This window comes from Aythya marila, assembly GCF_965140915.1.
Source record: "Aythya marila genome assembly, chromosome: 4".
In the NCBI taxonomy this organism is placed as follows: Eukaryota; Metazoa; Chordata; class Aves; order Anseriformes; family Anatidae; genus Aythya; species Aythya marila.
The window spans coordinates 48627765-48699853 of NC_139045.1; the positions used below are offsets into that span (position 1 = coordinate 48627765).

Genomic DNA, 72089 nt, shown 5'->3' on the forward strand with positions numbered 1-72089 from the left:
CCTCTTTTAACTCAGAACAGAAATAAACAAATCCAGCATTTGGGGGTTGCTATTGCCCCAGAGGCATGAGGAATATCTATCACTTCCTTTGTCCCTGAGCCACCGTAGCAGCATGACCCAGGTCAACCAACTGCCCTGCTCAGCAGCGCTCCTCACACCACAAGCAGGCGAGGAGAGTGTCACTTATTCCTTCAGTCACCCCAAGTGAGTGCTTAGCTGCCCCTCTAAGGCACCTTCTTTGATGACCACACCAAAACCTACCACAACCACAATCGATAGCAAGCCGCTCCACTTGGTAAAGATATTTAGACCAGCCAAGAGTAGCATAACCCACAAAAGTGCAGCCAGCCATTGATGCTTGTGTTTTTCAGAATATATACACTCAGGGGAAGTCAAAGATTATTTTGCACTTTCTGCAGCTAAAGAAAACACCACAGCAATTTGCAACTCACACTGATTTATACTGACCGATTGGAGAAGCTACACACTGCACCTTCCCTCATGGTAACTGGTGGTTGGGTGGCATTAAACCCATCACAAGAAGCCCTATCTGATGGTGCTGACTTTGCTTAGAGAGGAGCACGCAGGGCTTTCAGGGTCAGCTGGTTCCTACTGCCCATCACAAGCTAGCTGAAATGATTTCCAGGACATGGGCAGAAAAATCAAGTCACAGGAGAAATTGTTGCTAGTAAATCATCTCTGCTGCCTGGCTGGCAGCTGATGGATAATAGGTATCATCAGAAAGAGTGACTGATAATCAATTTAAGAAATATGGACAACTTTTCAGAAAACAGCCTCAGAGCATTTTTTTTTGTCATCTACTTGTTAGTTACAGAGTAATCTCTTAAGAAATTAGCGCTCAGGAAACATGGCAATCGAAGGTGGAAACCACAACAGAACTGCAGAGTAGGTTTTCATATTTCTATTATACTATATTTTCAGTCCTAAAGTAGGGGCTAAAAAGTCTATGCAACTGCTCCTTTTCTTCTGTTGAGACTCAGACCTCCCCACAGGACAAGTAGGAAGTTTCCTAATCCATGTACAGGAAGAGGGAAACGTTTCACTTTCTCAGTTTCAGCCTACAACACAGTAGAATTAAGGATGCTGTTGTCCAAACTTTCCAGTGATTGCTGTGAACATTTTTAGGATGTGACAGGTTGTTCCCTGGTGACTTGGCTAGCTAGGAAATGTGTTAAGTGTTTCCTGATGTTCAGAGGCTACCTTCTGTATTTCAGTCTGTGGCCACTGTCCTGGCATTGTCCACCCTTGTCCTGGCATTGGCATATTCTTGGCTATCCTGAGAGCCTGGCTCCATCTTTTTAACAGCCTCCCTTCAGGTATTAGGTCCATGATGGTCCATGGTGGTAACATGGTGGTGGTTTCTCTTTATATCTGGGTACAATAATGACTCAAAGGGCAAATAAAATATCTATTAAATGTGTTCCTAAGGTGCCTTTCCATGTAAGTAATTGCTTAGAACTGGCATAGGAAAATAATTCAGCAGGAAATGGTCTGTGTGACTGTGAACAAGAACAGAGGAAGTAATTATTGCAAGTCTTGTAGTAAGAAAATAGGAGACTTTTTTTTTTTTAAAAAAAAAAAAAAAAAAAAAAAAAAAAAAAGCAGGGCTGTTGGGTTCTAGGTTGCTTCAGAAACAGCCCTTTTGGAGATGTTAAGAGAATTCCTGATTTTTTTTTGTACCAATTCAGCTATGGGGATGTCTCAGTATGAAGTCTGCTTTGCTTGAATTGGGGCAACAGGCACAACAATGGCTCAAACTCTGCCACAGACTTGGTAATTTCTTAAGTGTTATTAAAAATGATGCTAAGGCTGGTAGGGGCAAAGCTTACATGTCCTGCCTCCCAACAAAATTATTTCTGAATTTTCATAATTAGTTTTTACAGAGCCAAGACCTGGGTGAAAAAGGAAAAAAAAAAAAAAAAAGTTGTTTTAAAATGGAAACTCAAAGAGTGGAGCTCTTCACGCAAGTCTGCTGATAGAACAGAAATATCTAGGGACCAGAAAGGTTGAGGTCTGTCTTGCAAACAAATTATCAGGGCTTTTGGTAGGATAATCATGAACAACTTTGCCTAAATGCTCTTCATCTACTATTAAATCATGAGCCAACCCTATCAATGCAAAGCCTACTGCAGCACAGGATGGAGCAGATAACTCACAGACTTCAGTCCTGCAGTAACTAAAGCAGGGGTTGTCCCCTGAGATACATGGTACCTGGCCCTGCAAGGGAAGCATAATGTTTTCTCTTTATGGACCCTAAAACCCAGACAGTGCTAAGGAATATATCACAGTTGCTGCTATTTTTCATTCTAAGCCTAATGGACATTTGACCAGTCCTGACTTCACGAGGACAAACATCCCAAAATGCAGGTCAGTAACATCACCCCCTACAACTGGGAAAACAAGATGCAATAGAACTGACTCGTTAAAGATGACAAATTAACCAAAATATGTGTTCTCCCCAAGATGTTGCATATGGCCAGCCCAGCACAAGCACTAGTGCCAGCATACAGGAGGGAGTAAGAGTGTGTACACCTGCATGTGTGTGTGCAGAGGGGCTCCAACTGCCTTCCGACCACACCCTGAATAACATGGAGATTTTTTGAGATGTTTTTGTCTAATTTTAAGTAATACTGTTTATGACACATAGACTGCATCAACGGTCTGCAGGATCGACCTTCTACTTTCAAATTTTTCCAGCATCAAGCTGTGTCTAAGTACCCAAGTATTCATCCCATATACCCATATTATGCAGGAAAAGAACTTCCATAATGAAAAGCCATCAAGGTTTTCTGGTACACATCCGAAAAGGTGCTTCAGAATGCTCAACTTGACCTCTTTGCGGCCAGACACTGAGATTTTGCGTCAACCCAAGAATTTATTAAGACTTACATGAAAATATTCCATCTTAACATAGTACACATTGGTAGCATCTGAATACAGATGTACAGATTTATTTGAACTTTTCTGAACTGCAATTCTACAACCGAGCAACATATCCATAAGTGTTTCATAAACTTTCAAACACTTACATATTTATACATATAGTTTTTGCATATATATATAAAAAAATATTTTTGAGACTCAAGGACTGAGAATAGTCAAAAGGACATTATTGCTACATTTCCATATTTACAAAAACAATGCATAAAACCATTCAGAACACCAAGCCATTGCAAAATAAGTTTCAAAAATCCCCAAATTATAAAAATATAAATTTTAAGAACGAAAAAACCCAAACCTCTTTCAGCTAAGTGTCCATTAAGTACCGAGACATCTATAATTATAACAACTAGTTTGTCTACAGTTGCTCTGAAAGCCAACACACTACGAAAGAGCTTTTATAGCATTAAACTGAAAATGCTCAACAACAAGTATGCATAAGAGTGCCTCCAAACAACTGGCTAACTTTGGAAAGGTGCAACAGCCTATGTAAGTTCAGTGCAAATGGCTACTTTTTGACTAACTCTGAAAGACAAATTCCTGTAACAATAAACCAAATGCACAGGTATATAAAGAGTGTGGTATTCAACATTACCTAAAATAGTGTGTGTATTTACAATTATCTTGCATTTGGGCAGTTAGTTACATATTTAAAATGCATGTAAACTCAACCAAACTCCTGGTAAAGTATAAGTTACAGAGTGCTTAAGTGCATTGTAAATAAATAGGTACTTAACTAGTACTCTGTCTCTGAAAAATGCTTCTCTCAATGCTAATTTCTAGGTGACAGAAACAAAGGTGAAAAAAAGAACCAGCAGTGTTTCTGATGGGAAGAAAAGGGGTTACAAGATACTTAAGCACAACAGATACTGACCCCAAAGCCTCATATCTGTCAAACAAGACCGCACCCATTTAAAAATTCAGTGCTTCCCAGTTAAGCTCTTCTTCATTATGATCTCAGCACTGCTACAGAGATGGAAAGATGAAATGACTTGTCACGGGGGGAATAGCCCTTTCCAGTGAGCATTATCCAAGCTGGCCTGTGAGAAATATTCACCTGGGTATGACAAGATAAGCAAAGGGCCCCCAGGACAGAATTTTTTGCTTCTGCTCTTTCCAAGATAAGATGACTCGTTAAACTGCCTCTCCTCCCAACACACCATTTACTGTAAACGACCCTCTTCCTGTATTTTGACCATCTCAGCATGTCCAACCTATCTTTGGTGAACACTTTGGGACTCGGCTTTTATCAAGTATCTCATCCCTCCGGCTTCAGCTGTGGGGGATGCTCTGTGGTGGGATGTGACCCAGCAGGGACAGGCCAGTGGGATGTGGACCCACAGAAACCTAGTGACAAGTCTGCATGGCTGACAGCACAGGTAGGAGATGAAGACCGAGGTCCACACTCTTTTCCTTACCACTGGTTCAAGCCCCAGTGCCCTCTGGTGTGTTTGCTGCTGTGCAGACCACCACGTCCTTTGGACATACACCTCTCTTGCCCAGGTACACACAGACCCCTTGCTGGCCTCTGACCTGCAGTATCTGTCTGGGAAAGCTTCTCTGGCTTGGCTGGATGTGGAAAGGGGGCTGCAAAGCAGTTAGCTTTATATGTTTATTTCTTAAATTCAACAAAACAAGATTAACTAGAGAGTGACTACATGCTTTCCAGGCATGGATCCAGAGAAGGATTGCTGCAGATTTGGTTTGATCTGTAGTCATCTCATTCCACACCATGGCTCAGGATTTCTTTTTTTTTTTTTTTCCTTCAGATCTGGCGCTCTACTGCAAATACACACAATATAGCAAAATATATACAGCTTCAGTTAACATTGCAATGATGCCTGTAACCGTGCTCAACAGATTAAGTTTATGTGAAACTGTGTGGTAAAGAACAGTATTACAACAACATTTCAGCTACACAGTGGTAGTAGTGAGTAAAAGTAAGAGAAATTATTGAAGTCCTCCCTCTCTCACCCCCTGCACAATACAAACAGCGAGTACACCTGGGCTCCTCTTCTTCCAGGCACCATTCAAACATCTTCACGTACCAGGAGAGGCTGAGTAGATGAAGTACTGCTACCCACTGAGTTAATCCTCACGGAGTGATCTGTAGCATTTCCTTGACTGGAAGGTGGAGTTGAAAAGTTTGCATAGACCTGCAGAAGCCAAACACTGCTGTCAGTTCCCTGCAGATCACTCTGTCCCTTCACACGTACCTGGAGAGCTCACCTTTGTGAGCCACTTCCCACTCTGCTACACCACCTGAGGAGCATCCAGCTCAGGTGTTTCTTTACAAATCTAAACACACAGTTTGAACAGGTCTTGGGCATAACAGCATTTTTAAGAGTCAAGGACCCCAATCTCCATTACTAAAACCACTGCAACATACTGTATTTATTTATTTATTTATTATTAAATTTAGCAGCATACTAAATTTAAACTGAGCTTGAAAAAACACAGCTCTAGTTATTACTAGAATGCCCCCCAGAAACCTCGGTAATATTTTCTTCACATTCTTGTTTTTGTTTTGATAATGCCTGCACCTGCCAAAAATATGCTGCAGGATGCAATTGAACACCAGCAGCTTTCAGTTTCCTCTTTTCTCAAATTGTCAGGAAGCCATGCACTCTGTGCCCAAACAAGACATCTAGAAGGTAAAAGGAAGCTTTATTTTTAAACCGCAGTTTAAACTTGCTTTTCTAAGACCCAGTTACACTCAGTGGTATTGTGAGAGAAAATACAAGTCTCTGATGTGCCTCCACTTTTTCTTTGCACTGTTTTGTCCAGTTACCTTCTAGACATGCTTTTACTAGGGAATGGCCAAAAGAATGGTGAATATACTTGTCACAACATACCTCACGGATTATATAAATACAGCTATGTGAAATAAGAGGCTGAGGAGCAGCAAAAGCTCAACTCCTTCCTTTAGAAAGTTTTTCTAATTACAGCTAAATATACCTAATGTCTGAGATTTTTCCCAGATGAACAGATTTTCTCATAGTTTAAGAAAGATGAGTCTAAGCAGTAGCACTACGTTTTGTAAGATCAAAATTATTAAGTATATTTTGAGTGAGAAACATCAACCCTGTATAGTCTTCTCCAGCTGGTGGTCCCTGTTTCATGTACCGGCTTAGACACCTACTGCCTAACGACATGAGAAGGAAAAAGTGAGTAGCCCATACATCTCTCCTATCACCCACACTTACAGTGCAGAGCTATATAAATAACACTGGAAAATTAATGAAGGTTCTGTATTCTTCTGAGCTCTGGTCTAATGTCTTGTTTGAAACTGCTTGGGCTCCATACAGATCATCAGTTTTTTGGAGTTAAAGCTTACCCGGGGGGCACTATCTGAAAGCTGCTGTTCTATCAGCTGTACAATCTGTTTAAATGTGGGTCTCTGTAAAGGATCAGCATCCCAGCAACTCTTCATTACGTCATACCTGCAAAGACACTAAAATTAAGTACTGCTGATGAGGAAACCTAAGAGTTTTTATCTCACCTGCATTGTTATTTGACAGAAAAATGTGACCCATTTGCACAGTTAATGTTGTTTAAATGAGTTTTAAGAAAAGAAATAGCACTGCTAACGCTTGTGCTTATGACAACAAAGGAGTCAGTGCTAATGAGAGTCTCTGGACACAGTTTTCTTTGACAGGTTGCTAAGTACCAAGCCATTTACAACACAGTGAATTGGAGACAGCTCATGAAGAAGATAAGTAGTCAGTCCTCTTGCAGTCAGAAATACAGCACAAACGCAGACGCTGTACAGCCCGATGATACATCTCACTGACTGCTTCATCGGAATTAAAAATGTGTAATACATGCTGTGATCTGTCAATAAGTTACTGACATGGAGCAGATACCAAGACAAAGTGATCAGATGGTACAAGGCATGAGTGTGTTACATTGCTTGTAGCAATACTGACATATACTACACTGGCTAGACTACATGAATTATTTTAAATGTTAAAGAACTTAAAAAATAATTAAAAACAACAAACAAACAGAAAAAATGGTGCAGTACAAAGAGTCTTCATGCAAATGTGGAAGGTTCCCTTCCTTTGCACTGCTGCTTATGTGTGGTGACTGGAGGTGCTGGTTGCTCACTTACATTTCAGGGGGTGCACACTCAGGGCTGAACATCCTGTATCCCTCCTTGATCATTTTATAGAACTTGGAGTCCACGGGCATCCCTGGATATGGGCTGCTGCCTGTTGGGAGAAGAGGTGAGCAATGGGGTTTCTACATATGGAGCAAAACCAAGATGAAATGGAAGTCCCCTGAAGTACAGATTTTGATGGAGCTTACCTAAAGAGAAGAGTTCCCAAAGCAATATCCCATAAGACCAGACATCACTCTCAAAAGTGTAAACGCAGTTGAAAATACTCTCAGGTGCCATCCACTTCACAGGGAGACGAGCCTTTCCAGGGAAAAAGGGTTACATTAAGACAATGGTCATAAGGCGTAAAAAAATTACAACATAAAATCAACTGTTTATACTTATTATGTGCTGTAAATACATCTTAATTCAATAGAAGAATCCAGCCAAAAATGGAAATCCCTGGTTTTAGAGACTCCATGTGCTGCACTGTTGTTACTGATTCATCTCTCTATGGGTCTACCAAACTTGTGCAGTTCCCTGTATTCTGATTTTCTACATACTGTGCGATGGTTTATAAAGAATAGCAGGAAGTCAGAGGAAAATAATCCCTATGAACATGGCATGGTTTCTTATGCAAACACTCAAGTCTTCTGTGGACTAGCTACCTTACATACAGTGTTTCAAAGCTTTAGTCAACAATTAAGACTGCTTAAGCTCTTTGATGTATGAGAAAAAAAATAATAAAAAAAGAAAATTCACCTGATACAAATATATATTGACATATTTCATACATTTCTGTGGGAACAGACAAAGTCTTTCCTCTCCCTACTTTGCCCTTTTCTTGTCTGACTGTGGGAGCCAGCCAGACTTCTGTCCTAAGCATTTATCCTGCCCCAGCACGCCTTCATCTGGGTTAAGATCAGGCCAGATGCAAACAGATGCCTTCTGCGGCCACTGCTTCCTCTCTCCCAGGGCAGCTGCAGCCTATCCTCTTCTGACCCTTTCAGGCTAAGTAAAATCCTGTTGTCAGACAACTCAGGAAACGTAAAGTGTGGCCTAGACACGTAAAATTTAATTACTTACTGCCCACTTCCCGCCTAAGCTGCGGATCTGCACTTCCCACTCCTACCAGCCTTGACGGATCAAGCAGCTCCTGACCTGACCCTGAGCCTGAAAGCAGCTTTTATACAGTAAATGCCACTCAATGTTTTGACAATACAGCCACTCCTGAATTATTTGGGTTCCCATCGTTCCCTAATCTCAACTTCTAGCCATCCAGGGGCTGGTACCAACTTTATTGTCAAAGACGAACACAAAAACACCTTCTCTCCCAGAGCCTACAGTGGGGATGCTGTAGGTACCTGGGACATCAAGGGACTGCTGAGTGACAGCATAGCATCAGAGATATCCAAGATACCCGAGGGGCCATGAACAGAGGTTAACTGAGCTTGGTAAACTGCTTCACTGAGACTTGTGGGATTTGCTCTCTTCATCAGTTATGAAGATACCAGACACCTGGATGGGCAACCTTCAGATCATATCAAGTCCATAACAAGTGACTGACCCTTGACTGCTGAGCAGTCAGCTGGGATGGGGAGGACCTTTTTTTCTTTGAAAAATGGTGCAAGTGTGAGATGAGCGTACCCTGAAGGCCTTAGATAGCTGCACATACCTGATGCAGACCTAAAACATTAATACAGGCAGCAAAAATAAGTTTCAGATGCAAAAGACCTCTACCTCATAGCATACTTCTCCAGTTTTAATCACAGACAGGCTTGATTTTCTTTTGTAGCAGGGTTTCTTTTACTACTCTTTAAAGGGGACTTCAAATACTGACAATGCAATCTGCATTGCTTCAAAGTGTCTGGTAGGTACTAGTGTAATGGGTACTCTTCTGAATAGGTTTTATACTTTTTCCATTTGTTGTCTTGTACTATTACAGGATTTGACCTATAGCTGCGAGTTAAAGCTGTAGTTGTTATTCATACAGGGTTAAAATCTGTATATAGAATCAGAGAAAACTAAGGCTTTCTAACCTTTCACTATGCCCTAATCAATAAATTCAGACTTTAGAATCCCATTTCCGTTGTCTGAGTGATGTTTTATAGTAAAAACCAGGATGTAACCCCCTGAATATTTAGATATTTCAAAAATAAACTATTTCAGTAACATACAAATACAGCAAAAGTTTCAAATCTTTTTTTTTTAGGGTTGACCTGTCAGAATATTGCAGTAACAAAATGTGCAATTAGTCACAGAGCTGTAACTTCTAGTATATTCATATGTAACAGAGAGATGGTGTTATACTGGTGCAGCAAAAACATCTCCTCCACCATGACATGCACTCAGATGTTTTTTTCCAGCATAACAACATGTATATATGAGGGCTTTTGTCAACACATGCATCTACATCAGCAATTGCCCCTTTTCATATTCCTGACCAGCACAAACCTAACAGCAGGATTGGGAAATCTAGATTTTGGTCTAAGAAAGATTTTTTGCAAGTTGAGACAAGAACGCCCCTAACTTAAAACGGGTGGATAAAGCATCACATATACTTACGTTTCCTTTGACAACATAATTTGAGTCATTCCTTATATCTCTTGCCAGGCCAAAGTCACAGATTTTTGTTATTCGACCATGAGTGAGAAGAATATTTCTTGCGGCCAGATCCCTATGAATGCACTAAATAACAAACAAACAAACAAACAAAGTTATTTTATAATATTCTTAACAGACTGTTGCTTGGTTACATGCTTTCTTGGCTATAAACTTACTACATTATGCATTTTGTAGCAAGCTGAAAGTCATAATGAATCCATATGTTAATAAGCGTACTCAAATGATTAAAAATTCTGGTATAGTATGTTTACTACCATGACATTGATCCACACAGTTAAGGCTGCCTATGCATTTATTTATTTTAGAAAAAACCACCTGCAGTCACTTTGAATTTTCCAGCAATTCACATTTGCAGCTAAATTTTAATGTACTTAATGTACTTAACGTCTATGCCAGGGACAGAATTTTTTCTCTGACTTTTTGATAAGAAGCAATTGGCCTGCTTCCTAACATGGGACAAATAAGAAGAAAATGTGGTTTGTCTCTAAAATAATTCCAGTCTTTTATTATGTGGCTATTGTGACTGAGGGGAAAGAGCTGAAAATAGGGAAAATTGTGGTAACGATTCAAAGCATACAAGTTAGAAAACTGAATCCTACTTCAATAACCTCTGGAAAAAGTTTTCCTCTGAAAAACTTAAGGTATTAAGTACCTTGGAGAGTTTAAATAAGCAGGCCTAAATATTTGATAATATTGTCAATCTTCACAGGCCAATATATCTTTCTATGAACGTCACATGTTTGATGACCTTGCTAGCTTATGTTCCAGCACTCATCTGAGAAGTGTGCACATGTTTGCAACTGCAGCTCCAGACGGGTGGCTGAGTTTTCCAGCAGTTGTATTTTCTTTGTGTGCAACCAGAGCCCATCTGTATTTCTTAGAGAATGGATGTATTTCTCTAATGAAATGATCTCTTTTTTCATCTAGAAGGGACAGTGTTAAGCTCCTGCTGTGCTGATGGTATACAATACGCAGGGAACGGCTGTCTAAAAAGTAGCTGAATTGTTCAATTTTTCTCTGCAGTTTTTTCCTTGAAATATGAAACCTGTGGAATTCCCTACCAAAAAAAAAAAATACTTAAAATATCAGGACAGTTAAGCAAATCAAATTCAAAATGATAACTGCAAGTCACATAAGCAATGTAATCTCTGCCTCCTTGGCATGCTTACAGAAGGAACTATGTTTAATGACAATTAGTGTCCCGGGGGACTCTCATTGCATCCCAATCCCTATCTTCACTTCGCATACCTAAAGCTGAGAGCTTTAACTACACTGAAGCAGTAGAAGTGCTGGAATGCCCAAATGTCCAGCTTCTCTGCCTTTTTCCTCCAGAAGCAGTGCAGTTTGCCTTGAATACAGACTTTGTCTATGGGAGGAAGAAAAGTCTTGTGATCAAGGCACCGTGTGCTTGATAAGGGACTTACAACCCCAGGACAGACTGCTGTTCCTCCTCTCTCACAGAGGCACTTTTATGCCTCTGAGCCTGGATACAAAAATGAGTTGCAAAAAAGCAGCTGGGCACTCTGTGATGTTGGGCTGAGTGGACCATTCCCAAGGGCATGAGGCAATCTGAAGCATCTTACCCATCATCCCAAGCCACTCTGCATTCCCTAGCTGAAGCTAAGAGCCTCTACATACACAATGACTGAAGAGGACCAAGCACAGAAACTGTTAGCACAGTGTAACTTAATTGTGCGATAAAGCCATTAATTCTGCACTGTCGAACAGATACTACAAGTTACTTCCCAAGCTCATGGTGCTGTGGTGTAATATTCATTATCACTTCTGCTACTCAACTCCACAGTGTGTTTTTTTTTTATCAAGGGAAAAAATATAACAAAAATAATCACTGGGAATGATGCACAGTGAATCCTGGGGTTATTCTGGAGGAAAGGAAGAATAGAGAAAAAATATGCGTGCTAAGCACTGGACGTCCTGAATAGCGCAGAATGCAGGAGTCTGGTAAAGACCATTAAAATCTGTAATGCAACATGTTTGTCTGTTGGGTCCGTTTTGAAGCTGGCAACAGATAGAAAAAAAATACTTCTAAGGGTTTGGAAGGAGAAATGGGCGGAAAAAAATCAAGTTTTATTGTGGGCTTGCTTTGCAGCAGAATGAAAGCCACATTTCCCACTATTAATGCAGTTTCACAGAATTACCATCAATTGCTCAAGGGTTGTTTTGATTTTTTTTCCTTTTTTTTTGCCCCCTTTATCCAAGGTGCACCTGTACTATCCTGTCACAATGTTTACATAGTGAATAGCATTTTTGAAGAATGATGTAGGAGATGCCACAGAAAGATCAGAATTATGCAGTGTTTAAAACCTGTATTCTTTATCAGACCCTTTCTGTTTTGCCGTGCCTCTCCCAAGAAACCTGGAGAGTGTCTGTTATGCTTAGTGTAGCCAATGAAGATCATCTGTGGGTCTCTAGGCTGATTCTGTCTTTTTAAGAAAATTAAAAAAAGAAAAAAAAAAACAAGATGTACCTTGTACATTAAGCCATAATGTTAAAAAAAAAAAAAAAAGTATACAGTGTGATGACTGCCCTGTTTAAGGCAGTATTCAGCGTGAGACATGGAAGTGCAGCTTTGTTTAAAACTGAACAGATACTCAAGGCGCTTTTACGCAAACAGATCAGCCATCTTCTCAATGTTCTTTAGTCTGTAAACTCTCCAGCAATGCCACAGAGAATAAATCTTAAACTCTCAAGATTTAATTGCTTTTGAGGATGTCCACATGTTAAGTTTTTCTGGTTCTTTCATGAACTCCATCTAATTGCCATACACCAGAGAAGCCTGAAAAACTAACTCCTCCAGGCTCACTCCTGCAGGTTTTGGTGTCTCCAAAGCTATCAAAAGTTTTCACTTAACTACCTGTGTGCTACAGAAAACAAGTGAAGAGCTGAAGATCGAACCTACAAGAATCACCTCCCAAGCTCGGATGAGTTCATCTGTTGTCTTCCAACACATGACATTAACTTACATTTTTAGAGGCAAGGAAGCTCATGCCCTTTGCCACCTGGTAAGAGAAGCTTAGTAGATCTTCAACATCTAGAGCAAGTTCATCATCTTCCAGCATGGAAAGGGTAACATCCTGATCAGTGTAGGATCCTACACAATATAAACATCAACAGCTTTTGAGCATACCGGGTATAATCATCTAGAAACAGTCTTATGTTAAACAGATCAGCAATCTGAATAAGCACTACAACTAGAGCCACATAAATAGCTCAAAGCAAAATATAATAGTGACACTTCATTTAAGTGTGGAAAAATAGAAAACTGTAATTTAGCACATTGTTCTTTTTTAAGCCGTCTCATGTTTTTTTTAACTGTCCCCATCCACCAGAGAAGTAACATGAAAAAATCCATAAAGTTTTCTTCTCTACACTCCTAACAGCAATTTTTCATCACTGTACTCACCAGACTTTACTGGTCTTTTTTTATCAGCTTTTGGGGGGACTGCGTATGACACTCCTGGTTTCATGTCCATGTACTCATTGGCAGCATCGCTGCAAAGGCAGCAGATGAAAAGAAATATAATTTAGGTAAAAAGACCTCAAAAGCAATCCAAACAGAAAGATGATTACACTGACCTTCTGAATACAATGCTTTAGGGATGATTAGAAAAACATGGGCAGTAAAAAAGATGAGAAAAGACTTGTACAGAAAGAGAGGTTTATCAGTTATCATAACAAGAGGGTTATCATAACAATGCATCAGGTAAGCAAACAAAACCTTTCCTACGTATACTACTTATATAGACTTCAGCTTCTATAAACTAATGACCCAGTGTTTCACAGGACCTGCTAGGGCTTCCTTCTGCTTGGGCCAGTTTCTACTAGCATTTCAGCAACTGAAGTGGCAATTGAAATGCAGAAGACAAATGGTAAAAAATACCAAGTTCAGAGCTTCCTAAGTCTCTGAGTGGATTCACATGTATTTCAAAGAGTCAGCCAAGGCTTGGGAAAGTCATTTGCTATGTGTTTTTTTTAAGTTTTCTTATCAATATATACATTGCAACTGTACTAATTTTCATACTGCATGGTTTATAAAGTTAGGCCCCTTTAGAAACGACAGATGCACTTTGGCATTTTTCACTTTCCTGCCATTAGAACTTATACCATAGTCCTTCTTTATCCTGAAGTATCTGTTTAGTTTATGGGCAATAAGTGCAGCCACATTGCTAACATGGAAAGTAGCTATGAGATCACTGACAGCTTTAGTCACCACCAAACCACAAACACATGTGAAACATTCAGCAGCTGCAACATTACTGTAAATACTAATCCACGAATTTGGTAAATACCCCCTCGTTAATACCTCAATTTACAAAATAAGCCCAAACAGTGATATCCTTGTACTAAGAAGAAGACAGACCTCCTATAGCAACTCATAGCTTTGTGTTCATGGTATCTGTGGTACCAACCTCCCTGGTATCACCATCTATCCATGCATTTATTGCCACAGCACAAACAGATTCACTATCACTATGCATTGCTGGGAAAAAAAGGATGTTATCACCTCCTAAGGGGCTTCCTGGTTGCTTTGTGCCTGCCAACACAGAGTGATGGGCCCACTGGGGCAGTGAACAGACTGAAAATAAAAAATGGGCAGGTATTGTAGCAGATCCTAGGTTTTGGAAAATTATGTCTCCCTCACTTTGCAAAAGGAAGGAGTTAGCAGGAAACATGCTTGGAAATGTACTCAGAAAGAACTTGGGCTTGATCTAAAACTGAACTGCTAAAAACATACAGATGAAGTAACTGAAAAATAAAAGTACAAGAACAATCTCTGACATGGGCTGGAGCATCACACAATCCAGTGAGCTACCAGGGGCAGCTTGCCTCTAACACTGTAAGGCACTGTTTTGGTTGTAGAAAGTCATTTCTGAAGGCAGGAACTTGTGAGAACCCAGAATATTAACACCACAACACTGGGGGGATTGTTATTCAAGCTGCTAAATGAGCACTGCCAATGTTGAACACAGTAATGATAAACACAAATACATATGAAGATTGGAGCCAAGGAGCTGCATGAAATAACTACAGGAAATTTGATAAAGAAGTAAACCACAGAGTGTATACAATGAATTGAGCTCTGTTAGAATAAGCCACCCACTGTACAAATCATCTCTTTAACTAAATTGTTTCCTTACACAGCAAAGAATCTTCAAAGCCTGCTGCATGAAAGACTTCTCCTAGTTTTTCATCCCTAATGAACTTCGATATCCCCTCCTTTATCCCCTCCTTCTCAATCTCCTGAAAACACAAGTACATTTCAGCAGATCACACTTACGCTGAGGGCTCTGCCTGCTGCAAAAGGTTCTCGTAAACAGCTGCATGTTCTGTGTGTTCTTCATGTTTTGGACAAATAAAGGAATCTCGCTTCCGCCTCAGAAAATTTAAGAGATCACCATAGCAGCAGTATTCTGTAATGACCAGTGTGGGTCCTGTAGATGTACGTGAGGTTGAGAAAGCAGGTGAGCATTGTCTTCAAGGCAGAAAACCTTACACAAAGACAGCATTCAGCTAAGCACACAGGCTGGCCTATCAAAGATCACACTGCCTAATGCTGTCTAGACTTGAAAAGTTACAGACAAGCAACCCAGCATCTTCCCTTTCACAGATTATTGTCCAGCTAAAGCTGTGTCACTCCCAATTAATTTTCACCCCCCTCAATAGTATAGCATTGTACAAAAAATTAAACAAATAAGTCTTTTTCTCTTTCTTCATGTGATAATGTGTCTGGCCAGACACATCTGTTTGATTTTGCTCACTTCCTGAAGGAAGTTATTTGTTCCAAACATTCGAGTAATTCAAGCTTCAAACATTAATCCTTTTGATTCACTTCTGTTTACAGTAGAGCTTCACACTCCTTCAGTAATGTTTTGGAAATGATGTAGAGTGTTATATTCCGCAGTATAATAGGAAAAATCATTCAAACAGAACAGCCTGCTGCGACAGAAAACTACACTGCACAAGGTCTTAGAATATTAAAATGAAATCGGAAAGGAGAATCAAGTCATCTCCAGCACGGATGTTTATAGATCAAATATATGTTTTCTGAGTGAATGACTGCAGCTATGGCCCCTGAATATGTAATCATGCTGCATGTTATTTCAACTGTAAGGTTATTCTGTACCACCATTTCCTAACCTCAATAGCTGATTTCCATTTTTCTGCAGTTCATAATTATAGCTTTACTAACAGTGAAAGCAGCGTTTGTGGTGGGATTTGCTCACAGACCCCAGATTTCTTCAGCTGTCTGAGACAGATATGCATTCAGGCCAGTGATTCTGGTTTGCTGACTACTTAAAGTTGCTTCATCCTATTTTTAAATCATTAGAAGTGAAAGTGAGAAACACTTTGCCTTTGTTTAAAGCTATGAATTTTTACAAGCTCCTTTTCTTTGAAAAAATGAAGCAAGAACTTAAAGAGCAAGTTCTTCTGTAAGGAACAACATTTTTCATACTCAAAAGCATATAAGTTAAAAATACGTGACAGCATCACTCTGTATTGACACTTCAGCTGTTTTGTAGCTTTCATTATATATGAAAACAAACTTTTAAAAGTTTATTGTTTATATTTATTTTCAAAGTTATTGCATATAAAATACTTGGGTTGTACAATGCTTCACTTGGGAAACTCTTTTTCTCAACTTTCAAGTACTTAAACATTACATCTGCATTAACAGATACACTTGCCATTCTGTTTGAAAGACTAGAAGATCTGTTAAAAGACTTTTGACTTTTCAGTCAAAAGACTGGAAGACTGTACAAGGTATGGCTGCTGATTTCCCCCTGAATACCAGCAAGTTTTATCTTTTCTTGTTCCTGAGAAACAGTGTGGTGGAGGAAAAAACCTTAAGTTATATGTTTTGTCACCTCTCAGCGAACTTCATTTTTAGCTGCAGCTACAGTGGTCTCGTCACTGTTAGCAGGATGAGCCTAAAACCTAGATTTAGGAATTCACAGATGATAGTCGTGATGATCTGCAACCTGCCTAAGGAAGACACGTATTTAAGATTTCTATACTTAGCAGCACTGAATTCATCTTTGTAAGGTTCTTCCTTCTGACAATAAAAAAGGAGCACAAATAATCAATATCCGCTGATAACCCTACCTCCAATAGTGCAAGCTCCAAGTAGATTCACAATATTAATGTGGTTACCAAGGTAACTGAGAACTTTTAGCTCTGACATCAAGGCTTCTCTTTCTGTTAAATGGGCGCTTGCTGCAAAGCAAAACGCAATGTTCAGTAAATAGCACACCTACCAGAAGGAAGTTAGAAAAAATTGGGCAGCGTACTACAGCAACTTACGTTTTAACATTTTTACTGCTACTGTCATTGCGGCATCAGATTTAAATAGACCATAAGCAGTGGCTTCTACAACTTTTCCGAAAGCTCCAGCACCAAGGGTTTTGCCTAATAAAGAAAAAAAAAAATCTTTACAAGAACTTGGAGCATTTCTTCCTGAAGGGAAGGCATTTTATTTTACAATATTAGAGAAGATAGTGTATATACACCTGCTTGCTTTTTGTCCCCAGGTAAGCACGAGCAATTATCGCTATTTGCATTCCTGCACATCTTTTTGACAAAACCCTGCTGTGTTTAACCAAAGTCTCATATGAGACTTGAAGGTTTCACCTTGCAGATGAAGTTAAATAAATATAAACTAACCAAAACTCAACCGGTTTCTAGGAAATTCCCATTTGTGATCATAAGGAAGCTGTGTTGGGTCTATGTAAACATAGTTGTTTCCATTTATTTCTTCAACAACTTTCCACTGAACTTCATATTTGGGTTTCTGAAAAGGAAAGAGAACGGCTGTCACTCCTGAAGCTTCCCCAGGCAACTCCTACACTTTAACAACTCAGGCAGAGGAGTTGCTGATTTTACCTGCAAATATATGTATACCAGGATCATGACTATGATGCACATCAGTCCAGCAGCGACTCCAAATGCGATTAGTAAAGGTGTGAAAAGGGTATGGGTACGGATTTGCTCTGAAAAGAAACAGAGAAAACTCTGCTTGAATACCAAGCATGAAAAACTACATTTAAAATAATCAGGTGAAAAAGCTTTCCTTGATTCTTTCTTATGAAACACAGTCTGGGGCTTCCGTTTTCCCAGATGCACTCCATGTCCCTCAGAGCCACTTCTCCTGAATGACAGTGCTGGCCAGAACTGGCACAGAAACCACGCGGCGTGCTTCCCAAAGAGCCTCAGCTTCACCAGCTCAGGAGGCACAACACTGAGATCAATTAAAGTGCGATTACAGTCAGCTTAGGGCACAGAAAGAAGCTTGTTAAGGGGACTTTTCCTAAGTCCTAATTTCTCTTCCTCTCTCTCCCCTACCTCCCCACCCCCAAGTGTGATCTCTACAACCTAGTCTTTAAAAGCAGATGCTGTACAGAGTAGTGAAAGAATACTGTTCTACCTCAAGTCTGGCTTATTTGTTTATATGTTGTATCTGGCTATAACAGGGAAAAAAAGAAGCAGCAGAACACGTGATTTTTTTTCCAAAGCAAGTAAAGATTTACAAACATATTTCAAGTCATCTGTGTTCTAGTATGTGTTTTTTTTCTTAACAAACCCACAAATACTGCTACAAAACTCATAAGGCACTTCTGCAGTACGTTGCTGTTACTCCTTTTACAAAAGCAGGGCCCTTAGGCTCCAGTCAAGATTGGGACCACATTTTCCTGAGACGCGGTAAAAAACATACAAAAATGCAGACTTTTCTTGAAAGAGATGATAGCTAAAACAAAGACAGGAGGAGAAAAAGGGATAGAGAGAAGGCAGCCTGGTGCCATGCTGCAGGTGCTTTGCCCCTGTGCCAGATCATGCTGCAGAGGCAGGAGAAAACGGCTAACTACTGCTTGGTAGTTTTGAAGCAGCAAACATACTATACCAGAATATTAACTGAGAAGTGAAAGCAATACTTTGGCAGGCAGAACATGTACTGTAATATATTATCATACACTCAGCCACAGTACCATCAACATTATTATGGCAAAAGCAGCACACTTAAAAGATGAATTCTTGCATGACAGAAAGGGCTGAACAGCATTAACCATTCCTTCATGTTCACTGCCTTGTTCACTCCAGACAATACCTTTAATAGCAAAGTTGAAGAAAGCAGAGGTCCTGTCACCATTGCTGGAAGCCTCGCAGCAGACGGTGCCGGTGCTCCTGAACATGCTGGCATTAACGGTGCTCTCAACCAGGATCCGCTTGAAGGAAGGCACCGAGGAATTTGTGTAACCGATTTTCACGTCCGTGTGAGATATTGTGGGTGAATCAAAACACCTGGGGAAAACAATGCTGACAATTACCTGCTGTGGACTGCTACCTGGAATGAATGACATGGCCTGCTGTGAAGGCAGACAGTCACAACAAGACCACCAGGTAATTACACCACACTACTCCACAAAGGGACTGAGATGGAGATCTTATCCTCAAAACCCAGCCTACTCACAACTCTCCTTGTCTCCTATGTAGTGGATGAAACTTATAAAACAAGCCAAGTGGAAACCATGAGGTTTTTGCATTTGCTGTTGAGTAGGGAAACACACAGGTGTGTAAGTCCACCGTGGGTTTTGTAACCATAAATTCTGCATCTCCAGTTTCAGCTTTAAGCAGTTGTGGTCCATCTCCTACTCTTGAACACTTTCCTCAGGCATTGCTTTATTACAGCACAAAAAAATCCACGAAAAATCCATAATGCACCTACAACACCACCAAGCTTATATGCAGCCAGGAAACAGCCAGTTTTGTTCTTTCAAGATGCTGCTAGTTAAACTAGTCAGAAGTCTGCAACCCTTTTTTAAAATTAATTGCAATGTTAACAATGTCACATATTCACTATATGAGCACACATTACAAAAATTAGGATAATTATTTTAGGCATAAAACATATTATGCAGGTAGGAGACATGACTTGCTAGTATGAGATCTGCAAGCACAGTGCAAGTCAACAAAAATCTTAAAATGTGCTTCACAAATGCTCACTTCACAGTGAAACTGTACTGTCTTTTTAGAAGCATGGCAACTAGACATCAGGTTTTATTCATAATAACTCCAGACTTGTTTACTTGTCATATGCTTCATGTGAATAGAAATCTAATTACTTTATGTCTTGAAAAATTATATCATTACACAATAAGACGAAAGATAACAGCCATATTCACAAGCGATTCTGTGATTGTCATTCTGTGAAATTGCATTGAGAATGTGTGCCATTTGGGGCCAAACTGATAAAAACCTTAGCTAGCCTGCAGCAGAGAGAAAATTTGGCTTTTATTTTTCCTCAGCAGAAAATGTTGATTATTCCCTCTTCAACGTTGGAATACAAAGGGGAGTAATGAAATGTACTGCTCCCTTCCCCTCAAACCACTGCAAATAATGCAATACCTAAAATGATGAAAACAGTGATGCAATGTAACAGTTACCAAGTAATTTTTTAAGTCTTAATTTTTAATTATAAATTGTGTATGTGGCATGTAGAGTCATTTCTGGAAGCTCTGGTTACTTAACTCACCTCTGTTCGGTTCCTGGGCAAAAATACCAGTATATGGTAGGGGCTGGGAACCCAGCTGCTACACACTGGAGAACACCATTGCTGAGAATATCCAAAGTGAGAATTTCTGGTTTTGCTGCAACAAACACAAATGAGAGTCACATTTTTATGGGAACACAGAATTTGAGATGCCACGTGCTCATCACCCTAGCAACTTGTGTGCATTATCACCCACGGAGTCAGGTGAACTGAGCTTCCCACGGAAAAGGGCATCCAGGCCTGAACTGGTGTTCTGTGTCACTGGGTAAATTTCAGTTCTTACACTGAATGCATGGGCTGGATTTCAGAACACCTAACCTCCACCATGCATTGGGGTTGATGAAAGATCCTGAAACAGCAGAGCCCAGAGTTTAAGAAAACAAAGACACATTTGTTTTGGAACAAGAAGGCAGTTCCAGTTCCTGCAGAGGATGACTTTACCAGCCTCTAAAAAAGACAGTTTCTCCACAGTTGTACTAAATGGGTCAAACCGCATCTCTTCTGCATCTGCTCTTTTTATCAAATATTACCAGCACAGCCCGAAAAGGAACTGCAGTGCAATGCAACCAGTACCTGTCCCCATCCCCACAGAAGGCATCCCAGTAAAAAAACAATACCAAAATGCCCAACTGGCTCACTTTCTGAAATGCTGCATGTAGAGAAAGCTAGTATTTGACTGACTACATTAGCTGTCCAAGCAATAATTCATGATTGCTGTGGTGGTTTACAAAGCTGCCTGGTTCCTCATGCCATGATGCTGCCTTCAGGCCAGGACAACATCTACTTGGTTCTGGCAAATATTAGAAAGTTGTATTTCTTGGGAAACTTGAATTAGAAGCTTCATCTCCCATAGCTATCTTAGCTTCCTTGCAAATTATGTTAAAAATAAAGTTAATGGCAAAACCAGACTATATTCCAATGATGTTGCTCACCTGGTACAAATTAATAGCCCATTATTAGTTAATAAAACTTTACAAAATATAAGATGAACTTCTAATGTTCTAGAAAGTTGCGAGGCTGTATTGATGACAGTGGAAGAAAGATGATTTATTGCAGATAAAATCCACACGCAAAGACTGCACGGTGTTAGTTTTTAATGAATATTCTACTCACTGATTAAATTAGAGGCAATAAAACACATGTATACTCTCAATCACGTAGCATCTCCTCATGACTCATGTTACAGGAACCGAATGTTCTTTCGTTTCTAAATCCAAATGTTGTGTTTTATGCAAACCACCCAGAACCGAACATTGTTGCAAAATGTTGAGATGGGTTTTCAACATTACTGATTTGGTGCAGAACTTTCTGATAGCACGCAGCATCGTACACAGTCTTAGCGTTCAGGGAATATACATAATTCAGCTTTCTGAAGCTTCTACCAACATGGTTAAATTGTGAAATTGTAATTAGCCATGTGCAAACAGTTTGTTTAGGTATACGCTATGTGTTAGGCAACGTTACAACATGATAAAACTCTGGCTGTGCGTCTGTCCCAGCACCTGTAGCACTTTCTTAAAAATGCCTTGAACCTCTAATCTCGCTGAATTTATGAATTGCTTTTCAGCTCTTATTAATGTTGATTCTGAATGCAGCAAAGAAGACTCATAAGAGGTCACTCCTGTTTTAACTCAGTGCTCTGCATGACAACATAGTGGAATCAATTGCTTTTTATTACCAACTTCTTCATCATTTAGCACAGAGAAATAAATGTCTACAAAATAACATTTAATAGGTATTGTCTATTATCACAGCCAGAGAGCTTTCCTCCTCAGTCACATTTTCTGGACTGCATTGAATCTTTTTGTAGTATCATGGTGACTCCTTGTTTGCTCACTGCATATTGCAATGACAAGAAAAATGTTGATCTTGGTTTCACGTGATCTCTAGTGCCATGACCAGTTTTCTCCTTGCAGTATGAGTCCCAACTGCACAGATAGTATTTTGTTGACTATAATTAAATCCAGATATTATTTTGCACTAAATGCAGAGATACCAGTTCGAAGATTCCTCCGCTAATTACTAGATGCACAGTATCTTGCCACTCTGGAGATTTCTACAATTTCTTAATTGTAACTCAGTTCAGCATGCTGCTTGTCAAGTTGTAATTTTCTTTTTGGCTCCTAATGTCAGAGCTCCTTCCTTCCCTACTTTATGTCACACTTACTATGACTGACTACATTTTATTTTAGCAATTTAGTATTGTTTCAGATTAGCATATGCGATTGCTAGATGTGTTTAAATGAAAAGCAACTATTTCTGCACAGGGTTTTTCATGTCTTTCAGCAAATGCTTCAGCATCGATTTGTGTTTACGTGAAGATATCCTCCTGATTATGAATCCTGTTTTACCTGTTTGATTGCTTTCTGCTGATTACATGCCCGAGCCAGACTTGTAAACACCAGAAGCTAGATCGCAGCTTATGCAAAATCCCAACTGACAACAATGCCAGGTCACAACACATAATTAGACCAGTACCTGGCCCACCCACATGACTCTCCTGTGGTAGTTACTCTATTTCAAAAAATATGTTATATTGCTGTGCAGTTTGGGTTCCATACCTGAACAATGAGCGTTTTACATGCTACTGAAAACAGGAGGTTATTTTTCCTAAAAAATGAACCCTCAGAAGAATCAATCTGTTTCATCTCCTCTTTTCAAAATGAAAAAGATATTTGCAGTAGTTGCATCAAAATGGCAAAAGAAACTCTTTCTGAGTCAAGTGTATCAAATCTGTTTCAGCAGTGTCTGTAGTCAACCACGGCCACACTGAATGGTAAACAGGGCTCTACTGAGATGGCTTCAATACCCTCATTGTATCCCAAGGCTGATCTTACTGCTTACAAGACCAGTAGCTGAAGCAAGAAAGGAGACCTGAACGCTGATGGTTGCACAGACAAGCCATTCAGAAGAACTACATCACAAACATTCTCTCCTGCCACAGCCATACTGATTCACCGTGTTGCTCCTAGCCTGGTTTCCTAGCCACGACCCACAGGGGTTTCAGCCTTTTATCAAGTAGGAGATTCCTCAAAAGCAGCAGCAGCATGGAGCTCTGCACTGAGAACTGACAGCTGATGGTGATAAACCTTTATTTTTTATATTTTTTTAAATCGTATTTTGCCCAGACTGCTCCTGAGTAGCCTGATGAGCCCACAGCCCTTTGCTCCAAGCACGTGTATGATGCCACTGGTTGGAACACATCATCCAGCCTCAAGGGAACTGATGGCTTCATGGGCAGCCTGCTATTTCTTCCATTCCTGCACAGAAACTAAACTTCTTGCTCAGCACCGTGCTCAACTATGCTGTACAATAGTAGAATTCCCTTTTGTGACTATGATCCACTCCTACCCAAGGTGGCAAAGGATATTTGAAGTTGCCAGCACCCTCAGCTTAGAAATCACAGCTAGGGAACTGAAATGTACAACACCACAAATGACATTCATAGAGAAAGAAAGAAATGCCATGTTCTAAAAGGAGCCCAAGTGGCATTTCTAGACCCAAACTACAGCATTGCAAATATTGACACTACAAATGTTGAACTTCAATGATAATTAGGCAGAATTCAGAAAGTAGTATCCAGAATTTTATGCATTTGTGAAGTCTCAATGGTCCTCTGCATCAGCCCATGCCCAGAGAAGGATCTATTACTGCTAAAGCACTCCAATGACGTATTTGCAGCACATCCACTCATTTCCTACATATTTCATTGTCCTAGGCTTGAAAGCACCACTGTCTACCTTGCCTTAGTTTCTCCTTTTTGCCCTCAGTCCCCTCCTTAAGCTTTGCCTTTAGCAGCTGCCAATATTTGTGGGCTGAGAGTGTGAAACTCTCTGACAGGATGGTTCTGCTACGAAGGATGGAGTTTCCTGGACGTTTCATTTAATTCATTCTGAAGTTCAGCTTTTGTCCTGAAGAATGCTTCTTGGAACTGAGACTGATGCTTTTTATTTTTTTACAAGCATATAAAGACGACAGCATGTGCGTTTGTAAAGCTACACAGATTTCTCTAAAACAATGGAGATGTATATTATTATGCAGATGTATTTAGATACCAAAAGGCATAAGTGAATAATTCTTCTGTCAAGTTTTCAAACTTCACATCCAACTCAAACAATTTAAAGAAAATTAATAGCTTATCTTGGCTGCCAAAAATGCAAATTATATGTATACGTATAAACTCTGTATATCCTGATCCATGTTACATTATCAAAGTTTTATGGTCCATGCTCATTTCTGAGACCATCTTTCCAGGTGTTATAGTTTTTTTCCTGTGTAAACTATCTATCTGCTCTCCAGTAACCTCTGGAATACATTTGCCAGAATGTAAGGTCATGCTGGATTGTAGGTGGATTTGTGTAAGTACTCTGCACTTTTATATCTTGACATTTAAATAGTTTTGCAGCATGTGCTTCACTTCAGAAAGCCTCTCATATGCTGAACCACACTGTGACATCTTGTGCATACATTATGTTGTATAAAATACAATGACTGTGATAATGAAATATTTCAGACTGTTCACTTTACTTACTATTCACATAGACATTAAATGTTACAGAGGAGCTGGCATCTGAATTGGACACAAAAAATGTGTAAATGCCTCCCTCCGTTCCTTTTAATCGTGTAAGGTGAAGTTCACTTGTATAACTGTAAAGAAAAAGAAATCATTAGCGATGCTCACAACCTAAAGTCAATGGGGAATTGTTGAACAAAAAGCTAAGGTGGGAATTATTAGTGCACTCTTTTCTCCTGCCTACACCATTCATACAGACACACTTACCAAGAATTATCATCCCTTTTGCCCCATAGCACTCAAGACTACTTTTTTTTTTTTTTCCCCATGGGATTTTTGGAGGACCAGGACTCCAGAAAGAAACAGTGCATGGCAGAAATAAAAGCATAAACTTTTGTTCGGAGCATTGTGCTCAACTGTGGTGGTAGAGGGTGTCTCCACACACAAACTTTTAATTCCTCAACTTATTGAGCAACAATGATATCTTGTAGGTGAGTTGTGAGGCAGACTGGTCTCTCAGAGGGTGTGCTTAACTCAACACTGCTTCATATCCAGGGTAGCAAGACTTCACACCCATTACTGTGGTAAGCCACGTGTAAGGCAAGACCTTTTAAAACACAATTTTCTTGCCATCTACATTTTCATATTTCCAGAACAGACTCTAGTTTGCTGTTTCAAAGGGAAATCGATAGCACTTAAAGCCATTCTTATTACCTGTTATTGCCCACAGTCTTGAACTTGACATAATGGTCCGATGAATTCTGCAGTGTTTCATTCATGTACATCCAGACTTCTTCCTTCGGTTTTGGATATGCCTCATATTCAACTGTTAAATTTCCATTTTGTCCTGCATTTATATCTATTGTGGTATTCATTGTTGCAAGCAAACGGACAAATCCTTTAGCTGATGGTCATAATAGGAAAAGAAAAACAATTTCAGGGCCATTTAGGAGATCGCCACTACTCTAACCACACTTACGCTACTTCAAGATCAGTGATCAAATGTCCAACTGTGAAACGGGAAACCTTATCTACAGAGCAGAACTTCAACCTTCACCTGCTAAAACCAAGACCACTAGCTATATATAGCAATGAGGCACACAACTTAAAGCAGTCTTGTATGCTTTAACAGAAAGAATTCCATCTCCTGGTGATAAATACCCTTTATTTGCTCTTGGAAAAATGCAAACACATGCTTGATTCTACTCAAGTGTTTACATTTTTCAAAAAATCAGTCAGTAACTTTATGGAATGGAAGAAACAGTAAAAAAGGCAAGATAAATTGATCATTTATGACAATATAGTACAGTATTTAATGATTCTTTGTCAAGTGTAATTAAGAACGACGTTACAAATGAAGCTATTAAAAACTGTAATTAGAAAAAAAATGTACTACGTCGAAAGGCCTGGATAGCGATTGTCTTAAACTAAGGCATTTCTGTTCATCTACTGCTGGGTCTTAATCTTTTCTTTGGCAGATACCATTTATCACTGGGTAGTTCTGTTCCAGAGTATCATGTGGAGCAGCAGCATCCTTACTGCAGTGGCTTTAATTTCATTAATAAACTCGTCAGCTTCAGGATTATTCACTTTGAAAGACAAATTTTTCAGTTCTATTACAAAAATTCATGTGGGAATTACCAGTTTGACAGACAGACTACAACGACAAGGAAACATATTTCCTGGGAATGCTTGAATTTAGCCCCCAAATCAATCTCAGATCTCTGCCTCTCTCCACTTTCCAGTGATCAAACTGCTGTGGCCAGCTGGGCACCTGAGCTCATGAAAACAGAAGGCAACGAGCCTTGGTGAAAGCATATGGAGCTGACAGAGCACTTGACAGATGCTTCCGAGAAGAAAGGAAGACAACCTCATATCATAGCAAGCAGGTATGATACAAAGTATGCTCTATTGTCAAAAAGGAAAAAAAGAAAAGGTTTTAAATCTGGAAATTTAAGTTTTTTAGTCCCTTTGAGACCTTTTTTCTATTTTCTGTGCAAGCACAGAGTCGCCTATGCAACCCATATTCAAAACTGTGCCCAAGAGAGTGCAAAAAAACTTTTTATAATCATGCTGTCAATGCCCAAAACAAAGTTCTATAAACAGTTTATAGTTAGATAAACCATTTTTTATAAAAGTAACTAAAACATTTACCAAAATACCACTATTTCTTAGAAATCTTTTTGCTAACATAAAAGCCGCAGTGATTTAGATTCTGATACAATCCAGTATGTTCTATACACCACTTCCCATGATCCTGGGAGCTGGCACGGTTTAGATAAATATAGTCAACTTGACAATGAACGGTGAAAGGAATCCAGGAGACAGAGTTTATTTTATTTTAGGTCAAATTTGAGAGGGTGAGGGGAGAAAAGTATCTTGAAAATGAAATATTCCAGCTTTTCTCTGGCTTTTTTTTTTTTTTTTTTTTTTTTTTACTAAGTACAAACTGTTTTTTACTAAATACAAACTTGTTGTTTTATTTTTTTTACATTTTATAATGCTGTGCTTAATTTTACTCACATGACTTTCCAAAGGCAACCCTTTTTAAAACCACATTTGCATGTGCAGTAGTCTTTAGAATTCCTCTAGTTAAGAACTTCCCTCCTTTTATAATAAAAGCTTTCACATTATTCTCCTCGGGGAAAAGATTTTCTTTCATACTTAACACTGTTTCACTCTTTGACATATGAATCTGATCTCTTTAGTAAAAAAAAAAATTAAGAAAACACGTTAAGAGCCCTACCCCCTCAAATGGTGTAGCAAGGTTAAGTACACTCAAACCTCCGCAGCTATGCTGGAGATTTGACCCACAGAGATCAAGTGCTTCTGTTTTCTTTAAGTTATTGGGAAAGCAAAACAGGCTATATTGCAGGGGTATTTGTGCACCAGAAAAGCAAATTTGGTAAGGAAGAGAATACAAGGCCTGGCCCTCAAAGAACAGAGCAGTCTCAGTTGTCCTCGGTTGCTACATCCTTGAAAGGTGAAGAATTTGAAGTATTTTAGCCAACTACACAGACTCGGTCAGAATTATCAAGCATATGTCCTTAATTAGACTATCAAATTAGCACTTTTGGAAGCCATAAAAATTCAAAGGCCTGGTGTATCATACACGCTAACATACAGCAGCTGAGATCTACATGAGTCCGTTATTAAACCAGGAGAGGAGGTGACTTCGCTCACTGTTGAGAGACATTATCCCAAGCCTAAGGAAGTGATGGATGGTGGATTTACCATGGTGGTGAGCTCCAAAGCAATTTTCGTGCTGCCTATGCACACTTCAGTGTTCCTCACTGCATTATTTTAAATAGAGATACATATATAACTTCTCCCACGTAAAAAAACATTGACGTGCTGATGTCAGCGAAATTTCCAGCGCTTGGAAGGCAGGTACTGAAGATACGCTTTGTGCTTGTGCTGCCAAATTACTAAAGCGTAGGGATAGTACCACGCAAAGGTAAATTACTTGCTTCATTAAGACTGGATTAAATTTAAAATTAAACCAGAAAGGATGAGAAAAACCAGAGAGATGGAAACAGTGTTGGGTGGTTGTTCTAATACCGCAATCCAATCACATGCAAAGTGCTACAGAAATTAAAGTAGTCGCACACTCCATAGCCCTTCCTGAACCATTTCAGTATGATACCAGTCTGCAGTAACCTTTTAATAAAGCAATTTACTCATTCAGGTTTGGGGGAAAGGAGATAGAAGGAAGGGGGAGAGCTAGGTATCTTAAGATTTCTACAATAACTATTTACCTAATGCTTTCAAGGTTACCGTGGCATTGGTTTTTCCAAAAGGGTTTTCTGCTTGGCATGTGAATTCTCCAGAATCATTAACTCCCACTGAACGGATGTTCAATGTTAATTTCCTTTCGTATCCATAATCACCCAAATTTCTGCTTTTGCTTGTAACAATCTGTCGGTAAAAAACAATTAACATCTAAAACACTGTGTATGCAGCATCTTTCCTCGATAAATTAAAAATAGAAGTAATTATAACTTCGCTATATTAATATTCATAACTTTAAACCAGAATAATAAGCCATCACGACAAACATGTCACTAGAATCTCTCCATGCAAAACAAGTGTGTGATCAGCTGTCTTTGAGAGATAATACTTCCTCAAGTACTAGTCCTTTTCTTCATTCTTTCTTTTTTTCCCTGAACTGCACTGTAAGGCACCCTTCTGCTGCATTTCACTAGGTAAACTGCCCAGGTTCCCACCTGATGTTTTGAGGCAGAAGGTGCTTTCAGCTCCAAAAAGATTCGAGGAGCCCCAAGGGCACACAGCACCTTGTAGTCACATTCCTCCCTCCTCAGGCAAGAACAAGTGTTTTCACCTGCCCCAAAAGCAGACCAGTCCAAAATACAAAGCTGGCCCACAAATTTCTTCAAGTATTTCAGTCCTGTGGAAAGAAGGGTGTCGTGCCTGCAGCCAGATTCAGCTCACTCTGAACTTCTAATGCCAATGATGATGAGGACCAACAGAAGGTTTTATTTGCACTAACATTCTTAGAATCATAGAATCACAGAATGGTTTGGGTTGGAAGAGACCTTAAAGATCACCCAGTTCCAACCCCCCACCATGGGCAGGGACACCTCCCACCAGACCAGGTTGCCCAAAGCCCCATCCAGCCTGGTCTTGAACACTGCCAAGGATGGGGCATCCACAGCTGTGGACAACCTGTGCCAGGGCCTCTCCACCCTCACAGTAAAGAATTTATTCCTTATATCTAACCTAAATCTACCCATTTATTTAATTTAAAGCCACTGTGCCTTGACCTGTCGCCACACTGTCTAATCAAGAGTCCCTTCCCATCTTTCTTTTAGGCCCCCTTTAGGTACTGGAAGGCTGCTATAAGGTTCCCCAGCTCTCTCAGCTTGTCTTCATCAGAGCTGCTGACAATGACCTGCATGCCTTGACTTTCATAACGTTCAAAGGCTGCAGCTATTGTGAAAAGTGGCTGCAACTCTGAAGTTTGGCTCACTACACAAGTGGGGTCTAAAAATCACCAAACTCTCTAATGATTGCAATGCTTCCCAGAGAAATACAAGAGAGAATTTAATGTACTGGTGTTTCATTTTCAACTGGGTCACTTTATGCCCCAAGTCCCCACTGCAGGCATACTGCAGAGAGACCTGCTGGCAGCATGCTTTACACAGCATCCTTGCTCTGGAACCCACTCTGCTTCTCAGTCCATAGCAATCCACATTTGCTAATCTTACAGGCAGCTGGACATTTCTTTTCCTTTCCAAAGCACTGATGACTCTATGACTCTATGATGACTCTATGTCTACATATGTGTGCTGGAACTAAAGAAAAAATAACTAATTCAGTTGTTGACTTTAGTTTCTGTGAGATTGTTCAGTGTGCATGGAAAGACTGATAAACTCACAATGATTAATCCAAATTCACTTGCTATGATTTTCTTGTAGAATGATTTCAATTCTTGGGGGTGTCAGGAAGTTCTGGATGAATTTTATTTTCTCTACACGGTTTTGTTTCCTTCTGAGTAATAATAACCACCTACAGAAGTCTGTTTTGTATGGAGGTGCTTGCTTACAGCTAGTCTCCTAATTTTCAGAAGTGGTGATAACCTCTGTCACACGAAGAAACAGGTGTGCAGTTTTTTCCTTTAACCTATTCAGGTAAAATTCTGCATCTGTTTAAACATGAATTTTATGTATTCTGTTTCAGTACAAAATTTAATTTGGTAGTCAATATTTAAAAGACAGCATCCCCTGCTATTTACCAGAAAGGTCAAATTTATTTGGTCAAAAATATTTTCCTCATGGCTTTTACTCATAAAATGAAAAGGGAAAAGCATGAAAACATAAGGGAAGACCCCGATCTCATCAGTCATAACAAAGAAAAGCAGGGGGAGGGACAAGGAAAGAAATGCAGTTCTCAAACGAAAGACTTGTGGTTGACCTTGGCACAGGACCAAAAGCCCCATCTGCAGGTCCCACACTGCCTTCATGTCACTGAGACCTCAACAGCCCCCAGAGCCGCGAGGTGGGATTTCTGGAGCAATGAGCACTTAGTGAGAGAAGCTGTGCCAGATACCCACCCCAGGGAACCGGCCTCCAGTTCACTGTTTGCCTGAGGATACGTGATTTATCCAAACATCACAGCATCACAGAGGCCTTTTTTCTGCGCACACTTGGACTAAAAATTACGCATTCTGGTCACTACCAGTAAAAGTAAAGGCCCAGCCAATTAGCATGGGAGTGTATACGGGAGGAGTTACCAACAGGTCTTCACAAGGGCTTTTAATTATTTAAATTTTGGGGTATAGCCAGAAAACTAAAATGTGTCCTTAAACGCAAACCAGTGCCTGCTGATGCCTGCGCCTGCTCTTACTTACAATTTTTTGACTCATAGCCCTGTGTTTCAAGCACTGAGCTGCAGGACATGCTGGGTGACCAGGGGAGGGGACCTCTCTGCCACTGGTCTTCAGCAGAGCTGTGCTGCTAGTAACCAACTCTCCTGGAGTATTTATTTTGCTAATAATTGAATTTGGGCATGTCGGGCAGCAACTTCAGCGATCACTTCAGACAGTTCCCTAGTTCATTTTTCAGAACTTTCCCAGTTAGTGAAGCACACCATATAATTTAAATGAATTAATCATTCCTATGAATGCTTACTACTATTCCTGTCACATACAATCCCATGCTAATTAGCAGGTATTTTACTGTTAATGATAACGACTAGAATATGTGATTTGCAGTCCATGTGTTGATATTTGCAGCTCCCATTGATTGCAATGTGATGTGTAGGCACTCCGTGCTTCCGTATTTAGGCAGCCCAACAGAGGTCACCTAAACTTCACATTGAAGTGCCTAACTTTAGCTTCTGTTTGGAAAGAACAGCCAGCACTGATAACTTCCCTCCCATAAATTTTCAATGATCCTGGAGGTTTACATGGGCACGGGCCAGTCGTTGGACCCTCACCAGTTTGTAGGATGTGGTATCTTTGGAAAGGCAGCAAATCCAAACCAACCCCGTGTCAGGTATGCAAGACAAGCACATGAACATTTACAGACAGGTAGTGTACTGTGCTGAGGCATACATGATGCAGCTAAAGGAACTCACCCCACTTTTGTGAGAGATCCAACTAGCTTGTACGCTGCTATCCACATCCGTGATTATGCATGTAACTTCAAATTCTTCCCCTTCTTTGAGAAGCTCATAGCTTTTGGATAAGGTAATGACTGGAAGAGCTTTGTGAACTGGAAAACAATTTATAAATGCATTACTTTTCATTACCCTTGGAGTTTCCCAGAGGGGATAAAAATCAACAGTCATTAACTTTCCAATAAAATTTCAGGCCTCCAAGAGGTATTCAAATTTCTTTAACATATTACACAATTGTTTCTTTACAACAAGCACATTTCAGCTTCAATCTCCCTTCAAATTAAACCTAAAGTTAGACAATACTTGTTAGAGCTTAGCAACTTGCATGAATAAACTTGCAAATGTTGAACCATCCATAAGACAATGGGACATTCCATGACAGTGATTAAAATGTTGCATTCTATAACTGAAAATACAGCCAGGATCGGTCACTGAAGAACCACAGCCTAACATTAATTGCAGTTTTTAAATATAAAATAGAACAGCTGACGCAAAGTACTGTCCGACAGGTCCCTGACAGGCCCTGACAGGAGGTGGACCTCCTTGGAAGCTTCTCTCCCCACGTAGGACAGGTACAGCTCGAGGTGTTCAGCACACCCGTCTCTGAAAGCGCTACAACTATGAAGGTTCAGAGGCAGGGGTGGCTGGAGCCAGGACCACTGACAATTTTGTCACCTGGAAGGTAGGTGGTTACAAGCAGCCAGGATTATGTCTGTTTTGAGAAATACTGCAGACCTACCGCCCTGTAGGCTAGCTGTACCCCTGTTGTGCTTCAGGGTGCCTTTTGACAAGTCAAGTACACTTGAGGACTATGCATCTCTTAGCAAAGCTCCTCAGCTCTGGTGCTTCCACAGTTTTCTTCTCTGTTTTCTTAATCCTTTCCTTAAAATTTCCTCACTTGTGAGACTCCAGGCTTGCACCAGTAGAAGTTAACCTCCCACTAGGGCTTTTATGCAGGAAGACTCAATTTCAAACTGTGACTGCAGAAAATCAGATAAGGCATTCTAGACTCTCTTCCTGCCTCTGACACAGACTTTGTAGTTGTATTAAGCAAATTATATGAAACTTAGGAAAATGCCATGCTTTTCATCCATTCATATTTTAACAATAATGTTTTCCTCATGTTGCTGCAAGCGGCTATGGAAGGGAACAAAGAACGATGTTTGCTCTCTTCAGATATAAATGCCCACATAAAAATCACACCACAGCAGCACCCAAGAGACATGAGGAAGCCAGTGCAGAATGCATGCTGTGTTCTCACCCACCAGCAACTTCTAAGGAAAAACAAAAAAAAAAGCCATAATGCCCCTCATTGTTTAGAGAAGGGCTGGACATAAGCACTCCCTGTGTTACAGTAACAGGGTGGTGTATGTTTGAGTACGCCTGCACAGTTCCCCGTTTCATGGACCCTCTTCTGACATTCTGCACCAGAAGTTCAGGCTGTGGGGTTTAAGTGCCATACTTCTGATTACAAAAGCATTGCCTACAAAAGGTGAACACTTAAGTCTTCAGCTAAGGAGACAGAGGGGACTGGTATTGATTTAAAACTACAGCCCAGTTATTACAATAAATGCCAACACCGCAGTGCTGCCTTACTGCTGGTGGCCTTCAGCAGATGCTTCCACTCAGTGCACACTTCCTCCCAGATGGAGAACATGGGCAGGCTGCCCAGGTCCTCCAGGCCACATACTGCTGCCCACCATCAGTGGGCTGCTGGCGATGGATGCCAAGTTAGTGCCTTGTTGTCTGAAGTCACCATTGTATTAAGCAAGTGCAGGCTTCTACCCCATAAAAAATGAAATAGTCCAATATGACAACTTGCATTCTCCTATGTCAGAGACATGACAGTTGTGTCAATCAACTGTTAAGCAGTTTCTTTCTTTGGCCATTCCTGAAAAAACAGTTGGAAAAAAACTTGTTACAGAACAAACACCAGAGACAGCAAGAATGGACTTGAATTTTTTTAGTCAAAGGAGAATGCCAGAGATGCCTGTACTGATTAAACTTTAGTTCTCTTCTCATTAATTAAAATTTCTTATTATTCATTAGAAGACATTAAAATTCTCTCTGTTAGATTCCAAATCACCAGGAAGAAGACTTCTTCAATTTGCCATATCAAACTGCAGACTTCAGTCAGCCCCTGCTGTCAACCCCTTCCTACTGCTGAGGAGGAGCCCAGGACCAAGCAGGGCACACTACCACAGGCATGAAGAAGCAAACACCACTGCATCACCTCCTTCATGAACGCGAGGGGTGATGCTTGTCATGGCTGATCATCACCCTGCTCCTAACTCCACGTGGGAACCCACTGAATACCCCTCTGAAAGCACAAGGATGACCACTGGGATCCCCACCTCATGCTCCCTGCTCAACAGCCGCCACCTCAACCTTGGCCGCATGACAAACACACTTGCAGTGACAGAAACAATGCAGCAAAAATCTGCACAAGCGAGAGATGGTCCCTTGCTAGGCCTTACTGCAGCCCCAGCATTGCCCACATGTGCTAGAGGAGACACACTCAGCTGGAGCAAGGGATATTTAAGGAGCCCAAGAACTACACGGAGAGTAAACTGTCGTACTTGCCCCTGAGGAAACACTGAGACAGTCTCTCCCTCCGCTTCTCTTGGGAGTATTTATAGAGCAGATTAACAACATGTAGTGCGATAGCAGGCTCCAAACCTTCCACACGAAGCCTGCCTGTATTGCACTGTGCAGCCAGGCATGGGGCTTCTCCTTCCCAAACCCACCTACCACCCTGCCCTATTTCACCTGAAGGTAAAATACAAAGCCTCATCAAGGTGTTTGCAGAGCTAAGTGGTGTATCTGGCTGCCCAGCCACATCACATTCCTCATTTGTACTGGGAGCACAGTTGCTGTCATGAACATCCTCACTCATAAAGACGGAGACAAATGATGACTCTGTGCTCCCCCAAGATCTGTCTCTCTGCTGAATCCCTCTTCTTCAATGTCATCTATCAGTTCTTCCTGCTGTCACTTATGGGCAGCAGGCATGTGAGTCATGCATCCAAATCTCCACTTTGCCTGCACAAGCCTGTCCAAACCTCAGGGCATTGGTTTGTCCCCCAGGTTTAACAGCACAACCCAAGTTTCTTACATGGTGAAAAGAACACCTGGAAATCACCTTAAACAGGAAACATGAGTGATCGTGGCCAAACCTGCCCAGCATAGCCACAACCCATGTCTCACATGACAATCTGTACCCTCACACAACTTGCCCAGAACAAACTTCCTAAGACTACCAGTTTTTTCTGGGCTGCCTACAGCAGCCAGAGGTGCCACAAAGTAATCCCTTGGTGCAGAAGCACATCTGAATAGAAGATTCCAAAAGTCTCTAGATGAGCCACCACCTTGAGCCTCCCTGCGGCAAGCTCAGGACACAAGGGGAGATTTCTCTTTGGAGCACTTCCCATCAATTCCTGTGAAGATGAAAATCAGGTGCTCTACAAGAGGACAAAAATCCTGTGTTACCTGGCCTCACATTCAGGAAGATGTGCTCCGATATTTTCTCGACTCCGTTATGCTTTGCCAAGCACTGGTAGCAGCCCTTGAATGACCTCTGTACGTTCTTTATAATGATGCCTTTCTGTGGATTAGGAATGAATGTCATATTTTTGGGGAGAGGTTTGCCATCACATTTTCTCAGGGTGAAATTCGAAACATCTGGATCTGTTAGTGGGCACACCAGCAGGATGTCACTGTCTTCTTTTCCATAGATGAGAGAATCAACAAGGAAGAGCACATTTGGATCTGTGAAGGAACACAAAGACCTGTAAGAACAGCTGACATTGCAGTGGAAACTTCTGATAACCTTAACTCTGCAGCTGGGCACTTATTTCAAAGAATGTTTTACATTTAGCCAGTAAAACTGAGTATTACCCAATTCACGTTTACTAAGAGACATTAACTTTTGTCTTAAAAGAGCAGCACAACCGGAGATGTGCAGTAGCATTCAGTACCAGACACGCTAAAGAATAATGTGCACTAAAAATAAAACCTACTGCTTTTTTTACTGGGGGATGGAATTTTTTTTGTGCTTTGTGTAGTTCCAAACCCCCACCATCCACCCCCAACAACAGTAAACAGATTTTCACAGACCATTAAAAGTAATTTGCTTTTAGCTTGTGGCAGGGCTGTAAGGTTTCATGCCCACAGGAGGATTTTGAAGAAATTTATGAGCAAATGGAACTTGAAAAGCACCAAAATTATGGTTTTCACTTCTGTAAAATACATAATCTAAATGAACACACATTGCTACTAGAGGAAGCACCAAACAATTTCTCTCTCTCTCTCTCCCCTCCCTGAAACCAGGGGTATTTTTAGCCTCTGCAGAAAAACCTAGGCATAGAAACAGCATATCTGATTGAAAAATAATCATGTAATCTTTCATAAAATAACTTTTCTAAAGCATTTCATCTTGGCCAACCATAGTACACAAACATACAGTAATTTAAACACTATTACAACCAATGTTGAAGCCCATGATAGCCGATGACCTTGAAACACTAAGAACCTGGCCATTAATAGCAAACACAAAAATAAGGGATGATGTAGTGACAAACACTCTGTAAAAGCATATTTCAGCTCCCATCTGCCCTCTCTACAAGGTAGCATGAATTAGAATTTTAGAAACAGTTTTCTTTCTTCCTGTAAAGTGGCCTTGACCAACTTGAGTCGCTAGAGATCAACAAACTGTGACAACAGAGAAGACTGCGAAGTCTGTTAAGATAACAGATAATATGCATTTGGTTTAAGACAAGACGTATCAGACTGAATATGAAGCATGGGACATTTAGGTAGGCCATTGGGGAATGCTTTCTATCACAAAGGTGGTTCATCACAGAACACAGAAGTTAGTATCTGGTTTCTAAGTGAGAGTGAGGAGTAGTTTTAGCCCTTTCAATACTGCTGCCCAGGAAGAAACCACAAACTAAAAACATAGAAAACTAAAGCATCAGTCTACACCTAGAGAATGGAGACTACTAACAGAAACGGAAGTGTAAAGTATGTCTGAGCAGACCTAAAGTGTGACATTTTGCACACAGAGAAATGCTACAAATAGCTGTCATTGCTAAGCTAGGAAACTGCATACTAGAAGTGCTCATCTTAACGTCCCTGGTCTCAGCAAGTTTACGGATTGGTTTCCTCACAGTCCAGTTCCTCCCCAATACAGACAGAGCCAAAGTATCTTCACTGTACAGAAAGCACGGCTCGCTATGGAAAATATCAGAAGTTCTTGAAAATAGAAGAAAGGAACAAAGACCTGTTTCACCAACAGTTGAACCTGCAGGGAAGGCCTTGTTGGGGTAAGCAGAATCACTGAGGAGCTCTCCTCCCATCTTCCATCCCCCTCTGGAAGGGAAACGTCATGGTCAGAAGACATGGAAGGATTTGTTGTAGGGAATCCAGGCTCAAACGAGGCTGCTCATAGTCATATTCTTTCCTTCACAGCTTTTCCACCCCAGGTACACATTGGGAAGCACCTGCCTTCTGGGCATAAGTCAGGTTCCCAGCACAAGTTGTGGAGGTGCTTGCCATTGCTCATGTCTGAAAAGACTTAAGATCAAGGGATTTTTCGCTCTTATAAAAGTGTCTGAATAGACTTGATCTTCACTGAACTTATTTGGACAGGGTCACAAACTGCTTCTGTAGATACAACACAGGCACTTTCTGCCAAAGCAGAAAGGTGAAATAGACACACGCCTAAAGTCTGTCAACAACTGCGTCATCCTTGATCATAGGGACACAGAAAACTCATTGTTAGTAGATCAAAATCAGCATAAGAGATAAACACCTGTCACCACTTTATGTGCCACTTGGGACTGTGTAGGACTGAGGCTTTCCTTCTGCAGCTTTACTTTTGGTCCTGTTTTCTCTTCATTCCCAGCTGTACAAGCAGAAACTGTGGGTGCCTGTGGCAACCTCACAAGCAGCTGTGCTCATGGCACTATTTTCAAGGTGTCATAAGATGTCACTGAAACACAGCTATAAAGGCTGCCCTATTAAAGGCCACCCTATTGCAAAATAATGGCCAACATCACAAACATTCATTTTACTGCCAAGAATTTGTCAAAGTGAAGCTTGCACATTTTTCACACAGTTAAGACAAAGAAGTTAACAACACGCTGCATAAGGGCCACACAGCTTCTCTGATGTTTTGGCAATCACGCTCAGCAGGAGGGTTGCCTGCTATCCTAAGGTGAAGGAGTCATTTGAGTAATGGAAGACACAAATGTATCTATGATCACAGCTGTCTCAGATAATTACCATGACCTTCAAGAAAACAGTTGTGGAAGATAAAGTCAACAATGTTTGTCAGGTATGGGTAAAATACATGCCAGATTTCCTTTGGTCATAGTCTCAAAGAAACACAGAAGGTCAAAAAAAAATCATTCACAGTAGCTGCATGGCTATTTGGACAACTCAAGGGCTTTTTACTTTAAGCTGTGTGCCCATCTTATACCTTCCCTTGCGAAAATACTCCTTGCTGTGCTGTGCTGGTATCTCCCCACCTTGGAGAACAACCTTGCAGTAATTCCCAAAGGACTGGAAGGGCTCAAGGAAAGCTCTCCAAGGCAACCCCTGCTGGATGCAGAATGCTATCTCCAAGAATGTGGAAACTGTAGGACTTCTTTACACCAGCAGGGAAAAAAAGAGATCACCAGAACTATGCAAAGCATAAGCAAAGCAACTGTCTTCCTTACAAAGGAAAAGGGAATTCCAGGCATGGTAAACTGGCAGCTTGAGGACAGCTGATGAAGCCACAGATTGGGAGTGAACAAAAGAACAGAAGAAATATGAAGAACACACTGGACAAAAGGGAAGAATTAGGAAAATGTGTCAGAGCAGAGGATTTTTTTTCCCTTCTAAGACGTATCTGAGCAGACACAAGGTAGATCAGGAGCTAGAGGCAGAGGAATCATTTGCTGCCTGCTGGCCTAACCCTGAGAGCACAGCCTCAAAAAGACAAATCCTATAGCTAACTGCCTCAATAAATCAAGAGCTTGGCGTCAAACCTTACATGACTCCATACTGATAGATAGCATTGAATTAGAAAACACATTTCCGTACATGTTGCTTGTTTCCTTATAGTACAACTGACTCACACAACTGATTTAGGTCACTTGACTAGCTTCTACATGAACAGCTCTGGTATAAAATCTCACCACAAAACAACAAGGATGTAAAAAGAAACTCATTCAGAAATTTGCTCTGGTGAAAAAGCCATTGCAAGCAAAGCTGGGATGAAGTTTTCTTTCTGCTGGGCAGGAAAGAAGTTTTCTCCTATTAGTCCCTTGTGCCTCAACTCAAACATGTTTCCTCCTCCAGCATTTATGATCCTGTTATTTTGGGAGTGAGAAGGGATGGGGGAAGCAAAAATAAAGCATTCAGTAATAGTTACCTTTAACAAAAACATAAAAAGAGGTGACAATACTCCCTTTGCTTTTGCATACGTATCTGCCTATGTCTCTGACTGTTGCATTTTTGGTGTACCACTCTTTCTCATTGGAACTCTTTGTTTTTGCTGATGGGTCTGAGTTCTGGAAATTCCAAGTCACAGGTCCATCCTTGTTGCACTTCAGCCTTAATTCCTCCCCTTTATTCACAACCAGTGAAGATTCTTCATGAGGCAGTGAACCACCTAAAAAAAAAAGAACAAAAAAGAAAACCACAAAATACAATGCCTATCAATACAATGCTTTTTTTTTTTTTTTTTTCTGCAATGAAATTGTTATTTCTAGTTATATACATGCAGTTAATATTTTTGGGGTTGTTTCTTAAAAGTACTAAGCTGCAATGGCATTCCTTGCAAGTATACAGCCACCTTTTGCCTTGCAAGACCTAGTGCACACATAGCAAATAACCACTGCAGATGGAAAATGGCCTTTAAAAAACCATTTGAAACTAGTTTCAGATGCACCAGTTTCTGCAATGGTTTGGCTTTTGAATGGGAACAGACCCAAGCTATTTAAAAATTAAATTCAAGAACATATGAGCCTGATTCTACATGGCAGCACTTTTAATCATTCTTTGTCATTTACTCAGTACGTTGCCAAGAACTAAACTTTCCTTGCTCAAGTTATCTTTTTTTAACTGTTCTCCCATACTCAGAAGCTCCACTCACACAGTTAGAAACGTCCAGTTTAACAAAAAAGCCACCACCTACTTTCCACACTTTCTTTTCTTGAGGTAGTAATTTGACATTTGTTTAAAAAAAAAGAAAAAGAAAAAAGGGGGAAATATCCTTCAAGCTTCCATCCCAACACTACCAAAACCTTGTCACCAAGGCACCAAGCTCCCAGTCACTAACACTGCTCAAAGTGAGCTGTTACCATCTCTTTCACCAAATATACCGTAACAACTTTTTTAAGCTCTCAGAAAGTAAAGTGGTGTAAAATTACCAGCCTCAATTCACAATTCCCAACCACTTCCCAGCTTACATGGTGTACTTGGAGAAAGAAGTACTTCCAGGCTTCTCTGGCTTCACTATTTACATCAGTCAAGCAGTGGGTTGCTGTGTTAGCATACCCTGATAGGAAAGTCTTAGTGAACATACAAAATGGAGTTAATAGCTGAAAAAGCAGATAAATTCTTACTACTAAGTACTTGCTTGAATATCCGAATGATGTACACAAGTACTGAGGCAGTATTAAGGAACAAGCCCTTCCCCTTCCAGAGCTGCTCTTTTGTGCTACAAGCAACCCCTAGCTTGCAATGAGCGCTGTTAGTTAACGTCCCTCTCATGTGAAGCACAGCTGTGCACGACTGTACGACATCCACATCTAGAAGCAGAGTCACGCCACCGAAAACACTCTCTGCATTCAAAAACACTCTCTGGGCTCATTTCTGAGGCTGAATTTCCCTGCCCACACAGATGACAACAGACGCTTAAGCAAAACAATCGGATAATTAGCTGGGATGAGATTATGTAGTCCAGACTTAATTCACTTATCTCACGGCTTTAGTTGTTCTGAAGGTGCATACTGGAGTGAGACCAGGTCAGGTAACTGCTCCCCTTCCTGACAAACCCAGCAGCTAGGAAAGAGTGGGCTGCAAAGGATGGTCAGACCACCTGCACAGTCTAATTACTTTGTTTGTGGTCTGGGTCTTGCAGGGAGCCCTCATTCTCCCCCCACCTTCCTCTGATTAAAATTCATTTATCAGCGCTCAACCCAACAGGCAGTTATTTTTCCAGCGTCACCAGAAATTTTCCACATGAAGCCCACTAACCCCGCATATATATTTCCATGACTGAATGCATAAGCAAGCATCCTAGAAATAATAATTGACAACAACAAAAAAAAAAAAAAAGCAGAAAAAACACACTTCTAATTTCAAACCTGCCACCTCAAAGAGCAGGTGTGAGCCTGTGGCATGGCAGCTCAACCGAGGAGGGTAAAACTCCAGCATCTCAGGAGTGAAGGTCCCAGCCAGCAGTGGCTTGGCATACAGGAGAGCAGATGCAGACTGAGAGCAGGGCAGAGGCAAGGAGACCTCTGATGTGCAAACCCCTCAAATCAGAGCAAAATAGTAAAAGTGCAGGGCTTTATACCCACTCTGGCACTAGATCCTCAAGCTGCAGTCATGAGGCAAACACCAATGCTCCCCCTCCTCATGCCGTGCAAGGGCAGCCCTCCTCCACGAGCACAAGGGGCGATGCTTGCAGAGGCCCAGTGTCACCCAGATCCTAATTCCACACGTGAAAGGGGCCAGGGGAAACCCACTGGACACCTCTCTGAAAGCAGAAGGATGACCCCTAGGATCCCCACCTCACACTCCCTGCTCAACAACGGCCACCCCAACGTGACACCTTGACCACATGGACAGAGACACACTCGCAGCAACAAAAACAATGCAGCAAATGTCTGCATAGGTGAGGGATGCTCTCACACTATGCCTCACTGCAGCCTCAGCATTGCCCACTGTAACACACCATGCAGCCAGGCATGGGGCTTCTCCCCCTTCCCAAACCCACCTACTACCCTGCCCTATTGCACTTGAAGGTGTAAAGTAAGGCTTAACCAGCTGGTTGGCAGAGGTAAGGGACAGACCTGAGGCAACCAGTGCATAGACAAAAATCAAAATCGACCTACAAAAGGAGTGTGGATGGTCCGTCTGAACCATACAGATCACTGTGATGTGCACGAATGCTGAGGGATATTGCAGCAACAAACCCTTCCTCTTCCGAAGACCAGCTCTTTAATCCTAACAATATCCATCACCTCGTGCCCCTCTAACGTGTAGCACAATACAGCACAGTTGGACTTGACATGTGATATCCATGTCTGAGAGAGGAAAACATTTCTCAAAAAACATCCCCACTTGCATTCAAAAAAATGAGTCTTCTCATTTCTGAGGCTGAATTTCCCTGCCCACACAGATAACAACAGATACTCAAGAAAAACAATCAGATAATTTGCTGGGACAAGATTATGCAGTCCAGACTTAATTCACTTATCTCATAGCTTTAGTTGTTCTTCAAGTGGATTGAGACCAGGTCAGGTAACTGCTCCCCTTCCTGACAAACCCAGCAGCTAGGACAGTGTGGGCTGCAAAGGATGGTCAAACCACCACAATCTAATTACTTTGTGGTATGGGTTTTGGAGGGAGCCCGTGTCCGCTCCTCATCTCCCTCTGATTTATATTTGCTTACAACCTGAGAGGCAGTCCAACAGCGACCGTTTTTCCAGTGCCACCAGAAATTTTCCACACAAGGTCCACTAATCCTCTACACAAACTCACACGACTGAACACATAAACAAACATCCCAGAAATAGTAACTGCCAGAAAGACTAAGAAAAACATCATTTTGTATTTTTATGTGACGTCTGTGACTTTTACCTACTCTTTTTCTTAGCATTCATCATACCCATTCAGGTTAGGTGTTCAAATTGTGTAACATTTATTACAGACCATCTAGCAAGTTGGTGGGTAGTTTTTACAGGTGGTAAACAATACAGCAGAGCATGACTCCATCCAGGGGCACAAGAAATACATTGCATACTGGAGCCAGGGAAAGAAAGGCAAAGATGAAAGGAGCATACTGTGGTACCCCACAAGACAAGCTACAATACTGCAGTTGAAGCCATCCTGCACATTTCAAGACAATGTTTTTATGGTTCCTTTTACACAGCCTAGAATTTCTCTGCCAAACAATTTACAAATTGATTTAATCCCTTGTGCAAGGAATTCCCACAGCCTAAAGTTTACCTGTCATCTTCTGAAACAAGGTGTCTTCAAGAAAAGAAAATATGGCAGCGTAAAAACGACAGGTGGCAAAAGGAAGGACTACCAGATGTGTTTAGTGTTCTACACCCAAATATCTCCTATCCTTAAAAGAGAATTAAAACAGTGCTTAGAAAGAAAGGAATGACTTTGTATCTTCTTTTTGGAGGAATAATTAAATAGCAGAAATCTGAGAGTTTAACCACCAACTTGTAATCCAGTGTATTAATCCCCACAGCATATGTCCATCTGCCATCTCTTGATTTTTTCACAGATTGTTAATGCCTCATGTCTGAGACTGCTCCATTTGTACTGCACCTGAAGTACAAGGGTGCTCTTCCAGGCACGCTGTTGCTCTTGTGCGCTCCAGTAACACCAGCTATAAACATATAACCATAATGGTAACACTAAGAACTTGGGAATCCTGTCTGGGGGCATCCTATACGCTAAGGGTGATCTCCAAGTGCAGAACCCCATGGAATGCAGTCTGCTGTCTCCTCCCAGGGCTCCATGTTGACCCCAGGAAGGACCATGACTTTACCAGTCACCAGTGGGACCGTCAACTCTCTAAGCAACAGGATGGAGGAACCCATGGCTATGTGCCAACTGAAAATTCCCAGGGGTAGGTCAGGTACATAGAAACAATGCATCCTGGCATGCTGATGCTCTCTCCCTACCTCCTTACATCTTGGAAAAGGAGATGGACCACAATTTCATTATTCAGCTGAGTGTCCCAACCTCAGTGATGCCCACCTGACCGCAGGGGCCCCACAGGACAAGGGGAAGACAGGAAACTCATCCTCTGCTCCCATGGCTCCTGTGGGCTAGCAGGGACTGTTGGCCATGGTCCCACCATGAAACATCCAACCCTTCCCATGTGTTCCATAGCCAGAACACCACACTGGGGGGCTCTGTATGACCCTCTGGAGTTGTCCTCAAGGGCAACCAGCAGGTAGGTAATTATGCTAGCAAAATAGATTGGAAAAGGCAAATACTTACTAATTAACAATGTAAAAAACAAACAAACAAAATAAATTGTAAAGCTCAGAGTTGGACAGCCCAAGGCTCATTTTGGATGTTCTAAATCTGTGTCCCACAGCCAAAAACAGTCAATTCCACCCTAGCTTCTCCTTGTAAAATAACAAATCTGAATTAAGAACTACAATGCTGGGATCACTTGTGAACAAGGCTGCGTAACTGCAAAAAGAAGCAGAATACATGAATATATTACAAGCAGTTTCCTAAGCCCTAAAAACGGAGGGAGAGGGAGGAAAGAGGGGGAGTACGGCACTGGTGAGTTTTGCATGCAGAAGGAACATCTGGAAAACCAGGCTGGAGGAATTAGAAAATGAAACGGCTCTAGATAATACCAATAGGAAATTCAGGTCAAATTGCAGGGATATGATTAAGGACAGCAGAATGTTCCTGTAACAATTAAGGGATGTGCAAACACAAAACCTTTGGCTAAGGAGTGCATCAACCTGGAAAAAAGTTGTTTTTATGTGGGAGTTTTTTCAGCCTCAGCCACAAGGCTGCCATAGCAGGGGAAAGCACATCAGGTGCACATCCCCATCATGCTCATAAGCAACTCGAGATTGTCTCCAGCTGCCAGGCAAACAAAGGACATGGGACTGCCATGGGATAAGCCAAAGAGTCACGCAGGGTGGATTTTATTCCCAGCTCTGCCACAGGTTTCCTGCAAAACCTTAGGCCAGCAGCTTAGTCCCTCTGCTTCCTTTTTCAACTCTTATCTAAACATTAAAAGGAACAAGTTTGTAGTATTTCAACAACACAACAGATAGCTTTCAGAGAAGAAAAAACAAACAAACAAAAAAAAACCAACAATAACAGCTACCAAAAAACTGTGCCCCCTTCCAAGTTAAACTTATCTCAAACATCTTCCAAGATGAGGGCACAGCACAACTTCACACTACAGCCACCACATACAAACACCTCATTGTAAGGACCCCTATTTTGCTATTGTCATGCAGTGTTGCTGTTTAAGGAACCCCAGGCACACATTTGGGAACCCAGCCTTTCTGTAGCAGCTGCAGGTGGAGCAGCCCAACAACAGCAGAGCTGGGCACTGACTTCATTTCAAGAGGTATCACACAGACCTCACTCGCTGCATTTTCCAGTTTCTCATCTACAACAACATAAGAGAGCAGAAACAAGAGATAGGCTTTATCAGTTAAAGTAGTGGCGCTGTTGTAGATACAGTGGTCTGGGGATATCAGCACGACATGGCTTGCAGGGAGGTAATATCCTCTTTCAGCATGCCCAGTACTGCTGGAAAAATGAATATGGTTTCAGACACACAAGCCTCCTGCAGGTCTAAAAGAGCAGAAGCAAAAGTAACTCTAACTCACATGCAAAAGTCACAGACAGCAGAAGCCTGTCTGTTTTTCTGTATTAGTTGGTCTAACTGAAGAGCAGCACCTTTCCAACTCTGTCTCTTATTTGTTAAAGCCACTATGCACTTGATAGATGTTTTGTACAGCCAAATTTAAGACCATTTCAGTAAGATTTTTTTTTCCCTGCCATTTTATGCCCCAAAGAAACAAGTAAGTGGAAAACTCACGTGTTAATCACGCTGAAGGAACTTTAATTTACTCTGGTGCATAAAAACCTCCCAGATTTTTTCAAAGGAAAGATGCTATCATATGCTTACTTGTTTTGTTCCACTTCACCAAACAGACACTCTCCCTTATGCTAGATGAAAAGTTTTGCAATGGCAAATGTCAGTTTTCAATGATTTGATCTGAAAGCTGCATCACATACCACTACAGCTACACTACGGAGGAAGACAAGGCTAGCAGTATACCCTCTTATTTTGCAGAAGAAACCATCCATGCCAACACCCAGGCTAGTGTTTTCCTCAACAACATAGACCAAAAAAAAGACCAAAGACATGATTGTTCCTCGCAAGTATTGCTGAGTCTCAGGACATATGAATGCCACAACTCCTTACTGATAGAAAGACTGACCTGCCCCGCTGCCCCAGTTTCACTCTGGAGACTGAAAACTAACTTAACCGTCAGCAATCATGTATTGTAGGGTTTAGACTGATTAGGCTGCCCTGCAGACCCAAGCGTTTTGCTTCTAACCCATCTAACAGAGTCATTGCCATCTGCAGACCAACAGACTTTTCAGTGCTGTGCATTTCCCAAGTAGAAGTGCTCTCTTTCCCAGCGGCTGTGCTAGCACTTGCACTGAAATTTTGCATCCTCAGAGGCTCCAAGTTACCAAGCAGAAAAATGGGGGAGGATGAGCTTTGGTGTTTACCCAGCTGCATGAGGGCAATCACTGTCTTCTCACATAGTGTCCTCGTCACCCCCTCCCCAGTCCCAAACCCTTCGCCCTTTAGGGCAGAGAGGCAGCATAGGGCTGTAGGGAGAGCAAGAGGAAGAAGCCCAGCACTCAAAGGAGCAGCCAAAAAGAATTCTTCTGAAGCCAGAGGAATGGAGAAATGGGTATCTCCCAACAGAAAGAGCAAGTGTGGAGCCAGGCGATTCCCACCCGTAACGAACTCCAGAGAGGAAATGGAAGGAGCCTGGAACAAAGGTTGTTTTTATTATCTGTTAAGGGTTAAGTGTGAGAAACCATAGGTGGGGCTGGACCTTGGCTGCAAGACACCCCTGCCACGCCACCTCCCTGTGCAGTGCCATCCCATAGAAAGACTTCAGCTCTATGTCCTGAGACTGCTCTTACACAGAACTGCATCACTAAACATCTCAAGTCCTGGGAGGGGACTCCACAGGACAGATCAAAAGCTTTGATAACTGAGCTCAGATAACTAAGACACCTAGTTACTTCCAAAGAGAGATCACCTGCCCTCCAAATGACATGTGGTTAATCGGAAACAGCGAGTATCACGGCCAGGTGGCAACATGTGGTTGGGCAGAAGACAAACCCAGCCAACTCTCCAACCCCCTGCAGATCCCACTCTCCAAGAGAGACAGTCACAGGACAGGACAAGCATGAGCACCCAGGCTGATCCCTTGCTTGTGGGCGGAAGCCAGCAGGTCCTCCTGCAGGGTGAGCAATTAGCATATGCAGCTAATCGTACTTTGCTCCCTTATTTCAGAAGCAGGCTGAGGAGACCAAGCTCTGCACATGACCTGCAAAACAAACATTAAAGAGATGGCTTACAGGGCCATGATCGCTCAAAGCAGAAAGCTGGGGGAGGTACCTGTACCTTCCAAAGGCAGAAGACATATTCATCTTCCCCCAGCTTTGTTTTTCCTTGTAGGAGTGAGGACACTCAAGCCATGCAGACAAGACACTTTTGCAGTCTACTATACTAAGCAGCTTACCATTTCTAATTGCCATGCCTTACGCAATTAATAGAGGCATTTCTCAAAGGTAGACACATAACTCTAGGTCAGCACACATACCAAATGGCCTCGGCAGCAAACACCGTACTTCTCTCCATGTTTGCATACAACACCTGCCTGAATATTGCTTTTCTGGGTAGTCAGTTTTGGGGCTTTTTCGTTTTACATGAGCACCTGTACCAACTGAAACCAGAACAGAACCATATGCACTATAGCAGCCCAGCCATTCATCTTGAAGCACAACGAGCAGAAACCTACTCTAGGTGATTAATCCATTTTATTACATGATGTAGACATGCTATGGTCTCCCACACCCAAACTTCCCACCACAGAAGGAATCTACAGGCAGTGTGTTCACAAGCAAAACCAGACTTAAGTTTTTAAACAAAAAGAAAGGTCTGAGCTTAAAGCAACTACCTGCTAATTCTTATTCAAAGTAAAATTACAGAGGACAGATAAATAAATGTGTATACACACGTTTAAGTAGGATTTATGGAAAGAAGGAGTAATTGCTTGCCAAAACACTTGTCAATTTTGAGAAATATACAGCATTTACACTGATCCTTACTTCTACACAAATATTTCTTTTTTCCCCTCTAATTTCCAAAATTAGTTATTAAACAGCTGTTCCCACACTTTTTTTGCAGCTGGTAGACACATAAAATATACAAATTATAAAGTAAGTAAGGAGAACAATTAAAGGGAATCAAAAAGTGCACTAATACACGGTATATTCAAATTCAGCTGTCATTCATCCAGTCTGTTTCTTTGATAGCTTTTTCTTCTCACTTCTCTTTGCTGACATTTACATTAAAAGGTGCAGTATCTTTCAACTTCCATTTTGAACAAATGTTCCTTGTAATGAACAACATGGGCTTGAAAGCATGTTTTCCAAAATTCAGTGAAAAGGTAGTTTTAACGAAGATAAATGAGAAAACTGGAGAAAAGTGAATCGTTCTGCAATCTGAACTAATTCCTATTTGGAACAGGCTCAACTGAGGAAGGAGATGTAAGACTTTTGGCAACGCAAATTATAATTATTTAAAATCTTGGCAGTAATTTTATCAAATAGTAGCAATTTCATTAAAAGGTGCACTGGTAATCATCTACATAAGGCCTCCAGAGGGGAAAATATACCAATAATTGCATAATTATGTTATCATTGCTCTTATGATGGACCACATTAAATACCACAAAGAGGAGCATTGCTTTTTACTTTCTCTAGGTACTTAGTTCAGTACTTTTTCCTAGAAGATTGCAGCAATAAATAAGAACTTCAGATTAATAAACATGCTCACCAAATTTTGCAGAAAAAGGCAGAGCTATTTTTTATGTACATATTACACTGTATTCTCTTTTCCCTTGCTGAAAAAACTGGCAGAATCATGAGATAAAAATTGTTTTCAGTGATAAGGTGGATAAGGTATTTATATACCTCTATTACTGCAGTACAAGTCATTTCATCACATGTAATCCATCCACATGGCAAATTAATGTATTTGAGAAGTTTGTTTTGGAGTATTTCCACATTTGTCCATGTAAACTAATTTCATCCATTCAGTGATTTCTAAAAGCTTGAAATAAGTTAGATTTCCTTCATTTAACTAGTGCACAAGCTTTGCTGCTAATTAGGATGCTGTGTAAACATTGTGTAAAAGCACTGTCTTACCAGCAACACCAACTCTAATACATGTATTTTTAAAAGGGGACACAGCGTTAGAGAAATATTCTTGCACATGTCTGCTGAAACTGTGAGCATGAAGACTTCTGGAGGATTCATTCACAGGTTCTTCAGGACCTCTGAGGATGAACAAATCCAGTTTCAGGTAATCATGCTAACACCCAGCAAGACTGTCAGCGACAACGTCTTGGAAGTGCCTTGAATATAGAGATCAGGATATATTTCTGACAATCCAGTTTCGTTTCTCAAGTCATCTTCTAGCAAGGAGATACATAACTCAGCCTTTTAACTTAATCTCCAGTGTCCACAGAAGTCCCACATATATTTTTCTTGCGAGTTGTACTTTACCTCCTCATTTATTAACATAGCCCTACCACAAACCGCATACATGGCATTCATGTAGGTAGCTACTTACTCAAACAGTTGTCCTCCTTCCTACCCCAGAAGAGATTAATGGACGTGCACGAGATGGCATCCTGCTGTGAGTACAGTTTGAATACCTGCCTAAGCAAGGAATCCCATTTCTGTACCTTTTCTGATGGTATCTAGTTTATAGGAGGAGACCAGAAATGCAGAGTTTACTCCAGCAGCTTCAATCTGACCTCTTTTATTGTGCTGCATACCCCAAATCCTACAGATGATGATATTAGCATTATTGCACAGTCAGCAATTTTATATATAATACCTGGAAGTCAGATGTGCTATGGAATAGGAAACTTCAACAGCTTGTGTTCCAATGAATGCTACTGGGAGGAAGCTTTTATTTTGTTGAAGATAACATGCTTTCTTTTCAAAGTTATAAAGTTATGCTCATCTAGGCACAGAAAGTGCTTCCATGCCATATAAAATAGCAAACAAGAGGCAGCAAAAGTAAAGAAAAGAATCAGGCAGTCGCTAAGAAGCAGAACTGAATGCATCAGCACTAGCTGCTAGTGCGTAAGAGCATCTATATAATTCCAAGGTATACAAACAGAACCATTTCCGGCACAAATACCACATTAACATGCATTTTTACTTTAATACTATGCTAAAAAATAAAAATGCGGCATTTTATAGTGCATATTTTCCTTTTAAAGAAGTAAAAATATTCAAAACTAACTTTGAAACTACAATATGAATTAAAGCTTACACCTCTTATAATCCTTGAAAAATTAAAAGGCATAATATTATTCAAGCTTTACACTTGCTGCTAACATTTTAAAGATAATCAAACAATTGAATTGATGGAAGTCATTAACTGAGCACCTCTAGATAGGTTGTGCAGCAGTGATAAACCAGTCTTTGGCATCTGGAGTTTCCTTGCAAGTGCAAAGAAAATATTTTCCTTACTTAGTTCATTCAGTCCAACTCAATTAAGCGACTTGCCCATTCAGAAATGAGCTAGTGTAAAGGAGTTGAAAAAAAAAAAAAAATACATGGATGTTTCTTTCCATTTCCATTCTAAGAATAAAAAGAGGATGAGATCGAATAGTTCTGAAATTTTTGCAGCATAGTGACTAGAAACCGCCAGTTTTGACTACAGATAGGGCTTTCAGACATTAATTCTTTATTTCAAAACATTTCTCAATGAGTTTTTTCTTTGGAATTGGCTGGCTTCTCTGTGGTGCTCTTTATCTAACAGAAGAACATTTCAGAATTCTGGTTTCCTCCACTGTAATTGATGCAAATCATAAGTAAAAAAATCAATTATCTAATACATAAGAAATGTCAACACTTTCTGTCTTCATACTGAAACATACACATGAAGAATCAGAATAAGTGTGTATGTAACAAGCTACATAATTGCTTAAATACATGCACTGTGATTAATCAAACTGAGTATAACATTAAGTGCAAAGGCTATATTTAATTAAAACTATTTCAATGGTAATAAAGGAGGTTAAACCTTTCTTTACAAAATGATTAAGTACAAATGCAAAACAGTTAGCATGAGGCTTACTGTTGGCTGATTTAAATCATGATTAAGATCAGATTTACAATGCTTTGAATCAAATTGCAGCACACTACACAGGGAAATAACTATCTTGTTAAACCTGGAAGCACTACATTTCTTTTCTGCAGTCAGGTGTCGTCCCTGGAGGTCATGCAAACAAGTTGGAGAGGACTGAGAAGAACAGCAGGAGGAGGATGAGTTACAAAAGACACACCAAAAGAAAAGGCTGAAGAAGCTGTACTTGTTCATCATAGAAAAGTCAAAGGTGTGATGTTAGTTGACAATACATGAAATGCTATCTATCATCAAGAAGATGGTGATCACTTCAGTATGTCCACCAGAACAGGGCAAAAAAGAGCAGAACTCAGCAACTTCAAGGGAGATGAGGTTAAATATCTATCAACAGAAGCTTTGAACTCCAACAATTAGTTAAGCATTATAAAACAAAAACAAACAAGTGGGAAAATCTGTACTGCAAGTCTGTCTTAGAGCAGCCAGCCAGAAGTCTTCCTGGAAAGACATGCTATGCCTGACCCTGGTAGATAGCAGGGGACAGACCAGATGACCTCTGCAGGTCCCCTCCAGCCATACTCTTACAGCTAGCTCTGTGGAAGCTTTCTAATATTTGTTCTGTTTCTTAGAAACCCTGCTGCTGGAGTCAGGTGAATGTGTGAGAAAGTCAGATTTCATTTAGCAAAGAATGAAGTTTCCAGTCCTGAGGGCTGTGGACATAAGCGTCAACCTGTGACGTTGGTGCACCCATTAACTCCTGAACAACAACAGGGAAAAAAAAAAAAAAAAAAAAAAAGACATTAAGAGAGCCAAGTACCAGTTTTTAATCTCATGATGCTGTTCAGCAGGAACCTAGTTAGTTCTGAGCTGCCAAGGTATGTGAATACCCAAAACACTGCTGACTTACACAGCTTATTCAGGCCATTTTTGCCCCTCTGAAACACACGGGCTCTGAATGACAGGGGGATATTTGCACAGTTTCTTTCATAACCAGCTAGTTTCATTTCTTTTTCCAGTGTGGCTTTTGCACAAAGCTTTTCCTAGATGTCTGATTCATGTCCTGAAGAGCATGGTCACCTAGTGTGAATGGAGAAGCACTCAGCATAAGACAATGACTGATGGGAAAGGAAAGGAAATGCAGAACTAACCTGGCATTTGTCAGGCCTCAAGGAATATACAAGAGATGCGTTATGACTTTCCAATTTCTCTTCTATAGTTTTCATCTCTTCTTACTTTAAATCAGCCCATACATCCTCTTTATCACTTAGATTTACAGTTGTCAGTGCTTAGCAGACAGTACTGAGTTCTTCTCTGTATCAGGTATTTAATGATTATATTACGCGATCAGGGACTTGGCTGTCAGATGACATTTAAAATCATAGACTTTTAATGTTGTCAGCCCCACAATGACAAAACTCCCTGCAGTTGATAATGCTACTAAATGATGCTTTATTTTAGCTACAGTCTTCAGAAAGGATCTGTACCGAGCAGCCTAGGAGTTGCATGGCACGTTAGCAACATTAGAAACTTATCTGTTATTTGTGTGCCTGTTTGCTGCAAAAGATAACATAACCAAGGGCCTTACATGCTGTACAAAATAATTCTGTTGTGACACAAGCATGAACATTAAAAATCCATTTAAGGGTCTATCTGAAAACATAGGTTTTCAGAATAAATCGATATAATCCCCAAGAGTAAACCCTCTCAGAGATTAACACTTACTGTGTTTTCTAATTGGTATAACCTAGAAAATAGGAGTCGCTTGCTCCCTTCAAACACAGATGTTTACATTCCTCTTACGCTTTTATCACTAACTGCAGCAATCTTGGCCAGTGGACAAACAATACACTCCAGTTGCCATTACGTCTGGCAACAAGCCCATGAGACTACTTACACGCGTAAAATTATGTCCGTTTATGGCCGTTTGTGGGTCACATTGTCAAAGAGGGTCAGGCACCCTTTGGAAAATCCCTTCTTGCCTCCAAAAATTTACTTAAAGAGCAAAGCACAACACTTCCGCAGTAAAATAATATAGACAAATTTCAAATGCCTTTCGTGTCAAGTTGTGGTAATTTGCATGTGCATTCTCTTCAGATTTTCTTTAATAAATGTCCCAAAGACATAAAATACTGGTTTGGTTTGCCACTTTCTAATACCCTTGGTCTTTAGCATCAGATCTCTTTTGCCTAAGGTCACAGTGAACACCTCAAGCTGTTCTAGGGCTGAAGAGACTCAACAGGGGGAGCTGAGTTTCTGAAGGACAGAAACAAGTGCAGGTTTTTTCCTGTGTAGGGGAATATTCAGAAGGTATTAAGTTATTACAGAAAGGCAACATTTTATACTTAAAGTGCGAGGGTTCTTACAGTAACTACAACGCGTTAGGACATCAGACCTCATTTCCTCCAGCCATTCTTTATACAGCTGAAAGAGACTTAAGGAAATGAGTCAAAATCCTGGAAGATGTTTGTACTACACAAGAAAGAAAACAACATCTGTAAAATAATGTGTGTCACATACGTACAGCAAGACAATGTGCAGCGCTTGATCTCTGCAATGGCATTCATCTTCACGGACACAGAGAGAAAAAAAACAGCTGAAAAGTGTCTTAACTTTGAGCGATTACTGCCTCTCTTCTACGAGACCGATATCAGATTGGATCAGTTGTCATGTATTGTAGATAAACATATATGTTGTTGAAACAATCTGATGCTGTGCAGTTCTTGTTTCATCCAGAATTTGTTATTCCTTACCCTCGGATTGCACCAGCCTGTTTACTGAAAGTTCAGGCTAGAAAGAAGCTTTCCTTCAAACCACAGATGCGTAATATTTGGTATTTAGCTTGACAGCTACAGCTATGCCTTAAAAATCTTGTGAATAGATTAAAAACCAAGGAATTACAGTTAAGAATACAGCAGGCTGAAATGCAGAGAATACAGAGGTATCACTAGAGCCCCTCATTACAGACCGCAGAGAGAAAAGGCCAAGCTCTACTATGAGAAACTCCTCCTGACTGGGACATGACTCAGATGTTCCTCCTGAAATCTGCCCCTGTCTGGGCTTACATGTGCTTAAGACATATCCTTTCTGATTCCACCTTTGTCCTGGTGCAACATGTCCCTGCTTGAGGTGCGTCAGGACCCTTGAATCGACCCACACACCTGCAAAGCAGTCTTATTGTTTTGGCAGGTGACAGTAGGTTCCTGGTAGAAAGCCCACCGAGAGCCAGAGTAACCCAAGCACACTGCAGCTGCGCTCGTCTGTCGACGAGAGGCTCTCAGTCGCAAAAAGAGCACAGGGAAATGCCTCCAGTCTCTGTGAATGGTACTTAAACTGGACGCAAATGTGAGTCTCGCTTCTTGGCAAATTTATCCCAGTCTTCATTATGAAGCCTGAAGAAAAATCACTTAGGCACTTGCTCGGAGAAGGTTCCCAGTTGTAACGGAAGGAAAAGAGTCGAGTATTGAGCAATCTTTAACATTTCCACTCTGCTCCTGGCAGTGGCCTTGGGCCACGTTTATGCCCAGGGGAATCAGCACTGCTGCAGGGGAGGGAGGAGAAAAAGACGAGGAGAGGTGGAAACGGGGGAGTAGGGAGGGCTGGGTGTTCAGATGGGTCGAGGGGGTCAAGGCAGCGACTAAGCAACAGCAATCAGAAAACTCATCAAGTTCAGTCTTCCTCCTTCAGTCCTCCTTCCCCCCAGCTGACAGGTACCGGGGAGCATTATGAAAGCAGACATTCTTCCCTCTGGGCACGGGGAGAGCCTCCTATTGCTCTGCAGCTGACTGAAAGGAGGGTATATTGATGGATGCTGGAAGCAATCATGTCCAGTCTTCCATGACCGCGGGATGGAAATGCTGTGCAGGCTCTGGTAGAGCACGGGGGGGACGGGGAGAGCCTCGGGGGAGGACAGGAGAGGCACAGAGAAAAGATCATTTCAGAAAAGTGCATAAAAGGAGGACCCAGCAATCCCCATGTGAAAGGAAAAGTGGAAGCATACGTTAGGACGCAAGAAAAACAAAGAATAGGAAGGGACTATGGACAGAAGAGATGAATGGTTTACTCCGAGCAGCTCCGTTAAGCTTTGTTTTCTACATCCTCCTTCCCTATCTGCAACCAAAGGAAGAAGCTCTTGACTAAAAGCCAAAAAAAAAAAAGATACTTAATATAAGTTTGCATGTGAATAAACAACAGGATAGCGGACAGGTCTGAATGAGCACCGTGGGAGCTCATCCAGCCATGCATCTGCAGCGAGGCAAGCACAGTGACGTGCTAACTCCAGAGCAGTCCTTGAGCAAGTCAGCTCTGCCAGGACACAAGCCTCCGGTCTGATACCTCCTCCTGTGGCACAAAACTAGCCCTGGATGTCTTATGGCTGTGTGATGCACAGGTGTTACAGGCACCTACCCAAAGGCAGGTAGTCTTTTTTTGGCAGCAAGTCACTTCTACCCGCCACACCGTGTATTTTTGGTCTACACAAGTTTGCCTAACATGCCCCCAGGGTGAAATGTCTCCCACAAGTGTCTGAACCCAGAACCTGATGAAGGACGGAGAGAAAGTTTCTCCTTGCCCCTCCATACTCTCACGCCCTCCAGGAGATGCTTCCAGCCTCCCAAGTTTTCCTTAAGGACAGTTAAGCCATAAAAGGAAGGATAACCTTTAAGTTCATACAAGAAGTACACGAAGCAAAGAAAGTTGGTGGCTATTCAATTCTCACGTCCCAAAGCAGCGTGCTTACAACAGAGCCCCGTAAATCACCACGGGAGCGGTTCCAGGTTATTTTACCCAACACAGTGGCCGGGGGGAGGACAGAGCCCGGCGGTGCAGCCCCCAGCATCTCATCTCCTCCTGCCTCTCAGCTCCGTGCCAGCTAGCAGGAGGCGCACAGCCCGTGCTTCCCCGCTCCGGGGCGTGCAGCTCACCAGCAGCCGCCTCCCCGGGCACCTGCCGAGCTCCGAAAGCCTCGTGCAAAGCCTCCGAGCACTGCAACCCCATAAAGCCTCAAATCTCCAGCCCTGCGAGGTCGAGCCGGGGGGAACCCCTTTCGCCCTGCGGGCAGACGGGATCCTTCGGGTCCCCCGCCCGGCACACCGAAGTTTTGGCACCCCCGAAGCCCCTCTCGCTAGGAGGCGGCTCGGCTCTGCTCAGAAGCCCAGCTCCGACGCCTCTCCCCGGGGCTGCACCGAGCCGGGCACCGAGCCCACGACCCCCGCGGCTCCCCCCGGGACCCCCGAGCGCGCTTCGTCCCGGCAGGGCAGCGCCGAGCACCTGCCGGCGGCGGCCGTCCCCTGCCTATTGTTCGAGCAGCGCTAAACCGCGGGGACATTTTGTACTGATGAAGAGATAGTTTATTGTCAAAACAGCCCGGCCCGGAGAGGTTGGGAGGGTGGGGGGGGGGGAGGGAATGCTTCTAGCCCCCTCCCAACCCCGGAGAACCGCGCAGCGCAAACAAAGGACTTTTTTTTTTCAAATTATGATTTTTATTCTTCCTACGGGGCGTCCCGCGAAAGCGACTGGGGTGGTGGTGGGGGGGCGATACCAAACGCAAACGGGCTCTCTGCCTCCCCCCTTCCCTTCACCTCTCCCCTCCCTCCCCTCTCCGGTGTCCCCTAAAGTTCCCCGCCACCCCCCCCCACACCCAGCCTTCCTCCTCCTCCTCCTCCTCGGCTCCCACCTGCGGGGAAGAGGCTGAGCAGCAGCACCAGCGCGGCGTGCGCCAGCAGCTCCCGGCCGAGGTGCGCGCCCTCCATGCCGCCGCCGGGCCCCCCCCGGCTCTGCCGCTCGCACCGCCCGCCGCTCCGAGATGCCCGAGCCCCCGCGGGAGGGCTGCGGACTACAACCGGCCCCGCCGCCGCCGCCGCCGCCGGCCCCGCCTCCGCCGCCCGCCTCCCCCCCTTCCCCGTCCTTCCCCGAGCCCCCCCCTTCCAACCCCGGCCCGCCCCGACGCCACGAGGATGGATGGGCGCAGGTGGGGGGGAAACGCCTCCCCCCCCCCCCCACCCGAGGGGCAGGGAGAGGCGTCGGGAGCCTCGGTGGAAAGAGAGAGCCGCTCCCCAGCCCCTCCTCGACCCCCCGCAATTAATTATTTTTAATCTTTAGGGAATAAGGACCCCCCCCTGCTGGGAGGGGTTGGGGTTGGGGGAGCCCCGGAGGATGCACATGGTCCTCGCTCGACGGCCCCCTTGGCCCAGCCTTTTGCCCTCCCGATGTGGTCGCCGCGGTGGGGTGGCCCCTGCTAGGGGCCAGAAGTGAGCCGCAGGTGTGTCCCGTGCCACAGGATAAAAGGTGGAAATAACCCGGTTTGGTACGCAAAAGAGAAGGCTGACAGGGAGCTTAAACGGGGAGAAAGAAAGGTTCTTACAAAGAGGATTGCAAGCAATTGTTTTTTTCACGTCCCTCAAGGGCAAGATAAAAAGTAATCCATTTAGTTCACAGCAAAGAAAAAAAAAAAAAAAAAGAAAAGAAAGAAAGAAATAGCTTAAATGTTAGGAAAGCACTTGCAAAGGGGAAGGAGAATTTAGTCTCCCAACGCATCGTGGAGAAGAGGTGGTGGAATCCCACAGAGGGAGTTTTTTAAGCACGGATGAGACAAGTGACAAGGAGGATCCAGGAGCACTTGCTTATTTCTGCAGCTACGGAGCCAGAGCGGAGCTGCTCTGCAGGCAGAAATAACGCAAACTGCAGAAATGTCTGCCTTAACACTGCCTTAACGCTGCTTTGTCAGCCAGTGCCACTCCGCAGGAGCGAAGGAAGGCAGGCAATGCATGATCCTGGACAGTGCTGGCTGTGGGACAGCCCATGGCCGTGGCCAGGGTCCTACTGGCAGCACCCAAGGGGGCAGCGGGGCAAGGTCATGACTGTTGGCACAGCCACAGCCGCGGCCCTGAATGTACAGAAGGGGATAGGGCACACATGGCAAAGCCCTCACCCGTGGCAAAACATAAACGTAGACTTCTTGAAACATGTCAGTACAGATCAGAAAAGTTATTGAAGGTAAGTTATTCCTTTTTTTATTTCTTTTCTTTTTTGGCACTGTCAGATTTTTTTCCAAGGTTAATAGCACTGTCCCATATGGTCCAGCATTAGATGAAAGTCTTGTCTTATATGTTTAAAATGGCTCTCTCCGTTTCTTTACTCTCTTTCATCTCTGACAGCCAGTCTCTTTTGATGGGTGAGTACTTCCCTTGCTGCAAAACGGAATACATTTTTGTTAGCACTCTGACAATTTCAAAATCAAACATAATTTTTAAGTCATATTTCTTACTAGGTGCTAGCCTCATCAAATTAATTCTGGGCAGTGAGAAAAAAAAATTAAAAGCTGAAATACTTAAAATTTTAGAATTAAAATCTGCACTCCAGATTTTCCATGTTCTTTTCTGTAGGAGAGAAAAAAGGACTTTTATACGTGTAAATGCTTGGAACATTTACAGTTTAATTTCTTAAAGACGCAAAGGCAGCAAAGAATATGCTATGAGAGGTTTCCCCTAAAACATTATCAAGGAACATGCGATGTTGTTTTTGTGACAGGTTTCTCCCTGCTCTGCTTGATTAGTGCTGTTTCGGTTAGTGGCCTGCCTTTATGTCCTGCACATCCCTGATCACATGAAGCTCAACTTGCATGGCCCTGCATCATGTGCTTCATCTCCACAAGCATTAGCTGAATGTTAGACATCTCAAAATCAGAATGGCAACAATATTCTCCATCTATTTTGCTTGGCTATAAATAGCTACTGTAAGAAGGAGACACAGGTGAATTGGCTTTAACCTTGCCACTTCATTTACTTTTAATAATCATAACAATAAATATAGTTGCCCTTTTCACCTTATCCCAATGTATTGCATTGAAAGCTGTAAGTTCTCTTGTCCATGTTCTTTCTGCATTATAGAAAGAAAATAATAATAATAAAAGTTTCTTAAACAGTGAAGGACTCTCTTAGTCCTTTTACCACTCCCATCTGAAATATGTGAGCTTAAGGCAACACGGTTCTTGTCTGCATTTACAGCCAACCTCACACAATCCTCTAATTGTCCCCATAGCACCGTGGCCGTATGTTGGGATAGGTAACGCCATCTCCTCTCATTGCCTGCTGCAACCAACTTGCAGTAGGTGGATGTGCTAGAGGAAAAAGAGAGATCCACAGACTTTGCACAGAATGGATACAGATTCGGAGATAAAAATGATAGGCTTGGAGAAATACCTGAAATCCTCTATTTGGAAAGCTAACTTCAGTTTGAAATCCTTGAAGTGATTTAACATTTGTGGACCAGCTCCTTCAACTAGTCAATTCACAAGATTGTTTTTACACATCTGTGGGGCTGCTTACTGAAGTAAACATTGCCCAGATCGATAACATTCGTAAGATTAAGCTAATGTCATTGAACAACGGGTGACCTAATGAAGGACTTGCATTATTTCTATATCTGAATGAAAATCCATTTGGAAATTAACTAGTTTGATGGTTTCAAATAGTTTATCTGCAAGGGCTATGAAAACCTTTTTATTCTAAACCTTTACAGCATAAATAATCCGTGGGATTTATTTTATCTATGGCATAACATATTTAATGGGAAGAGAGGAAAATGCCCTTCTGATACAGCCAATCGATGCCAGCAGGAATCCCTCCTGATAAACAGCAATAATGAGTCCTTCTATAAAGCTATATATTCTGTCTCTAAATTGCAGATTAATAGATTTTTCTGTGGGACATCGCTATTCCACATAAAATGGAAGCCCCAGCAAGGTAGGGAGCTCCAGAATTAACTCATCTGTGATTCCTGAAGGCTTTGAGAAATTATGAGAAACATCTATCGATTTACCAATGTTGTTGTAAAAGCTCTCTGGCTTAAACAGTGGCTTGTAAGTTTGCTTCACTTCTGTAAAGTGAAAAGTGATTCACTTTCTGCCTTCTGAGTTGATCTAAAACGGCAGCTCTGAAGCCTCGTTGTCAGGAATGTCATATGATCACCGTGCAGAAATTCTTATGCATCACTCTGCTCTATCTTAACTTTAATCCACAAAAGTCTATCTATGAATTATCCAAGCCTCTTTTATTTATTTATTTTTTAAAATGAATTAGAAAAAAAAACAACATGTGAAATCTGCTAGTCTAACCTGTTGCCATGGCAAGTTGTGTTCTCTCCGGGCCTCTTTTCTAGAAGGTCTGAGGTTTCAGGATGTCCCACTGCCTTTAGTTTTATTAACTTCCAATCTTCTGTATCCTCACACTGGAAAGTAAGGGTGGGTGAGTTGGGAGAAGTGTGGGGTTTGACAGGCATATGTCTTCAGACTTCATCTATATATAGTAGGATTTTAATGTCTTTCATGCAGCTTTACAAAAGAAATTTCTGTTATTTTTAGCAGGAAAGACTCTAAAATTAATGCAGATGAAGTGGACACCTTTATCGCATTCCCCTCAGGAATATGAGCCTTCAAATTGAATCCATTCAGTCTTACTAAAGTGGGAGGTATCTCTTACTCCCCTTTTAATCCAATTTTGTAAAATATTCTCTAAATCCCATTGTGCCCGTGATCTTAAATCTGCATTGCTATCCTAGTTAATTAAAGAGTTTTCCAGCATCAAATGTCAAGAGCCTAGATACAGTCATCACTGAAGCTTGAAATATATGCTGTTTTAAAAGACATCTTGCATTATCACATGCACAGCACACTATTGTAAAAACTGTCTTATCACTACAAGCTTAAGTGGAAAATAAAGGCTCTAATCTTCTCGATGGCATTTTTGTTAGTTTATAACCTACACTCTTACTAGGAAAAAAGATTTGTCTTTATGAACGGCTGAGTATGATTCTCGCCTTTATCACGTACTGCTCTGCTTGCCCCAGCCACTGCTGCGAGCTACAGCTGTAGGATTAGTTTGTAAAACTACTGTAACTCTGTGCACTACCTTAGCTTGAAAGGTCCTCTCAAGTGCTTTCTTGTCTTATTTCATTTTGTCACTGGGTTGTTTTTTTGAGTGAGTGTAACATACCAAATTAATTGTAGAGAAACATCTGATTCAGATTCCTGAAAAGCCTCCCCTTTTCTCAGCTAGCTGCTCTCTTTATCCTTGCCCAATCTCCCATGTGTGGCAGCTTGACCTGAGAACCCACGGAGCCTTTTCCTCGCCCTCTCTGCCTGCTCCGAACAGGATATTAATTCCTCGGTTGCTGGAAACATATCCTGGCTCTGCATCTTGTGACAAGAACCAACTTTGCTTTGCAGTTCATAAAGAATCCTTCTGTGTTTTCTCACAGGCCTTTGTTGTATCTGAAATCTAAATGCATGTCTGGAAAGGGGCTTTGTCAGGCGTTTCTCTTCTGAGGCGATTAAAGCCACATGAGATCCAGTTGACTCCTTTGGCATTTTTGTTAAATTTTGTTAAAATGCGGTGTTTTGTGTATGATTTTGGGGGTCAAATAAATAAGAGGCTGCATCCACCTGCATGTAAAGCCTATGACCCCTCCTTGGTTGAGATGGTATGTGTCTAAATTGTGCTTTGGAGAACAGGGAGTTCGTCATGTCTGTACGCCCTGTATAGATGAACTGAGAAGCTTGCTTGTTTTATCACTTCTTGCTTGTTGCATTACCTCTCCAAGTATCTGTGTTTACCATATTTTAGTTTATCATTATCAAACTGTGTCAGAATTTGTTTGGGTCCTTCCGAGCCTTCAAAGTTCACAAGGTCCGCTTTTGTTTACATCCCCGTGTCGTTTACGGAAATGTGCCGGCTGCCCTTTGCTCACCTCTAAACTCATCGCTAACCTGGGCAGTGCTTCAGGGGCAAATTCCCTCTCTCAACTCCCTCGGCAAGCACTTCTCTCACATGTCCAGCCTGAAGCCCTCAGTCTCTGTCAGGGGAGCATCATGTGAGGCTCCTGTGCCCTCACAGTCCCAGATTCAGGCCTGCCCTGCTGGTCTCACTGTGCACAGCAGGGCAGATCTGTCCCAGCCCTGCCACCTCATATGGAACAAGGGTACCAGTGTCTGCCCTTCAAAACAACCGGCACTTATTAGCATCAAAGACTTCCAGAGATGGAGGTTCTCAAAATAGTAGACAGCCAGCACATGTGACCCACTTAATATTTCTCTTAGAAAGACTGAGAAGTCTGCTCTCCCTATCTGCTTCTCCACAAATCTTGTTGCAGTTTCTGCTGAGTTTTGTTCAGTTCCCATGAAAGTCATGGGCAACAGATCTTCTTAGAAACCAAGGCACTTTTCTGCTAGCGCATCGGTCTTTGAGGTGGTAACAGATGAAGTACCCACAGAGCTAGCAGCTTCTCCATCGCCTCTCTGTTCTGCCCCTGCAAATTTTTTTGAGGAACCAATACTAAACTGAAATACCGTAGGGATGTCCTAAGGACATTGTTACCCTTCTGTGTGTGGCAGCTCACCCTTAGGAGGGCAGTGCCGCAGTGTCCCAGAGTACCGTGCAGCAGGTATGAGCCTATTTATGTTTTCGTTGCAATCTAACTTCACAGCTCTTGCTAACCAAAAGTCTCCAAGAGATTATTTTCCTATCAGCCTTATTCCATTTTCATACAGCTATCTTGTACTGCCAGGGGCCTTTGGGGCTTTTTGTCAGCGATGTCTATTTGCTAATGCAGTGTATATTATAATCCCCAAACCCCCAGTGCTGATAGGTGGCAGGAAAAACATACATGCCACTGGTGGAGTAAGGGGGAGTCGAGGGTGCGTCCCCATTTGGAAGGTCATGCCCATCACATTTGTCATCCGATCCTCTTTTTTTTTCTTTTTAACCTGTAGAAGTGTTTTTCAGCCTTTTTGATAAGTGCATCTATAAGAGTTTTCAAATTGAGATGATTCTGTCACCTTCGGAAATTTCCATTTGCAGCCTGTTATTCAGTGTAAGTGAGCTTTTGCAGACACTTTTGCCCACCTCCCCAGTGGATGTTGGCTGTCCCAGCATCCTGGGAAGGATGCCTGGAATTGTCACTTGATGAATTTGCATTTTGATGGTTTAGTTGGTCCAGGCTGGATAGCCAGAAATAAAAAGTCAGTTCATGAAGATGCCCAGGAATCGAAATGGTATTTGTCACTGTGAGACAGGTGTCATAAAGCCTGCTGATATTAATGAAATCGTCTAGTTTTAGGAGGCTTTAAATTTGGACCTTACGAGGCAATAGTCTGTTAAATGGAATAGCTACCTCTCCATTTTTCCCCTCCTTTTCTTTGTTTAAGCAGATTTAGTGGGGCCATAGGAGTTTAATATACTCAAATTCAGTCAAATGAGTTTTCGGATACAATTTCTAGGATGCTTTTTCTATTTTATCACAGTTCTCTTAGGGAGTTGATATTGAAATGATGCATTATCCAGGTGCACAATGTTTATGTAGATGTTTCTGCACATTTTTCTTGAAGTATCTGATATAAACAACCGCATTAGTGTAAAAAATATACTCTAAAGGCCATATGTGTGGTGTTGTGTGGAGGAATGGTTAAGTGAAATAGGACACGTGGATGTTGGGCAGTTAGGAGGCAATGGGCTAGTGAAGTACCGTACTCAACTCACAAGAGTCTGGGCACGTACGCAGCTGGCTGAGAGCCAATCAGGCTCAAGGACACGATGCCCTTGAGCCACGGGGAAAGTCCCTAAGGCGGGAAGGTAGCTAAAAGAAGGAGAAACTACCTGAAAAGAGCGGGAAAATGTTAGCCAATCCTGAGCTTAGCTTTTGCAATATGTATGAGTTGATTATGTTCAAACTAGATAAAAGGCGACTGAGCTATCCATTAAAGTTGAAGTTCATTGTTCACTCATATTGAGCGTCTGTGTCTTCCTTTCGTCGACAACAGTGTTGTTTTTTTTTTTTTTTTTCTGATATGTTCAGCTGTTTCCCTCTTATGTGCCATTTCTACTCCCAAATTCAAGAACACTGCTGGCAAAACCCTAATCCCAGCTGCTGGCCCTGCATGGGGCCAGACCCCGGCTTGTGTACAATTTCCCGTGCTCGGTGGCTGCTGCTGTTAGGATGTGACTCCCAGCATCTGTACCAAGGTGCATCCTCAGAGATCACCAGGTCTTCGTGCTTCCAGTGTAAAAGACCTGCTTTCACTTCTGCCCTTCTTAAAACTTGCAGATGTTTGTAGGCAACAGCCCCTCTTCCCCAGCCCAGGTGCCAAAACACTTTATTAAGTGAATATAGATTGGTCTGCCACTAGAGGCAAAGCTGGAGTTACCTGGCATCACACTGAACCACTTTTGGGCAAGAAATTATCCCACTAAACCTGAGGTTTGGGATTCTTTGGGGTTCACACAGAAATACACAGTACCCTTTGCCATCTGCTCCTGGTTGGAAATAATGCAAATGCAAAAGTCAGATTTTGTTTCAATTTAGGAGCCTGTTACCCCTCCAGGCATACAGCCTTTCTTGCTGAGGGGATGTGCATCCCCTGGGAGTTGACTTACACAGTTCATAGCATGGTTTCTGCCTCAGCCTTCCTGAACTACTCCCATATCATTCAGGTCTGTGTTTGTTGCATCAGTTTGAGAGACACTGGCTGCAAAATGGGCTTAAGAAGGTCCTGACCCTTCTCTCCCTAATTCTGTCCCCCGCTGTGGCACTTTAACTTACACAAAGAACTTGCTAGTTCTTTGTTTTGCTGCCACAGCTATTTTGAGGAACCTCAGAAAAAAAAGGTTATTTTTCACCCTTAATCTACTCTGTGATCTGGTTTACCGTGTGGCTTTTGCAAACAGGTCTACTGCCAAAGTGAGGGAGGAAAAGTGATGAGAACAAGCAGTGAGGAGGAACTTGGGCAGGCTTGCCGCCAAAGCCAGCCCCACACAGGGGTAAACCCTTTTTATTCTGCATGGGTGAGCCTGTTAATACCAAAGCAAATGCCATGATGCCTCTATCTGAAGCCAGGTATGAAGGTACTTACAGGTGATTTCCCCATTCTGGATGGGCACCCAGACAGGCAGGGCTCTTTACACAATGCAATTCCTACTCCTAGGGCTGGATATCTTGATTATCTTGGAGCTGTGTCCCTTGCCTCACGTCAGCTGGCCGATTGTTCTGTGCCCAGTCTGCGCTGCTGCCGCCTTTATTTATCCTTATATTAAACATCACACGAGATGTTGGCTGTAGGTGCAATCTGTGAAATGCATGGTCTCTGCTGTGCTAGCGACCCTCTCCGTGCAGACCACATATGGCTCATTGTTAACACAGATGTCAGCCCAGGAGCAGCTTGTGTACCCAGCTACACCTCAGAGAGTGGCGAGCTCCCCCCCCAGCTTTTGCCTGAGTTCATATGTCAAAAAGGGGATCATTCGTTTGGGGCTTCGGGGATGAAATTAATACACCAATTAGAATGTGGTGGTGGCAAATGTCCACTCATTAGTCTATGACAACGTGCTCAGGATTTATTGCAGTGGCAAGAAGTCAAATAGCACGGTAGGATAGCTCCTTTCAAAGACAAATTTAACAGGTGCTGTTCGCTGAATGTGAGTCAGAGTCTCAACCTGGCTTAAAACTTGGGGGCATCTTATATGTAGAAACTTGATGCCATGTTAAAAATTCTTATTGTGCAACCACTGTATGCCTGGCAAGCAGAAGTATGCAGAAACATGGTGAATAATATTTAGAATTCTTCTTTCATTTTGTTTCACAGATGATTTCTGAGTTTCTCTAACATGATCACACGATGAAACGTGTCATTTTGACCCCTGAAAACCTGGAAGAACATTAGCATCTCAAGTTCCTTTCCAAACACTTCAGAAATCCTTTCACAAACACTGGAGATATCCAGAGCTAGCAGGAGCTCACAGACCTTGGTTTGACAGTTGGCTGATGCTATCAGCCACCGATAAAACAGAAAACTGCAGCCTATGCCCAATGTGATAACAGGGACCTGCTCAGTACGTCAAATACCCATTCATTTTGTATTCATGACATATTGCTGTTTGGTCAGCTACCTTGGATAAAACAGTGTCAATTGACAGTTCATTGACTTCTGCTCCTCCTAGTTCTTTAAAGAAAGCAGGATCCCTATTGTAAAGAGCCAGCTGAGGCAGAAGCTCACTTGGGTCTAGTGAGGGGCTGTCTATGTCCAGTGCAGAATTGCAGACATCTATGGAGTGATAGTTATCCAACCTGAAGCAGAGGATATAAGTCACGCTCTAGAGATGTCTTTCTTCTCCTCAGAGGGAGTCTAGCCAATGGGTTTCATCACCTCACTTGTAGGTGGTTGAAGTGTTGTGAAAGTTGGTACCTAAAGCCAACAAGGTGGATTAAGATGATCAATGAGGAGTTTCCTCTGTAAATAAACCTGCAGCAGTGCTACCAGAATATTTAGACGTGGATTCTCCATCACAAGCATGGATCTATCCATGTCCTGCATCACTATCAGCTACTTGGTCTTCACACCACTTCAAGGCTATCAGCTGTGGATGGCACAACATTGTGCAGGTCTGCAGGTTCCCTGGCTCAATGTGACACAAAAAGGACCTGCAGCTACCATTTGGCACTGGGATTTTGGAGAACGTCAGTGAAGCTTCTCTGTGTCACAGTGTCTCCAGCTATCAAGTGCACTGACCTCCTTCACAAAATGCTTTGGACTCTGTGGCTATCAAGGGCAGCGTAAGAGCTAGGTACTACCCTCAAAGAGCAGTTACTGAGCATCTCCAGTTTGTACCATTTTCACTTCTAGTATGCCTCTGGGCCTCATTAGCAGGCTGGTATGCATGCCTGCCTGAAGCTCCTCTTCTTTCTTTGTATCAAGATGATCGTAGCACAAAGGCTGCAGGTTGTAGATGCCCTCTCATGCCATTTCCCACTATCACTCTTCAAGAACTGTCATCCTTGCCTTAACAGTGGTACGGAGCAAAAAGAATTGCCAGATGCAATCAGCAAACCCAGTAAATACATTTGTAGGTGAATTCCTCTCCTGGTGCACACTACCTTGCTTAATCCTCCAGGAGCACTTAAAACTCAGAGAGACAGAAAGTAACTGTGCATTCGTAAGCTGGACCAGCAGCAGTAGGTGGTACCAGAGTCTTCCGCATCCCTGCATCACCAAAATGCCCCAGCACAACATATTCTCAAGCTGGTTGTGCTGCCGTTTCCATAACTTGTTTGGCTTTCTTCCCTTAATTGTGCTGGGCAAAGCTGTGTGTGGCCAGTCAGGGAGCTAGCTAATATCATAATACAGAAAAGGGAGTTGGAGAGCAAAGTTGCTGAAATTAACCCCACAGCCAAAGAGGTGCACAGTGTGCTGCAGCCCATGCAGGTGTTTTCTAGGTCTTTGTTGTTTCCTGAAACTAACAACTTCTGGCCGCTGCCTCTGATAAAGTTTTCAGTTCCTTTGGCTGGACTGTAGTTCCACACAGATTTTTTAATTTCCTTCTACCAAAGATGTCTGAGACAAATTGCAGCTTCTCTTTCGTGGGCATATTAAAGGAGAAAGCAGGCACAGAGAACGCTCTTCCCAGCCCATCTGCACTGAATCTCCTACTGATGGCAGGTGCAAAGCATCCCCCAGCAGGATGCACCTTGGGGCAGGAGAACAGGAGGGGATGGAGATGACTCCCCCAGCAGTTAGAAATGCTACCAGATTACCTTTCCTACAGCTACAGCTCTAGCCACTGCACAACAGGCAGGAAGCATTAAATGTTTGAAAAAGCGATTTCCTCCTGTCCCTAGCTGTTGAGTGTGCTCCAACATATACCCAAAGCACCCGCATCTGCATCAGCCGGATGGCTGGGAGCAGAGGCTTAATGCTGCTTGTGCCTCATCGGCATGGTCCCCCTTGCAGGGGATGTTACCAAAACGCTGTCACCCCTGGCTGTATGACCTGTTTGGGTGGATGCCACTACAGTAAATAGCACCTGTCTTGGAAATGAACCATTTGTGCACAGTTTGCTGGTAGACATTAGCACATTCCCTAATATAACATTTTTGAAAAGCCTCAACCTATATGCTACATTTTCCACAGACAACTTAAATTCATATTCACAGCCTATGTTTTCCACAGACAACTTTAATTCATATTCATTCATAGCCTTCTTGTACCATTTGATTGACTGCAGCTGGATAAAAAGAAAAATGTTTGCTAACTCCTTTTTAGACAAATATGCAACAGATATAAGAAGTGTTTCAATTTTAACAAGCAAGCATATCTTTAGAGGGCATCTTTTTGTTAAGCAAATTATTGTAGATTTTTCCCAATCTATAAAAGAGCAGTTTCACTGTTCTTCTGATTCTCTTTTACTTTTATGATAATCTAAACATTTATAAGAAAAGATATCATTTAGATTTCAAAATAGAATCATATTTTTGGACCATGACATCAGTTTTTTATGCCATTTCACTCTATTTTGAGCTACAATTAAAAGTTCTTTTTAAAACAAACTGTATCTAATTTCTGTGCTAAATGAAACCAGGCAGCAGGGAATGTTTTTACTTTTAACTAGAATGTCATTAGAGTCAAGACATGCAAGTACAATGCAGAATTGTAAGACATCTCTGGAAAAAAAAAAAAAAAAAGAATTCACTGCAAAGTCTTTGTCTACCCCAGAAGTGGTTTGTGTTTTCTTTTTTTTATTTTTTCTTTTTTTTCTTTTTTTTTATTTTATTTTTGGTAGAGACATGCCAGCAAACCCTCATGAAAAACCACCACTTGCACCAAAATAAAGTGATTTCCCAATAGAGCTTGTCTCAGTTTTCTGAGCAGAAGCAGCAATACCAAGAATGATTTTGCCAGCCTAGCAGCATTCGCTAGCACAACTGTACTGCTGAGGACTGTGCATTATTGACTCCTCCTTGACATAATTATTCCAGCAAAAATTTTGGACCCAGATAAATCCTGCAATTAGTAGCTTAAACTGACAGAATTATTGAGTAACTGATATTCATTTTACACGTGGAGTGAGTATGCAGAAAATGGGCAACAAGAATATTTTTCTTTAGGATATTAAGTTTGTAGATAGACTGTTGTTCCAGTTATTTTTGCAAAATTACATGCTGGGCCTGAATTCCTTTACAGTATGCCTTTACAGAGCCACACATTGCATATATATAACTTCAGTATTGCTTCAAACGTAGCGTTGTTCTCTGAGAACATAGCCTGTGGCAAAATTGAAGTTCTGAAAAGCAACTTGCTTCTTGGGTTTTCTAGACAAAAAAACAACATATGACCAGTGTCTCTTGTTGTAAACAGTGCTGCAGTATTCCCACTCAACTAGCACAGCTAAAGCTTAAACCACATCTAGCTAAAAATCCACCAAAATAGTTTGTGCAAAATTTCTCAGCCATTGATGACCCAGGTCAAAAATTCATCCCCTGTGGAATTGTTGTCTTCAGAATGATGCTAATACCTCAGGGCCCCAAAAAAGGTTCAGTGTTGAATTCCTCCCCCACATGGTAATAACGAGATGGAGCATTACCTATGACTCAGGGGAAGGCTGCAGTATCTGGGACTTTGATGTCTCTGGCACTAGTCAGCGTTGATTACAGACTGGATATGAGCTAAATGAGAGGCACATGACTGTGCTTGGTTAGCTGTAGAAAGAGACAAATAATCAGAGCCTAAAATTATACCCTTAGATCTCTACCTTTAATATGACCCATGACTCACGGGGAGGCTCGCAGGATCATTCAAATCCCTCTTGCATTACTGCAGGTCTTGCATTACTTTGGGTCTCTGCAGCTTCTGCTGCCAAAACATCTCTTACTGAGTCTGTCTCGGGTTGCTGGGCACACCCTGCTCTGACTCGTGCCAACCCCGGGCAAACAAGACCTGAATTTGATTAGGCAAACATAGGTGTCAACAGTCTGGTCACAGAAATGCATTGTTCCTGACATGAAAAGCTATAGCAATGTAGTTACCAGCTACCAGCATCAAAATAGAAGGTCATCATAATCAGTAACTTTCAGGAGCTAAAAACAGCAATGGCTTTTCCCAGGTTATTTCAACAGCTGATAAATAAGAACAGCTCTGTGGGCATTCAGGGCAGGATGCTCCTCTGAGCAGCATGGGAGAAACTGCTCCCCATCCTGCCTTGCGGTGTACATTCAGCTTGGAGGAAGTTGTTCCCTGTTTCCAGTACTCCTAGTAAATCTGCATCTCTGCTAACCCTAGGAAATCTTTCCCAGACATACATGAATTGCCTGCTTTGTTTGACCTCTTTCTTATCTGTTAAGGAGAATAGACTTCCCCTAGTTGCTTCTTGGTTTCTTTCATCTGTTGGTTTGTTGTTGTTGATTATTTTTTGTTTTGCTTCTCTACTCCATTATAAACAAGAATTTCCTAATTATTTCTCATATAACCTTTTAAAAGTTTCATGTGATGATGACACAGTAAGGAAATGAAAAAAGGAAGATATATTTGTAAATTGATCTGGTCACCCTCCGGCTTTGAAGTGGGAAAAATTTAGTTCTAGGCAATCCATTTCTGAAGCAAATGCTTCAGCCATATATCTGGAGCCCCCATTAGCAAAGGGACAATCTGTCATAGACTCTGTCTAGATGAGATGCTTTGTTCTATGAGGAAAGAGTTGTAAACACAGGAGGTGACTATTACATTGAGGGATTGAAACCACCACTAATAATGATCATTAACAGAAAGAGATTTACTTTTTTTTTTTTTTTTAATGTAAAAGGGAAACAGAGATTTGGTTTTATTGATATCTATGAGATTAAAAAAAAAATAATAAACATCTATTAAGTCTACAGATAAATAAATTTTCTTGCAACATGAGATGTGTAATTCCATGGAAACAAACACATAGACATAAACTGCAGAATGCTTGGGGGCATTTTTAACTTATCAGCATAGGAAAAAGGGAAAGTAAGTATAAATGTCACAGAAGCTATAACCAAAATTAAAAGGGCATGCATGGTGTTTAAATCTTATGGATAATGTGCTAAATATTAAGTTGCATACTAACAACACAGCACACATTTTAAAGTGGCAACACAAAATCAGGTGAAAAGGACAAACACTTAGTAACATGATATGTATTATGATCATGCTAATATGGATTTGTAAGTGGTGAAATTCCTGCTCACATTTTTAGGAGGCTGTTAATTAAGAAACTATGGCATTGCACGCTTTTATAAACTGCAAACAAAAGCCAAAGCCACAGTTGTGTGTGAGAAGGATTTAACCTCTGCAAAATCCCGCTGGGCACGTTAGACAGACAAAGTTTACTAAAACTGATGTCAGATTATAGAAATAACGATTCTAGCAGATACTCTTCTGGCTGATGCACTTTGGCAGCATTGTTTCATTGTTAATATCGGAGGACAGAGCTGCAGGAGCTTCCCCATGGGAATCCCACTGCAACTTCAAATATTAGCATAAACAGCTGAGTTTTTGCCAGGCTTGGCGACCCCGCAAAGAGCTGCTGCAAGCTCGTTCAAGCTTGGAAAGCAGCAGTGTACTATAAATGAGACACTGATCGTTTGTCCTGACCTCTCATACTGCTCGCGCAAGGTTGGAATAAAGCAGGCTAGTAACTACATGTATTCCTCCAGATGAAATAGAGGAGCCTGTGGGCAGGTATACTGCCTGATTCCCATTTATTCAAGTGGATTCGAATTTTATGGGGTCATTTTAATGAGTAGGACTGTGGCTGGTGGCAGGAACATGGATGTATACATGGAAAGGTGGCATTAATTTGTACATGCGAACTGCACATGGTCTTTCCTCACTTTTCTGTTAACTCCTATACCACAAAGCCTGCATTTTGAGAGAATTTCCATAATTCTTGGATAGAAACTAGAGAGGAGAGCCCTTTTCTGTGCTTTAGCACAGGTCAATCCATGTGATGCTGTGCAAGGCTGGCCTTGACCATCTGAGCCCTGAAAGCAAGGCAGCAAGATCTGAGTCCAGCATTTTCTTCCAGCAAAAACAAGGACCTAAGTAAAGCTTGGTTAGCTTCCAGATTCCAACATCTTCCTGTCTATTAAGCTGTCATACATCAGTGGCAAGTGGATTCTGCAGCGTGTATTTCCTGCAGAA

At 41.9% G+C, this 72089-nt stretch overlaps 1 protein-coding gene across 2 annotated transcripts; it reads right to left on the reverse strand.

The window, feature by feature from the left end:
* Positions 1-2876: 2876 nt before the first annotated feature.
* On the reverse strand, positions 2877-56947 carry KIT (KIT proto-oncogene, receptor tyrosine kinase). Of its 2 annotated transcripts, none has more exons than XM_082760349.1 (21): positions 56784-56947; positions 39326-39565; positions 35395-35673; positions 31864-32000; positions 28524-28683; positions 25480-25669; positions 24784-24899; positions 20235-20349; positions 18810-19003; positions 17591-17697; positions 17372-17498; positions 17012-17116; positions 16814-16924; positions 14988-15141; positions 13113-13201; positions 12673-12800; positions 9629-9751; positions 7273-7384; positions 7076-7175; positions 6299-6404; positions 2877-5117 (listed from the first exon to the last, which is right to left on the reverse strand). In XM_082760349.1, exons 1-21 carry the CDS (start codon positions 56857-56859, stop codon positions 4992-4994), a joined length of 2895 nt encoding a protein of 964 aa, XP_082616475.1. In that variant the 5' UTR covers positions 56860-56947; the 3' UTR covers positions 2877-4991. The 2 variants fall into 2 exon arrangements, with proteins under 2 accessions (XP_082616475.1, XP_082616476.1); XM_082760350.1 differs by lacking the exon at positions 56784-56947 and adding an exon at positions 37187-37275 and having other exon boundaries at positions 39326-39447.
* Positions 56948-72089: the final 15142 nt, after the last annotated feature.

Bases quoted from the DNA above. Each gene is read 5' to 3' on its own strand.
- KIT (XM_082760349.1), bottom strand. From the start codon at position 56,859: ATGGAGGGCGCGCACCTCGGCCGGGAGCTGCTGGCGCACGCCGCGCTG. The intron at 39,566-56,783 runs GTGGGAGCCGAG...TTTTTTTTTTAG, and splicing joins GCTCAGCCTCTTCCCCGCAG to GTGGTTCACTGCCTCATGAA. The intron at 7,385-9,628 runs GTAAGTATATGT...TTCCCTGGAAAG, and splicing joins ATTATGTTGTCAAAGGAAAC to GCTCGTCTCCCTGTGAAGTG.